The 72,089-nt window shown below is 37.8% G+C and overlaps 1 protein-coding gene, 1 long non-coding RNA gene and 2 other non-coding genes across 8 annotated transcripts; 3 read left to right on the top strand and 1 right to left on the bottom strand.

Moving 5' to 3' along the window:
* The first annotated feature begins 10,499 nt into the window (after positions 1-10,499).
* TRNAD-GUC lies at positions 10,500-10,571 on the top strand. Its single transcript has one exon. It is a non-coding gene; the product is annotated as a tRNA-Asp (tRNA).
* Positions 10,572-11,211: 640 nt separating this feature from the next.
* Positions 11,212-11,283, top strand: TRNAW-CCA. Its single transcript has one exon. It is a non-coding gene; the product is annotated as a tRNA-Trp (tRNA).
* Positions 11,284-16,570: 5,287 nt separating this feature from the next.
* Positions 16,571-18,502, bottom strand: LOC118357330. Its single transcript, XR_004820282.1, has 3 exons — positions 18,444-18,502; positions 17,605-17,825; positions 16,571-16,852 (listed from the first exon to the last, which is right to left on the bottom strand). It is a non-coding gene; the product is annotated as an uncharacterized LOC118357330 (long non-coding RNA).
* A 794-nt stretch (positions 18,503-19,296) lies between these two features.
* On the top strand, positions 19,297-47,739 carry TMPO (thymopoietin). Of its 5 annotated transcripts, XM_027592658.2 has the most exons (9): positions 19,297-19,850; positions 27,009-27,135; positions 30,388-30,546; positions 36,046-36,143; positions 42,810-42,929; positions 43,029-43,124; positions 43,564-43,674; positions 44,684-44,772; positions 45,503-47,739. In XM_027592658.2, exons 1-9 carry the CDS (start codon positions 19,572-19,574, stop codon positions 45,786-45,788), a joined length of 1,365 nt encoding a protein of 454 aa, XP_027448459.1. In that variant the 5' UTR covers positions 19,297-19,571; the 3' UTR covers positions 45,789-47,739. The 5 variants fall into 5 exon arrangements, with proteins under 5 accessions (XP_027448459.1, XP_027448461.1, XP_027448462.1 ...); XM_027592660.2 differs by lacking the exon at positions 42,810-42,929; XM_027592661.2 differs by lacking the exons at positions 42,810-42,929; positions 43,029-43,124.
* The last annotated feature ends 24,350 nt before the right edge of the window (positions 47,740-72,089 follow it).

The following is a 72,089-nucleotide window of genomic DNA, read 5'->3' as shown; positions in this document are numbered from 1 at the left end:
GTATTTTGATGTATATTTCAAATAAGAGGTGACTATACAATTTTCATCCAAACTAAGACACTTTTGAGAGTGAATGGAGTGCTATTAATAAAATACACTGGGGCAACAAGTGCTAACTGCGATTCTTCCAGGCAAACTGGGAAACGTGGTCATCTCTAGTAATCCTGAAATAAAGGTGATACCACCACTGTCTCAGTTACTCTTCTAAACAATGCCCTTCCATTCTAACATGACTCCACCTGGAGTCCTCCAGTCCACTCTGGAAGAAATTAGGACCCAAAACTAGCTTTAGAGAAAGTACAAATGACAGATAAATATGAAAAGATACTCAACCTCTTTAATAATGAGGAAAAATGGAATTAAATCAACAGTAAGAAGCCTTGGAATGATTTCAAAAAGAGAAAGGATATGATCAGAATACTTTCAAAACATGTGCCTTTGATTTAAATGTTAATGCAATTATATAATTTTCTGGGCATATCTCCAGACATAAAAGTGATTAAAACATTATTGTTAAATTAAGGAAAAACAGTGTTATGCTAACAAATTTCAGTTCTTAAAAATAGCACAGAAGACTAGAATACTGAAAACTGATATTGTAATCACTACTCATTTCCTTTTGCCAGATAGTCACTTTCCCAATCTTGTGATCCAACAGTGGCTAAAGAAACAGGAAAACAATCTCCAGAGGGCTTCTGGGATGGTTTTCTTCCTGTTAAAAGGGACAAATTCAAAAGGAGCATTTGCTCAAACTGCCCCCAACCTCATGCTCCAACCTCAAAAGTGGCCATGACATCTGGAGCTGCAGCAGCTACCTTGTAACCATGAAGTGACAGTCATGAAAAGAAAAGTCAATTTGTGTAGGATTGCAGAGGAAAAAACATCTGAGGAAAAAGAAGAACCCAGAGATCTTGATGACCTTGGTGAGCTACTGAACCAATCTTTACATCACTTGGGATGGAAGAGAGACTTTCTTTTGTATACACTTTGGTACTTATTGAATTTCATATTTTGTGCATGAATCACCTATGAAAGATAGCAGTGTATGCCACCCCAAAATATGCCACTTTGGCATAAGAATTATTTTGGAAAAATAATTTGGAAAACAGCAGGTTTTCCTTCCTAAAAGCAGGAGATAAAACTCCCATGTGAAAGATATCCTTCTTACACCAAAAGGAAAGAAATATGCTTATCACCAGAGATGGGGTATCAAGGCTGAGAGAATTCTGTACAAACAGATCTTATCAAAATAACTCTTGTCTTCCTCTAGCCTCCCCATATATTTTGGTTCCTTATCCAAAATTGGCTCTCTTTCCTCAAACTGGTATATAAGCATTTAGGTTTTGCCACTTCTTTGAGCCTTCGTTTTCCTATGGGGAGGCCCCCACGCACATGTAAAAGCTGTATGTTTTTTTCCTGTTAATCTGTTTTATGTTAGTTTAATTTTCAGACTCAGTGGAGATCCTTGAGAGAACAGAGGTAAAGTTTTGCCTTCCCATTCAAATAAAACTTAACGGGATCTTGTCAATTCATAATTATTTAACCAAAAATATTATTTGTCTACATTGGTTTGCTTTGTGAGGTTTTTGTTATTATTTTGTTTTTTCAGTGGAAATATAATTTTTAAAAACACAGTTTGATGAAAAATGCAATAAGAATCAATTACAGCCAAAAAGGACTTTCAGGGGTGCCTGGTACACTCAGTCAGAAGAGCATGTGACTCTTGATCTGAGCATTGTGAGTTTGAGCCCCATATGGGGTGCAGAGATTACTTACCTACATACATACATACATAAACAAACTTAAGAAAAGGACTTTAGTATAGTGATAAATCTCTAAGTGGAAGAAATCATTATCAGGAGTCAAGCTAAAGTCTAAGTATCCAGACCTCTTTCACCTAATGTGTTGGCAATTACTCCAAAGTACTGACCTGCTATAATTATAAAACAAAATGCGCCTTTCTTAGGTTCAAAGGCCAGAAACCTATGCTGACTGCTTTCAGAATTGACTTATTAGATCTCTTTTAAATAGGCAGATGTTGATTTTAAGTGTTTTTTTTTTAAACCAACAACCACACCTATAGTTTCAAAGACTAAACCTGCCAAGCATTTTGGCATGTGATTACTTCCTCTAAAATGCATCCTTCCTCTTAAAAGGCATCATCAGGTGGGGAGAGCGTCGTGTGAAAATGGCCGTGATCTTTGTGGGTTATGTCTAGTTATACCTCATTGGGACACCAGAGGGCGCGCGGAGGACTGGCACTTGTTTTCTTTTAAACCCTGAATCGAAATCCTTGTCGAGAACAACAAAAGACTGGAAACGCAGGGGCCGGAAGACAAAGGGACAAGGAAAAAAAGGCTGCACACCCAGTTTTACTGACGTTGAAGTTTGCTTCCTCATCCCTTCACCTCCCTACCTTAAGGAAGTAAGACAATTTAAACTGCAAAATGAAATCTTCAACTAACAAGGAAAATCAGAGTAGAATAGTCACTACAGTTCTAGGGAAGACTACCACAGGTGTGAATTTAAGCAATTTGCTTTGCTTGGTATTAGTAACTTTTTTTTAAAAAAGTTACTGTTTTTCTGAGTTCAAGAATAATATATGCATATGGTAGAAAATTTGAGAAATGGAAAAAAGCAAGAAGAACAGGGATCATCGACATGTTCTCAGCCAGCTATAACTACTCCTAGTATTCTCACATATTTCTTTCCAGACTTCTTTCAATATTTATAAATGCAGGGGCGCCTGGCTGTCTCAGTCCACTGAGCAGGAGGCTCTTGATCTTGGGGTTGGGGCGGTGGGGGGGGGGGTTGTTGTCATGAGTCTGAGCCCCACCTTGGGTGTAACGATTACTTAAATAAATAAACTTTAAAAAAAGATTTAAAAATATTTATAAATGCATAGAAAAATAGTACTCCTCATACTATTTTGTATTAGTTTTGTTCTCATTTACTGTATTATCAACTTCATTTTTATCAAATTCTGATAACCTTTCTAGTCACATGAGTCACTCACCAACAGAAGAAATTTCAAAAGTATTACAGGCAGCTTTTTTCCTAAGATGGCAACTTCAATACCTGAGTATTTAAAGCAGGAATTTTGCTGTTGCTTTGCATTTAGAAGAGGAAACAGGTAAAGACAAAGTAAAGAGGGGCACCTGGGTGGCTCAGTCGTTAAGCGTCTGCCTTCGGCTCAGGTCATAATCCCAGGTTCCTGGGTTCAAGCCCCACATCATAATCCCAGGTTCCTGGGTTCAAGCCCCACATCGGGCTCCCTCCTCAGCGGGAAACCTGCTTCTGCCTCTCCCACTCCCCCTGCTTGTGTTCCCTCTCTCACTGTGTCTCTCTCGAAGTAGACACTCTTTCATCCCACCCCCAAATAAGCAGAATGAATTTGTCCTTCGGGCTGCCTGAGAACTGATCCCAAAGGGCTAGGGGAGAGTGTGGGTCAACAGGACCCAGTAGTCCTCCCAGTGGGGCCAATGCTTGCCCTAAGGCCAGACAGATCAATGAGCACAATTACTAATACCAGCAAGCCCGCAAGCAGGTGGTCTGCAAGGCAGGAAAAAGTCAGGAACAGGAAGGTCAATGACCTTGAGGCTTGTGGCCAACGCCAGCAGGTGCTTTCCTCAAAGGAAAAGAAGCTGAGACCAGCCCAGGAAAAGTTAGCCACAGGGAAGGTGGTGCCAAGATCTGATGCCCTGGATGCCCTGGATTCCCTCACATCACTGCAACAAATACAGGGGAAAGTGGTGACGTTCTCAGCCCTGAGAATTAGGGAAGTCACTGGAGCTCTCCGGGCCTCAGTTTCCTTACCTATAAATGAAAGGGTTGAAAAGATCTGTAAGGTTCCTGCTAGCTCCTCAAAGTCTGTGATTTTTAACTATCCCCAACTGTGCATTATAATGAACAGTGAAGACACTTCCTGCCTCCTGCAATCCTATCCCACCAGCAGCAGGCCCTCTACTTGGCGTTTCCGAAATCCCCACATACTCTTTCACCAGCTCTGAACCTTTGCATTAGTGCTTCCCTCTTCCAGAAGTGCTGGAAAATCTTTTCCCTTCTCTTTCAAACCTCATCGTCATCTTTTGAAGTGGTTTTCTTTGAAACCCTGCTCCTCCACCACCGGCAGACCCAGTCCTTCCTTTTCTATAATCCCATAGTTGTTTGCACTACTATGTGTAACTTTCTTTGTGACCTTAACCTTCTTGTGCCTCAGTTTCATCATCTGTAAAAGGGGAAGAATTACTGTACCAAATGTACAGGATTGTAACAAACATTAAATAGTGTTCTTATGTAAAACACTTAAAATAGCCTATTCACAGTAGGCTCTCAGTAAGCATGGACAATGCTGCCACCATAGCACTTAAGAAACTATCAATAAGAGGGTCCGCCTCCCCTATGAAAACTGAGTTCTCCGAGGGCAGGAAAGGAATATTATTCATATCTTTGTCCCCGGTGTCTATCTCCACACCTGGCACAAAGAAAAGATCAACAAAGTTGGGTTTTTTGTTGTTTTACATTGTTTGTTGGGTTTTTTTAATGAGAAGGAACAGACTAATGTGTTGATTGCACTGGAGGGGAAAAGATGTTTGCCTCTCAGTTTTAACTCTGGATTATTTAGATAAATTAGACTGGGAAATGGTGAAGTATGAACATCCTCAATAGAAACTTTTTTCCTTTAATAATCTAAACTTGTACCCAGCTAGATATGTCTTCCAGGCCCAAATCATAAACAGTCACCTTTGAATTTGAATTTGAATTTTAATGTTTATGGAGGGTTAGTTTCATATTTGCATAGGAAGTGTTACATTTTAATAAATGTAAGCCATGTTTCTGTGAATGAATGATTACAGAATCAAAAACTACCCAGGAGCAATTTAGACTCTTTTTTATTTATGGAGGAGGAGGAAGGGGAAAAGAGAATGTTGAGTAGTGAGCTGGCCCAAGCTCTTGTTTACACTGTTGTTCAAAGGCTAAGTTGAGGAAGTGAAAATAATAGAGAAAAAAGGGAAGAAACACAAGAAACCGGGTCATGTATGCTCTGATAAAATCAAAAATTCTTTACTCTTAATTATAGGAAACAAACTGAGGGTTGCTGGAGGGGAAGTGGACAGGGGAATGGGGTAACAGGATGATGGGCATTAAGGAGGGCACGTGATGTGAAGAGCAGTGGGTGTTACATGCAAATGATGAATTATTGAAGTCTACATCTGAAACTAATGATGTACTATATGTCGGCTAATTGAATTTAAATTAAAAAGATAAGGATATACAAGTTAAAATTTTTTAAAAAATCTAAAATTCTTTAAGAGAGTGAAAAAAACAAGACACAGCTTGAGAGAAAATGTATCTCCCAAGATATATTATATATGTGTTGATATATCCCAAGATATATATCAGATTTCAAAAAACAAGTAATCAGAATATATTAAAAAAAACTTTCAAAATTCAAAAAGAAAACAACCCAATTGAAAAATAGGCAAAATATTAAGATGTTTAAATAAGCCCATGAAAATATGCTCAACATCATCATTAATCATTAGGGAAAGACATATTAACCACACAGAGATTCTACTACACACCTACTAGAATGGCTCAAACAAAAACTACTTACAATATCAACTGCTAGCAAAGATGTGGAACAACAAGAATGCCCATGTATTGTCAGTGGAAATGCAAAATATTCCAGTTAGTTTGGTAGTTTCGTATAAATGCAAACACACTCATCCCAAGACCCAGCTATCCCACTCCTAGATACCGACCCAAGAGAAATGAGGATACAAAAACCTGTGTACTGTTAAAAAATAAAATTCAACTGAGTAAATTTGAAGATTTACTTGACTTTATTCAATGATTCATAAATTGGGCAGCATCCTATCTACCAAGTAGAAAGGAGCTGCAAGGAACTGTACAGAATAGAATTTTATAGGCAGAAACAGGAAGGTTGCTAGCAAAAGAAAGGATTCTTTCAGGCAAATTCACCTTCCCCTTAAGGGGCAGAACAGGTAGTCTTATCATGCAGATTACCTCACAAGTGCTGATCAGGAAATTCCAGACCCATTCGTTTAAAATTTCACTCCTGGGAGAGGCTGAAACTACAAATAGGTAGTCTTGGTGGGGTGTAGCAAAAGTGACTCCACTTTGGTCTGTTGTTTCTTTTTAACAACACTAATGTTTATAATAGCTGTATTTATAATAGTCAAAAGCTGGAAACATCTCAAATGTCCATCAACTAGTGAGTGGATAAACATCCATACAATGGTACACTAATCAGCAATGGGAAAAAAAAATCTCACTGATAGAGGAAACAATGTGGATGACTCCGAAAAACATTGTGCTAACTGAAAGATGCCATATTCGAAAGACTACAAACTGTACCTTTCCATTAATATGACATTTTGGACATGGAAATCATATCAGTGGTGCCTGGGGCTGGAAGGAAGGGATTGAGTGACAAGGGGCTTAAGGGAAGTTTGTGATGGAAGTGATAGGAGTGATAGAAACGGTCTATAAGTTGATTGTGGTCAAAACTGATAGAACAGTACACCTAAGAAAGAATGAATTTTACTGGATATAAATTATACCTCAATAAACTCTAAAAATAGTAAATAAACACATTTATTTGATAAAGTGAATAAGAGGCCAAGAAAAGGTTAACACAGCTTGAGAGATCCTGCATCACCCACCCTACTGCCATGGGCCTGTCACCCTCATCTCTCCCACGGTCCTCTTTAGGATTTCTACCCACTTCTACCCTTTCAATCCCTCTACTCACCACACTTCCTCAGTTCCTATAACCTTTGCACATACAATTCTATCTACCAAGAAAGCGCTTCCTTCTGCATCTTCTTCTTAGTAACTGTCACAATTGTAATTTTACTTTTTTGTTGTTATTATTCTTTGATTAATGATATATGTCTCCTTCACTCAAATGAAAGTTCCTTGAGATCAGGATCTTTGTTCATCATGGCACTTGCAGCACCACACACAATGCTTGGCTTATACAATGAGTACTCAACCATGATGTTCAACTACCTATTCAATGTCTCAACCTTAACACATCCCAAACTGAAATGCTGATTATCCCTCCAAATACTGCTCCACATACGTTCCACCCTTCTAAGGACTGCCAACCACAGAGCATCTATGTGAATGGTGCCCTGCCTCCTTCCCAGTGTGCTCTTGCTGGGGGCCAAGGGCAGGCTGCCCCAAAATGGGCCACTTTGGCATTAATGTTATTTTGAGTTAAAAAGCAATCCAAACCCAGATGATTCAGAAAAAGCTCTTGAGCTAACCCACAACCGCCTAAAATAATTGAGATATAAGTAACTACATTACAATATGAACTAAGTATGGTAGACAGGGAGGAATTTAGCAAGGCCTATTTGACTGAAGTCCTCTCTTCATCCCATTGTTTCTGAGTGGCCCAGCACACACTTGTTTACCAAGTATTTACTCTTTCTCATTCTTCAGAAAGAAAGCATTCCTTCCCTTTGAATACCAAGACCCCTACCCCCTTCTCCTTAGTTCCTAATGACATATATGCCTCATTTTGCCTGTCTTTGGAATTTCCATGTCTGTATGGATTCCCTGTATGTATGCTATTAAATTTTATTTTTTTCCTATTAATATGTCTGTCAATTTGTTGTTTTGTTTTTTTTTTAAGAAGGTCAGGGAGGAGCAGAGGGAGAGAGAGAATCTTAAGCAGGCTCCACACCCAGCACAGAGCCCAACATAGGGCTCGATCTCACAACCCTGAAATCTGTCTTGTGTCAATGTGATTCTTAGTCTAGCTAGAAGGGCCTTAAAGGGGACAGGAATTCTTGCTCCCTTCATGTCGACTGTCAATATCGATGGTGCCCTCTGAAGTTGTGCACTACTCTTCTCCACTTCAGTTGATAGCAATTCTATCCTTTCAGTTGCTCAAGCCAAAAAATTTGGAAGCATCTTTGATTCCTCTTTTACTCTTATACCTCACATTCATGGTGTCAGGGCGTTCTGTCAAGAAGGCTCTACATTCAAAATTTGTCAGCACCTCTCATGTTCTCCACAACTTCCAAGCTAATCTGAACCACCTCACCTCCTATGTGGGTTATTACAACAGATATCATTGGTCTCCCTGCTTCTGCTGTTGGCCCCCTACAGTCTATTCTCAACCCAGTAGCCAAAAACTCTAAACATAAATTAGATCAGGTCACTTCTCTGTTCAAAACCCTACAGCAGCTCATTTCCCCACAGAATAAAAGTCAAAGTCTTTACAATAACCTCTAAGGCCCCACATCTTCTAGATACCTATATGACCACACCCCTTACTTCAAGTCTGTTCAAATGCTATCTTATTAAAATGAGGCTTATTTGACCATTGTATTTAATTTGCCACTCTCTAAACCCCCTTATAATGCTATTTTTTTCTATTTCCATTCTTGTCACCATCTAGCATTTTCATGTATTATATTCTTGTTTATTGTCTACCTTCCTTCTATTAGAATATAAGCTCCACAAAAACAAAATGTATCCATTAAAATCTCCCCATATGTCTAAAACAATGTCTGGCACATTGTAGGTTCAATAGTGAATGAATAACTACAGTGCCTAAGCAATTAGAGACTAGTAAATATTAATACAGGAACGAGTGTGACACATTATGTTGATACTAGTGATAAAGATTTTCTCTCCATAATGCGTGATTTGTGAATATACAAGTATGTGGAACTATACAGCAGGGTGAATTTTGTACAAGATTTGCAGTCAAGGCTTGGGTGATTCCTGGCCTCTCACGACTTCCTATCTGTGTGACTCTACAAGATTCTCTTTCTCCACCTGTAAAATAGGGATAAAACACCCATCCTATTGACCTCACAGGACTGTGGAGAAAATGAAATGAATGTGAATGGTTCTGCAAGCCGTAATAAGCTAGACAACCAATTATTTAGGTAGAGAAAGATTTGAAACTTTCAATAACATTGATTGTCATCATGCTATTCACCTCCAAAGAGAGTTCTGTGCCCTCTCTACTGCCAATCAGATTTTAACCTTTACTTTCACCCAGTGCTGACAGTGAGGAATCTCTGAGCTCCCTTACCCTGTTCAGGTTAATTAGCCTCTCTTCCTTTCCATTTTAGGAAAATGGGCAGCAGGTGCTGTTTCCTGCTCCATGATCTCTGCTGACTCAGGCTGCTTCTTCATTTCCCTAGGGAGGGAAAAAAAGTAAAAACACATGCATGAACACTGGAATAGCTTTACCACAGCTTAGGTGGAGAGGATGATGTCTCTTCTGAAGGGACAAGGATTAAGCTTCGTCTAGCGGGAGTGGGGGAGGAGTGAAGACAGGCTGTTCAATTAATCTGGGTTCCCACTGCCCTGCAGTTTTGCCAACAGAGAGACCTGGGACAAATTCTTTCAATCTTACAAGGAAAAAAGAAATCATCATAGCTATCACAGTGCCCTTTGGAATTCATAAGAGTTACTAGAGAGAAGTAGAAGGAGGCCACAGGACATGGAGTTTGAGGCTTTTGGTGTATTTGAGAGTAAAAAAAATATGCCAAAACAGGCCTCAGAAATTGCCGTTTTTTAAAGTCTGCACTAAATAATCCCTTTCATCAGGTGGAAAACACCATGTAACCTATGATTCCCCAAAAAATGTGTTAATTTATTACACTACAAGGAATGGATTCCATAAACTCAGGTTCTACAATGAAAACTTTCAATCATGTCAGTTTGTGACTACGAATTTGCTTACATAGAGATAATGTCAAAAGTTTATATGGGACGTCCTCCTTGGAACAGGTTTGATCCTGTTTATGAAAAGGCTAAGGACGGTACAAATTATTCTATTAGCACACCTTCCTAACCCTATGTTTAATTAACAGCACATCCTTGTTTTGAATTTCTTAAATGTGTTATTTTGCCACTTACGTGTTTATCATTTTCAAGCAAACTGTAGACGCCTCAAGAAAGAGACCGAAATACAGAAGAAAAAAAATCAGCTAACAGAATTTCATTTGACCACAGCTGGTCCAAAGCGTGAGTCCCTTTGGGTCACAAAAGCTTACAAATTGTTTGAAGAGGCACTGTACTGTGGGACAACCCTGATTGCCCTGTACATCTGGCAACCATAGGATAGCCTTGAACTTCGACTTCAGAATGAAAATATAAATTTGTAAAGTTCTGCTTCAAGTCACATCCTCTTGGTCACTATCAAATTAAAAACCTCCCGCCAGAAACCTAAATCATCTGTAAAGCATAAAGCCCTCCAGAAAACAATTTTCATCAATTCATCACTACTCAAACTGGAAGCGCATTTTGTTTCACTTATTCTAAATAATTTACTCTTTCCACCAACGAGTCCAAGGCGCCCAGAGGGGAATAGCGAGAGGAGGAGCGGTCCAAATGTTCCTATTTTCACACTTGCCGGTGGTAAGCAGAAGGGAAACGAGCCTGGGGAGGGAATCTTTCTTACTTTTGAAGAGATATTTGGAGGAGATTTTGTTATGAGCTCCTCGTTAGTATAGTGGTTAGTATCCCCGCCTGTCACGCGGGAGACCGGGGTTCAATTCCCCGACGGGGAGAACAGTGACTTTTGTCAATCGAACTGCTTTTTTCCCTATAATTCAACTGCGTGATGCCAAACCTGCTGACAAATACAATATCTAGACATCTTTTGCGAGTGTGTCTTTTTTAAAACGAGTGACTTTTAAGCTTAATGCTCACCTTGAAATAAAAGCCTACCCTGGCAGTAAAAGCTTTTTATCGTTGGTGGAAAAGAAAGAGAACCACAGAGGCCTCCGTGTTAGCTACCAGCTGCTGGCTGGCACAAGTGTGCGCCTGCGCAGTGACGCCCGCCAAATTCCAACTTGAGGTCATGAACTGGGCGCGGAACCCGAAGGGGGGAGGGGAGAGAGAAGGCGGAGTTTCCGTCCCTTAAGGGGCGGGTAAGAACGGAAATTGCTTGCTGTAGAAGAGGAAGGAACAGTTTCCCTTGACCCTGGGGACCCGACTGAAAGGGAAACTCAGTTCTGCCGCCTCCACTGGTCCGGTCCCAAGTTAGGTGGAGGGTTAGCGATCAGGAAAATGTGGGCGCTAAAGTGATCAGTCTTTATCTAAAACGTGTACCGGGTGGAGGGGCAAGGAGAGAATTGGAAAAAAGATGTCGGAAGAAACGCCATGTTACTTGAGTCCTAAGAAACTGCGCGAGCCACAGCCCAGCAGGACCTCGTGGCGCAACGGTAGCGCGTCTGACTCCAGATCAGAAGGCTGCGTGTTCGAATCACGTCGGGGTCATGGGCTTTTGTAGACTCTCTTTTTTTAAAACACTCTTTTCTAGAGATCTAGGAGTATTCCCGCCTTTTTTGAAAACGCCTTTTAGGATTAAATCTTCCTTCTTCAAATGTAATCCTAGTGAGCCTTAGTGTGCAAAAAGACAAGGCTGACTTTATATCGTAGTCTTAACGTTGATCGTTTTGTACTGTTTGGCTTTGTACAGTGAGTTTTCTGTCATTAAAGTAAAAAGTGCATATCACTAGTAAAGTGACTATTAACTACTGTACCCTAGTGGGCCTATCAGTCCAACTGTCCTTAACAAGAAATGTACAAGCTGTTTTCCCAGACCGTTTTGAAAGCAAGGACCACAGTAAAATTTCTAACTGAATGTTGTTGCAGTGTGCACGTCCTAGCCTGTGTGCCAATAAACGATCTTAGAACATGTGATTAGTATCCCACTCTTACAGTCTCTAAGGGTCACCCAAGTTTTCAAACAAACTAACTTACAACATATCCTTGTCTTTGCCAAATGTTTTATTAAAAAGGTGGGAAATTTGTTGAAAGAACATGTTAGAAGCCATTGGACCTAAGTGATATATCAATGCCCCCTTTATATTTTCATCAATTCATGTGAATGGGGACAAGTCAGATACTACTTTCAATTAATCTCTTTAATAGGGAGCAAAGCTTAGTCACCTTTTCGAGCTCCAGGACTCTTAGTACTGAATAGGGCCTGACAGGCATGTGTCAAACATTTGTTGTACAAAAAATGAATAGCAAGATGATGAGAAATATTTTTAGATCTTTATTGGCTATGTTCCATAAAAGTCCTTGAGTTTTTCTGCTGTTTTGAAAATATCAAGTACTAATTTCATATGATTTAACCTAATACAGGAGTATAGCTGGACATTATATTTTCACTTTGTGTAGTTTGTTCTTTCTCCTACTTGGGTGGATTGAGATTAGACCATCCATTTCAACAGATACGAACCACCAACTATGATGAGCCTAATACTGTGCTCAGCACTGAGGGGTACACTGAGTAAACAAATACCATAATATGTTGGGCTAAGTGCCATGAAAGTAACATGAAGAGTGGTATGTAGATGCTAAAATAGGACATTAACTCTGCCTTGGGTAGCTCAAGAAGGCCTCATAAAGGAGAATCTTCAAAAATAAAAGTTTACTATGTTGCTTTAAGGCATTTATTTATCCAGTAGACAATATATGAATGCCTTCCATGAGTCAAGCACTTTCACTTAATATTCCTGGGGTCTGATTTCTTCAATTATAAAAGTAGTGGTTTATATTCATTTGCTAGGGCTACCATAGCAAAAGATCACAGACTGGGAGGCTTAAGCAAGAAATTTAGTTCCGGAGCCTAGACGTTCAAGATCCAAGTGACAGCAGGGTTTGTTTCTTCTGAGACCTGTCCTTGGCTTATAGGTGGCCACCTTCTTACTGTATCCTCACATGGTCATTCCTCTGTATGTGCACATCTCTGCTGTTGTCCAAGTTTCCTTTTATAAGGAAACCAGTCAGTTTAGATTAAGGCCCACTCTAATGGCCTCATTTTAACTTAATTACCTCCTAAAAGTCCTTATCTCCAAATATAGTCACATTTTGAAGTACTGGGGGTTAGGGCTTCAACATATGAATTGTGAGGGGCCACAATTCCACCCATAACAAAAGTTAATGTCCCTTCTCCCCCGGCAACCTTTGCATGTATAGCATATCTCTGTAAAAATACTCACTTGATCTTAGCTTGGACCAAGCATGTTATCTCATTTGTACAAAATCATACTCTTGTGAGGCAGAGCAGGTAATGTTACCTTGTTAATCATTTTGTGATAGCAGCCCTAGCAAACTAATACAGCTTCTTTGGAGAACTGCTAGTTCTCCAGCATGGCTGGAGAGGAAATGAGAGAGAGAAAGCTATTGAGGTAAAACAGGAGTCAGATCAGTCAGGACCTCCTAATTTGAATTTTATTCTGAGGGCAAAGCAAAGCTATTATTCAAGACTATGACAAGGTCAGCTCTGGCTTTACAAAGAATGTAAAAAATAAATAAATAAAATGGCCTTGAGCTGTTGTTTCCAGACCAGTACCCTACGAACAAGTTAGAAATGCAAATATTCAGGTCCCACCCCATACCTACAGACTCAGAATTCTTTCTGGGGATGGGGCCTAACAATCAGAGTTTTAACCAGGCCTTCCAAGTGATTCTGATGGCCAGCTAAAGTTTGAGAACGACTGGAGGTCCCACTTAACCTGACAGGGTTGTTAAGAGAATCAAACAAGGCACAGCATAGGGAATATTGTCAATGATACTATAACAGCATTGTATGGTGACAGATGGTAGCTACACTTGTGGTGACATAGCATAACATATAAGAGAAGTTGAGTCACTATGTTGTACACCTGAAACTCATGTAATATTGTGTGTCAACTATACTCAAAAAAAATTTTTTTTAAAAAGAATCAAATGAGATATACATAAAAATGTTGTAAAGCAGTATATATATAGTATATATACATGTCATTATTTATACTGCTGCAGCTCTAAAACTGTTACTTCACAGGTTCCAGCTTCTTTCCAAGTTTGGACATCTGTACTTTCCTAGAATAGCCCATTTGCTGGCTTCCTATAACTTTGAAACAATTTGAAATCCAATACTTCATTTTAACTTTAACTTCTACAACCATTATGTAGGAATGATGTCAGGAAAGAGGCTCTGAAATATAGATCCATATTTGAATTCCCACCCAACAGATCTGTGATTTTGCTCTTTTCCTCTGAAAACTTTCCAGGCATTATTCTTCCAAGTGGATTTATCCACTACTATCGAATGCTCTGAGCATTTATTTCACCTGTTTAATAAACTAGGTTTCTCTTTTGAGATTATTTTTAATCAGTTACCTAAGACTGATGAGCTGATAAAATGGAGCCTTTGGAAATATAAAACTGAAAGACTGAATTCTGATAAGCCAAGTGATTTCCCAATTTTTCACACTAATTCCAAAAGAAAGGTAGTTATATTTATAAAAGCATGTGGTCATTGTAGAAATCTTGATAAATACAGAAAAAATAAGAAAATAAAAATTACTTGTTCCCCACCACCTAAACAAAATTACTACAAACATTTCTAGTCTTTTTTCTTTGTATATATTTTAAATAAACACATATCCATAAACACTGTTCTTTACAGAACTGAGATCTTACTCTAATATGGTTCTCTATTCTTTTCGACTTATTTTTACTTAATGCTTTATTGTGAAAATCCTTTCATATTCTTAAGAAAAATGTCAAGGACATGACTTTTATGACCACCATGTAGTATTTGGTCATCTGCTTTGTTTGATGTGACACCTTTAAATTCACAACCAAGCTCTATGCAAAACGGAATAAGGAAAAACAAGTCAGCTATATGTTAATAACATTAAAAACTTCAAAAAGGAAAATGAAGGCAGTTATCCAAGTGATATGGAAAAAAAAAGTTTCAGAACAGTTTTCTGACAAAGTCATTCCATTGATTTATTTTTTTAAGCTGTAGCTTCACATAGGAGTATCTTTTCACTGTTTCCCAAGGTCTGTGGTATCAATGCTGAAACATTTAAAATTTTTTTTAAACCTAAAACCTAAATAAATAAAACCTAATACCTGTTTCAACATAAAAGGTAATTTTTAAAATTTTTATTTGTATGAATATAACAAAATAAAATGCCAAGTCTTTTTTTTTCAATTAAGAAATTTCACAGGGCAGTAGAGCATGTAACTCTTGATTTTAGGGTCATGAGTTCGAGCACTATGCTGGGCATGGAGCCTACTTAAAACTAAAAAAAAAAAGAAAAAAAGATTTAAGAAATTTCACAGATGATGACTCAAAAAATCCTTGAGCAGGAGAGAAGGATGAAATCCAGAGTACAAGGGGTAGAGTTCTTTCTGATAGGAGTGTTCTCTGTTTTCCATTGAAACAAAAAAGATGCAAGAGCAAATGAGCACAGAAATGACCTTCTTAAGTTGAGGCATTCCCTGCAGATGGTTTCCAGTTTCTCAAGTATGATGCAAGTTCACCAGCTGAAAATGGGGACAGGTAGGGGGGAAAGGATGTGAAAGATTTGAGTAGAGAAGCCAAGGTGTGAATGGTTAATCCAGTGAACGAATAGTTTTGCCAGCCAGTATGAAGTGCTCCCATGAGGTCTGAGGTCATGAATTAAAACCAGTCAGCCCTGTCATATGATTTTTCTATAGCAATCTTTGCTACTTGGATACCAGCAATGGAATGGAAAAGTTTGTTTCAGTAGGGTTCAGTCCAAACAAGACTAAGTTTCTACCTGGAGGTTCCTCCAAGTAAAAAAGATAGACACATTGGGGTAAGAGAATTGAAAATGTCTGCAAAAGAGCAATTACAAGGATTAATTGAGGAATCTAAGTTGGATGAGTTGGAAGTGTTTATGTCAGAATCATATTAATAGTTTTTTTAAGTGTTGGGCTTAATGGATTGGAGGTGTTAATAGTTCAGTGAGAGTATAATAAATGAGCTGAGGAAAAAGGCTAGTGATTGACAATTGGGACGCTTGAAATTGAGATTTAGAAGGCAAAACAGTTATTGATGACAAGGTTCAAAGTCTCACCACTTGGAGTGGATGGATGATATGGAATAAAGGAACAAGTTGTTGGAGATGAAGAGGTAAAAAATCTAAAAGGCCAAGTGCTGAGGGTGCCTGGCTGTCTCAGTTGGAAGAACATGTGACTTTTGATCTCAGGGTTCATGAGTTTGAGCCCCATGTTGGGTGTAGAGATTACTTAAATAAATAAACTTTATTTCTTTTTTAAGATTTTATTTATTTATTTGACAGAGAGAGACACAGCGAGAGAGGGAACACAAGCAGGGGGAGTGGGAGAGGGAGAAGCAGGCTTCCCGCTGAGCGGGGAGCCCCATGTGGGGCTGAATCCCAGGACCCTCAGATCATGACCTGAGGCAAAGGCAGAAGCTTAACAACTGAGCCACCCAGGCGCCCCAAATAAATAAACTTAAAAAAAATAAAAATAAAATGCTGGTGTTGCATGGGCCATCTATAAGAATGTTAAATTCACACAAAATATAGACAGGAATGGTGGGGAAACCTAGAGCAAAGAAAAACAGCCTATAATATCTGAGGGAGAGTGGCCAGAAAGTTGATAAATGATAAAGATGATAAAGGGTGATTTAGCTAGATGATATGAACTTCAAATGTTTCTGAAGGAGGAAAGAGGAGAATAGTTTTGAAGTATTAATCAGGAACAAAGAAGCCACCCAAATTCTGTAGCCCAACCTCTAGGACTTAAGGTACACAGAGTATGAGGGTAAAAAATAACTCCTACTTAGGAGCTCTACAGCAGAGTTAAAAGCAAAAATTACCTTCATCACTAAAAATTAATAGTGCTGGGGATATAGCTGGATGCATCTAGGACAATTCCAAGTCTGAATTGGGTAAGTCATGACTTTATGGATGAGGTAGAAAGGCAATCTCACTGTCTGATAGCTTATGACATCAACCATGTCTCCTGAGAAATGTAGAATCTGCAAGTAACCTCCAGTTGATAGTGTCTAAGAAAAGGAGAGACAATTAATGAAAGGGAATGAAAATGTTTTTGCTCAAGGAATATTCACTTCAAGGATCTAGAATGCAGTTCTTTGTGAATTATATTATCTTTACTGTTGGCCTGTAGGGCATAGTACTTGTCTTTTATTTTAAAGATTTTATTTATTTATTTGAGAGAGGGAGAGTGGGGATGGGGAGAAGCAGACGGAGAGAGACAAGCAGACTCCATGCTGAGCTCAGAGTCCCACGTGGGGCTCAATCTCACGACCCTGAGACCATGACCTGAGCTGAAATCAGAAGTTGGACGCTTAACCAACCGAGCCACACAGGTGCCCCATACTGTCTATTTAAAACAACTTGCAAAAACAAGCAAATACCTTGCAAACTCAACAGGTGATTTTTTTTAGCGTGTGGTTAAAAAGTAGGATGAAGTACTGTCTTTAAAAATTAAACGGCCTGGAAAATGGAAAAATATCTGGTGCAAGGGCCCTTTCAAAAAAGTCATTGCACTATCCTTGGGTGATTCTGTGACTTCATCATTGTATTCTACTCACATCAAATTTAGGTAGAATATTATCCTCAGGTACCAGTGATGTCTCCTTCTTTAAGGATCCATTTCAGGGACCAGGCTGCTCAGGTAACCTCAGACCATAGGGCAGCTGTCAGAGCCCGGAGACCCTTCTATGTACCCAACCTGGTCAGATCATATATAGTCCTGGTAACTATGACCCCTTTCAGATACAGCATCAAAACCTACCTCTTAAAAACTGTTAGTACAGTCAGGCGGGAGCCAAATTCTTCAACTTGCTAATTCAAATAGAGTAGCATAGACCCATCAACTGTGGTCTTGCCAAGATTATGCAGACTGGGACTATCCCACATGTATTAATTACATTTGTGGTGCAAAATCATGGTCCTTTGCCTCTCAGCTCAGTTACCCCATGAAGATAAAAGCAATTGGCTATGCGCCCAGGGAAGCTGTGGGGAGAAAAATGAGGTAACTTTCACAAGGCATCCTAAAAATGTACAAAACAATTTGCTACTTAAAGTACAATTTTTAATTTGCACTACTAGCTTATTACTATTGCTTAAATATATGTAATACTGAGTTTTAGAAAATAATTTAAATATAAAATTGCCCCTAGAAAAAGAATCCATCATTAAATAGTGTCTCCTCAGTTTGAACAAAATAAAATGACTTAACTCATAGGGAACATTTTTAGTGAAGGCATTTTTAAAAAATTTCCTCAAACCTAAACAACCATGCAGAAATCAGATAAACATTTTTTAAAAAATTTAAGCAGCTTATAAAAGTTTGGAGGTCAGAATTTTGGGGAAATGATTAAAGTTCCCTAAATGCAAGGTCAGTTTCTTTTGTTTCTTGGAGGAAAGCATCTTGGAACATATATATATATATATATATTCGTTAAGAAACACAAATATTCGTCATCAGTGTTATTTGTTTTCAGGAAGACATTTTAATCTTATTACATTTCTGAGACTTTTTAATTTGGATCAGTAATATAGGTTTGATTAGGGTTCCCAGCCTGATTATAGGTCACCAGTCTATTCTATGATTGATATCTAGGTACGCACCATCTCAGTTACCTTAAGTTGCCCATTAAAGCATTCCTAAACGTTTTGCTCCATCCTGTTGTATAAACATTAGATGTGATTAAGTTATGGAAAGATACTTATGTAAGACTAACCCAGGGATGCTCTCAAAAATATGCAGTTGTGCCCCAATGTTCAAAATGAAATAATTCAGAAACGTCCCAACCTGTAGGGTAAGAAACGAATGGAATATCTGACGATACAATTTTGTCACAAATTCAGGGGCATTTTAAAGTGCCCAAGAGTCGAAGTCTGGCTTTTCCTGAATTTCAGGAACAAAAGAAGCGTTCGCAAGCAGAGAGGGATTTAACTGCTTGCTCTCCCCCTTTCCACCCCCCAGGTAAACCAAATCAAGGAAGATGAGCGCCGACAGGCACGCCTTGCTCCTCTTCTTTCCCTTCATGGGGAGCGTTTGGGGAAGGAAAGACTGTGGTCATTCTTCGGTAAATCAGTATCCTACGATTGAGAAAGGCCCAGCCCAGGGTCCTCGCAGCAGGCGTGAAATTCGACCCGTTCGAAGGCGATCGACCCCAGAGAGGAAAGCTTCTTCTCAAGCAGGGCGGGGGGGGGGGGGGGGGGTTGGAAACCGCACACACAAGTAGTACGATTTGTCCCTTATCGGCGTCTTAGGGGAAGAGTGGAGAAAAGGGAAACAGAAACAAACCAGTCGCCCAGGATCCCGCCCGAGCGGCTTTTAAACTGCGTTTCTACAACCTCTCGCACGGTGCAGCGGCTAATGGAACCCGCGCGAGGGCTCCTACCAATCACTGCCCAGTTTCCTCCCACCGCGGACCAATGGCGGCGCGCGTTCTTGGGGCATGGGCGAAACAGGCTGCTCTCTCCTTGCTTGTGTAGTGTGTGGGTTGGGGTTGGTGGAGGCTCCTATCTTGCCCGCACTTGGTCCGCACTTGTGCTTGGGGGGCTTTTGTGTCCGGCTTTTGCTTTGCTTTGTGTGTGCGAGTTTTTGCTTTGCTCCGCGGCGCTCCTCCTGGGCGGGAGCCGTGAGGCTCGAAGGCGGCAGCGCGGTCCCCCCCCACCCCGGGCAAAGAGCGAGCGCGCCGGCGTGAGCTGCGGGTGTGAGGTCTGCGGGGAAGGGGATTCGCCGCGGAGATGCCGGAGTTCCTGGAAGACCCCTCGGTCCTGACGAAAGAGAAGTTGAAGAGTGAGTTGGTCGCCAACAATGTGACGCTCCCGATCGGGGAGCAGCGCAAAGACGTATACGTGCAGCTCTACCTGCAGCACCTCACGGCGCGCAACCGGCCGCCGCTCGCCGCCGGCGCCAACAGCAAGGGGCCCCCGGACTTCTCCAGCGACGAGGAGCGCGAGCCCACCCCGGTCCTCGGCTCCGGGGCCGCCGTCTCAGGCCGCAGCCGGGCCGCAGTCGGCAGGGTAAGGACGTCCGGCCGGGGCCACAAAGGCGGGCGGTTGGCGGTTGTCGCCCCTACCCCTCCCGCCCCGCGCGCGGTCGCAGCCCTCCCTCCTTGGCGCCCCCTCGGGCCTCCTCGGCGGCGGGGCTGTCCCCGCGCCGGACCGGGAGGCTGGCCTGTGGGTCTGCGGACGCAGGATTCTGCTCCTTCGCCGCGGGCTTGCAGGCTCTGGAGAGGGAGGCCGCTGGAGGGGAGAGTCGCGAAGTTGGGGCCGCAGACTAGCGGTTGTGTGTCTTGAAGGTGTGAAGTTGGCGTTTGCTGTTCTGTGGCTCGCGGATAGCTCGGTGTTCCTTGACCGTCGGGAGTGGGTATTTCGACGGGGACTTCCGTGCCCGATTCGAAAGCCTTTTGAGGAGGGTCAGCCTGAAACTGCAGTAGGTTACGTTCGAGCGTTTTCCCGCTTTATTAACTGAAATGACTAGTAATCGAGTCTCAGAGCGCTCCCTGGAGGGCAATTTGTGACATACTAATTTCTAACCAAAATTTGAAATAAAGAAATTCCCGCCTTTTTATGGTTTTGCATATGGAGGGCTTTTTGAACCGTTTGTTTTTCTTGTTTAAGTTTTCCAGCAACAAGCCATCTTTTGGCGGGGCAATGTTCTAATTTAAAGTGAGCCCTTAAAATAACATCTTTAAGCGGTTATCCTATACGCTGAAATAATTGGAAATTCTAGTTACAGAGGGTTTGGGTTTTGGGTGTTTTTTTCCCCCCTTTTTGGTAAATTTTGCGTAAGAAAAGGAGAGATTTCGGAACTCATTTCTTGACATTCTGACGTATCAATGATTGCAATTTGGAATATCTAATCCTAGTTAAATCTCAGATTGGTTCTACCAGATGCGTATTCTGTTTGAGAATAGTTTAGTTTTTGTTCTGTGGGTTTTTATATGCTGTTTTGTTGGCGTGAACTGCCTACTTCTCAGATTTCAAATCATGACAGACTAGTTAAAACTAGTGATTGGATGTAATATACGTTGCTTTGTAAGACTTTGTGGAGTTTAGAGTTGTTGAGTTTTGGTAACTCAGAAGTACTGCGTCTTTCAAAGTTGTGTTGTTAGTTTTTAAAAAATCTATCTGTGTTTTTCTGGACTACCAGGTGGAAATGAAAGAAAGATGTAATAATGTAGATTTAACTGAAAATCTTAGCCTGAGCTTTAGAGAAATTCAAAATCTTAATGTCTTAAGTCCGCGCCTGGCAAATAGGAGTGTCAAATATTTGTGTTAAATACCACTGCACTTTATTGTTTCTGATGTCTTTGTGGATTTGAAGAAAGCCAATTTACTTCTCCATAATAAAGAGAAATTTAAGAGGTTTCTTAAAAAAGAGAAAGTAAAGCATATCCGTTATCTGCTTTTTCCCAACCCCTCTGGAAAAAATATTCAAACGATTTTAGTAAAGATTTTGGTGGGAATGAAATCTTCTCCATTTAAATCAGCACACTTGAAAAAAGAGAGTCTTCTGTAGAAACCTATATTGTCTTCTGTGTAAATGTATTATTCTTGAGCCATGGAACTACTTGGTTGTGTTTATAATAGGATTGGTCATTCTTAACTTACTTTTATGATTCGTTTTCAACAGAAACCACCTTGGTTTTGATGTTTTTCCTTCAGAAAATTTTTTTAAAAGAGTATGTCCCAACTAATATAACATTGTATGTTAACTATACTTCAATTTAAAAAAAAAGTATGTCACAATCTACTCTGTGTTCTTGGAGGTGTAAAAATTGAAGTTCAGTTATCCAACATTTTTGAATTTCTACCAAGTGCTGGTAACTCCTGGAGATTGATTTCTGCAGACCCTGCCCACTACCATGATTATATAATTTGTTGGATTTTTTTTGTACGTTAATTGATCGTGTTTGTTACACATTTCATCTCAAATTTCCCATGTTAGCAAAGTTGATCAGCACCATGCAAATAAGTTCGGGTGAAAGGAATTAATATTTTAAGAGAATCTGCAATGTCCAGTGGCATGTTAAGCCCTTTATATCTCATTTAATATTTTAATCCATATTAAGAAAAACTATTTGATAGCCATAGATTCAAGTCTTACCTGCCTTGAATTTTTAAAACTCAAATGCCAGGCTCAATGGTGTCAACAATTTGAAAAAATTAATAGTGGCAGTTGGGCGGTAGCATCATTTTCTGTTTTAAAGCACATTAAGTAAAAGTGACTTATAATTGAATTTAGGAATATGATAGACTTTGTCAGGCATAGGAAAAATAATCTTGAATTTACAGGAAAAGAGCCTTAGGGCATTTATAATAATCGATAAAATTATTCTCCATGGCACATTACTCTTATGTGTACAATATTTTATGTTGTGGCTATTGTTAGCACCATATGTAAAATAATGTCACATTTCTTAAAGAATATAATCTAGCAGAAAGTCAAATGATGTTTGAGAGTTGTAGATAAGGCAGATTTTTTTAAGTGGTACATTTTTAGCATTTTAAAACAAACATTACTGTGGATTGGCCAAGGACAGAACATATACCTTCTATTTAAACATGGGTTTATGAGGAGTATATTTAATTAAAGCAGAAACTTTCCATTTAGCCATGGCCACGGTCTCTTAGATTCATTTGGTGTGATGTGACAAACGTATTTGCATGTTCAAAATTTGGTTTTGGTTTTCAGTTCTCTTGTTTCTAAGCTCTTATTTAATGCATCTTGATGACACCAGTGCTTTTGGTGTTGAAATTAACTAGATTGTTGACACAAAAATAAAGTCACAAAGTTGGCGATCAGCTTTACATCATTCCAAGGTACAAAGAGCAGGTATAGCTATTTGGAATCCAATGGAGCATAGCATTCTTGAATGGTCTCATCTAGTGGATCATGAATTTTTAACAGGAAATATTTAAAGACATGGAACAGAACAGTAAAAAGTATGTTAGCGATGGTGAGTTAAATCATAAATTGACTGCCATACTCTACAGTAAGGTGTTAAGTGTAGAGACTTTTGAATCAGAGCATTCTACAGTAGAGATTAAAATTCCGAGTCTGCCGCTTATTCGGATGACTTTGAACAATAAACATTGTCTATCAGATGCCCAGTTTTCATCTGGAAAATAAGAATAATCTAGTAACTACTAGTAGCTACTTAATTGAGGATTATTAAAGGTTGCATTTGTTAAGGTGTCTAGTGCTCAGCAGTTGATACCTATTACAACATGGGATTTCTGAATTTTTTTGTGTTTATTTAGTTCCAGAGCAATACAATGTTACCATAATATTTTTTTCAGAATTGGATGAGGTAAGTTTTGAAAGTGATACAGGCATAAAGTCTGTTCAAATGTTACTGTATTGCTGGAGTTAGCTCTGCAACTTTGGTCTTCAGTTTCCTCTCCTAAAATGGGGTTGTTAGTATCTGTCTCATAGGATTTTTAGGATTCTGTTAATATATGTAGGAAGTTATCCAGAACACAACTTGATATATACTAAGTGCTCAGTAGAATCTATTTTATATTAATTATTGTTGTACTGCATCTTGCTACTAGTGGTGGAAATTTAAAAATAAGAGTAGCTGGGGGCGCTTGGCTGGCTCAGTCAGTAGAGCATGCAACTCAAATCTCAGGGTTGTGAGTTTAAGCCCTACGTTGGTCGTGGACCCTACTTAAAGTTTTAAGAAGTAGTAAATAATAGTAGCTCATAGGTGATATTATCAAAGAACTGTTGGATTTTAAAGTTGAAAAAGACACTAGAGATCATCTGGTAGTTGGGAAGAAACTGGAGAGCAAACAGTGCCTGGCACATAGTAGGTACCTGGTATTTTTTGACCAAATGAAACTAAGATCCTTTGATTTACTCAAAGGAATGAAACTCTGGATGCAGAAATCAGTGCAAGTAATGGTTCCTTTTTCCTGATTGAAACTGCTGGCTTGATAATTATTGGTAAGACACTACCTGTCTCCCAGTTTGTATTCCTATTAAATTTAATATTTCATAAAAATAGCATTAAATTTCTGGAATTTTTCTCCCTGCAAATTAAAGATAAAAATCAGGTAACTTGTTATGAATTTCTGCTCTTTTTTTTCATTTTTTCATTAAATTTTTTATTGTTATGTTAATCGCCATACATTATATCACTAGCTTTTGATGTAGTGTTCCATGATTCATTATTTGCGTATAACACCCAGTGCTCCACGCAGAACGTGCCCTCTTTAATACCCATCACCAGGCTAACCCATCCCCCACGCCCCTCCCCTCTATAACCCTCAGTTTGTTATTCAGAGTCCATCGTCTCTCATGGTTCGTCTCCCCCTCCGATTTCCCCCCCCTTCATTCTTCCCCTCCTGCTATCTTCTTTTTTTTTTTCTTAACATATAGTGCATTATTTGTTTCAGAGGTACAGGTCTGTGATTCAACAGTCTTGCATAATTCACAGCACTCACCATAGCACATACCCTCCCCAGTGTCTATCACCCAGCCACCCCATCCCTCCCACCCCACCGCCACTCCAGCAACCCTCAGTTTGTTTCCTGAGATTAAGAATTCCTTATATCAGTGAGGTCATATGATACTTGTCTTTCTCTCATTGACTTATTTCACTGAGGATAACACCCTCCAGTTCCATCCACGTCAGTTGAAAATGGCAAGATCTCATTCCTTTTGATGGCTGAATTCCTGCTTTTTTTTGACTTAAGCTAGTTTATTGGCCTCTTTAGATTTCTTTGTACAGCTGTAATCTTAAGTTTTTTTTATAAGATTTTATTTATTTGACAGAGAGGGAACACAAGCAGGGGGAGTGGGAGAGAGAGAAGCAGGCTTCCCACTGAGCAGGGAGCCTGATGTGGGGCTCGATCCCAGGACCCTGGGATGGAGCCCGATGTGGGGCTCGATCCCAGGACCCTGGGATCATGACCTGAGCCGAAGGCAGACGCTTAACGACTGAGCCACCCAGGCACCCTCTTTCATTAAGTTTTAAGAAAATATAGGACTGTTGGGTTCCGCTTTGAGTTGATAAGCCTTTTTTTTTTTGATAAGCCTTTGTTATTTCTTTTTTTTTAAATATTATTTATTTATTTGAGAGAGAGAGAGCAGGGATGGGCAGAGGGAGAGCATCTGAAGCAGACAATCTGAGTGCGGAGCCGGGGATGGGCTCCATCCCACAACCCTTGAGATCAACCTGAGCCAAAATCAAGAGTCAGGCAGATGCTTAACTCACTGAGCCACCCAGGCACCCCAAGCCTTTTGTTATTTCTTAATAAGAAATGGGTTTTTAAAAATTAATGACTTATTTCTTCCTCCCTAGATGGCACTTTCATTCACTCAACAAAACATCTGTCAGATACCTACTCTTGTGTCAGGCAGTCTTTTTTTTATTTTAGATGCTTGGGATACAATATGAATATGACAGTGCCTCTTCTTTCTGCTATCTTAAATGCTGCATCCAAAACACCTGAGATACACGTTAAAATACAGATTCTCAGGCCCAAGATTAGGACTCAGACTGGGGTAAGACATTTTAAAATAGGGGTTAACTTTTCCAAAAGTTTTGAAGTTCTGATAACCAGACTTAGGGACTATTGCTCAAGGAATTCACCATCTGGAGAAGAAAAAGTATGTTTACAAATAGGTGGAATGTGATGAGTGCCAAAGAAGGAGATTTCTTGAAAACCTCAGGCTGTTGTAAGAAACTAAAATTCTTGGATGTTTTCTTGATAATAAAATTTGAAAATTCTTAGGGTGGGAGGGATTATCTACCAGTAATCTGTACTTGACTGATTTTCTTTTATTTAAAGTATTTATGTTATTCAGGGGAGTTTTTCTTTCCAACCTTTTGGAAAATTCAAGTAAGTCATTAACACAGGATTTGGTCTATTTGATTAAAAAAGTTTCTTCTCTGAAGAATTCAAGGCTATGCTATATAGAACTCTTAGACCCTTGGTAACTATTTTGACATTAATGTGTAAGTTGCTTAAAGATTTGAGCCTGATCCTTTTTCAGTGCAATATATGTATTAAAGTCTTCTGAAAGTACCCTCACTAACTTCCATGGCCATTTTTTAGTTGTATTAAAGATTTCTCTTGAATTGATGTCATTGTTCTTATTAGCAGTTATCTTTAAAAAACAATTTCTCATAATCCTGCGTTATATAAAATATTTCAAATTTTTATTTGGCTAAAAAACAGAAATTCTAACACATGGCCAAATCATGTCTGATATTTCTTTTCCCCCCCTCAGAATCATTGAAAGTAAGCAGTCCATACAATTATGGTTTTCACCATTTTGCATAAAATATTTCTAGGATTCAGTATCGACTCGTTTGCCTTAAATAGCAGTTTGGGCCTACATTGACTTTGATATTTGTGGCCATTATTTAAACAGCCATTTTTTTGTTCAGTTCTCTGATGCTTTCTGGGGTTACTGAGGCATTTTGTAAGGCTATCTGCCACATCCCTAGAAGGTACCCATACTTCTGCTTTCTTCTCTTGCTTAGCCTTGGAAGTTATATAGTTTACATAGTTTTTCCAGTAAATACTGCCCATTGCTTAAGTTATTTTTTTAAAAATTCCTTTGAAATTTCTCTCAAAGCTTGTTCCACGTTCTTTAACCTTTCCTAAGAAAACGGCCACATAGGACTAAGTGTGGTGACAAAGCTGTGTCAAGAGGTGATAGCCATAAAGTTTGACTTCTTTCATGGGTCAAAAACTGGCCACTAAAGTCACTGTATTCATTTGGGCTTCTTAAATTCTGATGTGCTTGTTTAAGGAAATCATTTTTAAATATAACATATCTTTATGGTATAGTCTTAAACTTACATAGAATAATTTAAACTTTTAAGGATTTTTAAAAGAGGTCATTAGTAAATCGTATTTCTGAATGTCTGGGTGAAAATGTTTAATCCCACTCTGTTTACTCTTGAATTTTTTATGCCATCACCTCTTCTTTAGATAGGCTAGCCAAAACTGACCATTTTAATGGTAATACCTTTAAAATATGAGTTATTTGTTATAATACCTTCAAATAATGAGTTGCTTTTAATTTAATTAAATTGCTAAGGCCTAATAAAGCTATAAATCGACAGAGGGTGAGTTTACGTGTTTATTGTATACAGTCCTATATAGTAGGTCAACATTTTTTAACTGGAAATTATAACTGGATTTTGTTAACAGAAAGCCACAAAGAAAACTGATAAACCCAGACTAGAAGATAAAGATGATCTAGATGTAACAGAGCTCACTAATGAAGATCTTCTGGATCAGCTTGTGAAATACGGAGTGAATCCTGGTCCTATTGTGGGTAAGTTGGTAAAATTTCCTTTTCTGTGAGTGCCCCACATTGTTTTCTTGTCTAGCAGAGTTTGGGTTCTAAGGAACAGTGTATCATTAATTATTTATATGACCCGGACACAGTTTCCTTAACTATATATGAGGAAAATGAGAGAAATGAATTTAGATAATCTCCAAGATTATCTCTGTTGTTGAAATTGTTTCATATGGTGCTCATGTCACAACTACCTGGTGAGACATAGGGATCTTACATGATAATTGAGGAAAATCTGAGGTGATATAGTTGGCCAAATTCATCCAAGTCAGTAAATTGGTGACAGACTTACTAATATAACTCAAGTTAATCAGTTCATAGCATAGTACCCATTTTCAGTTATCATTAAAAGTACCGTTTTTAAAGTCTTGTTTTGATTGGAAATCAAGAATGATCCCTTAACAAACTAAAAGAAGAAAACTTGGTACTAAATACACTGGATTTCCATCGTTTGGTTACTGTCGGTGATTTTTGCCTTAATTTTGGAGGGTCTTGACAGTAACCTCAAGATGAGAAACGTCTGTTTTGGTCTTCTAAGTTATGTAAAATTTTGAACACTGGACAAATCATAAGAGACTCAACCATAGGAAACAAACTGAGGGTTGCTGGAAGAGAGGGGGTGGGGGATGGAGTAACTGGGTGAGGGGCATTGAGGAGGGCACGTAATATAATGAGCACTGGGTGTTTATACACAACTGATGAATCACTGTTAACTCTACCTCTGAAACTAATAATACACTATATGTTAATTGAATTTAAATAAAATAAAATTTTTAAAAATTTGAACACTGAAGATTTCAGATTTTTTTTTCCTATAGGTGAAGTTGTAAACAAAAATTTAGAATGTTGTCTTTCATTTTATTTAGCACACTACTTCCCAATAGCTGGTAATAAACCTATGAATATAATTACCAACACATTTTTTTTAATTTTTTATTGTTATGTTAATCACCATACATTAGATCATTAGTTTTTGATGTAGTGTTCCATGATTCATTGTTTGTGCATAACACCCAGTGCTCCACGCAGAATGTGCCCTCTTTAATACCCATCACCAGGCTAACCCATCCCCGCACCCCCCTCCCCCCTAGAACCCTCAGTTTGTTTTTCAGAGTCCATCGTCTCTCATGGTTCGTCTCCCCCTCCGACTTACTCCCCTTCATTCTTCCCCTCCTGCTATCTTCTTCTTTTTTTTTCTTAACGTATAGTGCATTATTTGTTTCAGAAGTACAGATCTGTGATTCAACAGTCTTGCACAATTCACAGCGCTCACCATAGCACATACCCTCCCCAATGTCTATCACCCAGCCACCCCATCCCTCCCACCCCCCACCACTCCAGCAACCCTCAGTTTGTTTCCTGAGATTAAGAATTCCTCATATCAGTGAGGTTGTATGATACATGTCTTTCTCTGATTGACTTATTTCACTCAGCATAACACCCTCCAGTTCTATCCATGTCATTGCAAATGGCAAGATCTCATTCCTTTTGATGGCTGCATAATATTCCATTGTGTATATATACCACATCTTCTTTATCCATTCATCTGTTGGACATCTTGGCTCTTTCCACAGTTTGGCTATTGTGGACACCAACACACATTTGATACCCTTTCTAATTTTTCATTTAAAATTCCAAAAGGAAGATGCTGCAAAAATGTATATTATATATTAATATATATTAAGTTACATGTTGGCATACCAGCAGTTCATTTTTTCCCAGCTTTTTTGAGGTATAATTGACAAGTTACATATATTTAGTGTGTATGACTTGATGTTTTTGTATTATATATTGTGAATTGATCACTGTGATCAAGCCAATTAATATATCCATCACCTCACAGTTTTATTTTGTGTATGAATGTGTGATGAGAGAGCACTTAAGGTCTACTTTTGCAAATTTCAAGTATATTAACTATAGGCCATTATATATGTTAGATTTCCAGAACTTACTCATCTTGCAGAAATTTTGTACCCTTTGACCAACATCTTCCATTTCCCCCTCCCTAGCTGTTCATCTTACAACTACTTATATAACATTTTGAGATGTGTTGTTTCTAAAAAATGTATATTTATTATTTTATTCAGCTTATAGAAACCAGGGAGATATACAGCTAGTCTAAAATAGAAAATAAAAGCTATTTTTGGTGTTATTGTTTTTTTTTAAGATTTTACTTATTTGTTTGACACAGAGAGAGAGACAGCAAGAGAAGGAACACAAGCAGGGGGAGTGAGAGAGGGAGAAGCAGGCCTCCCGCCAAGCAGGGAGCCCAATACGGGGCTCAGTCCCAGGACCCTGGGATCATGACCTGAGCCGAAGGCAGATGCCTAACCAACTGATCGACCCAGCCACCCTGAAAATAAAAGCTGTTTTTGGCTTTAAATTGTCATTCATGCTGAAATGTGTTAAAAATGTGTTTATAATCCATTTTACTTTGTTATCTAATTGGTATGTAATTTCTGCTTGTGGCACACATTTTCCATAAAAGGTCATTTTAATCACAAAGTAGTTTTATCTAAACGTGATTTAACACCTTAAATTTATACAGATTATTTTTTTAAGATTGTATTTATTTGAGAGAGAGAGCACGAGCAGGTAGTACAGGGAGAGGGAGAAGCAGGCTCTCCACTGAGCAGGGAGCCTGATGTGGGGCTCAATCCCAGGCCCCCAGGATCATGACCCAAGCCAGAGGCAGACACCCAACCCACTGAGCTACCCAGGTGCCCCCAAAATTTATACAATGTTATATGAAAATCAACTAAAAAAATGATTTGTATGACTTTTCCCATACCTGAGTGGCTCTTTTTAGGCATATTAAACTCTGAGAGTTGTGAGGTTTTAATCATAGTATTCAGAGGAATATAGTCTGTTTATAAAAATGACTTTTTCTACAAGGGAAATACTATTACATAGTACTGGGAAAAAATACAGTCCAAGACTTTTCAGTCAAAAATACTTGGTCATACATGGCTCTTTAGTAGCTGATCTGTAGTAAAATTTATATCAATCTACTATGTATGCCAGGTTACTAAAAGAAACGTTGTTATAATCATGTATTTAAATCTCAGAAAAACAACTGTTTTAGAAAAGAATCTTTTATATAGTTTTTAAAGCACTTAAATGTAGAAGAGGAAAGAGTGAATGTAACATTTCAATGTTGCTGAAGACAATGATCAGGATCTTAAATAAGACAATACAAATGCTAAAGCAAGTTCTGCCTTAATACAGGAACAACCAGGAAGCTGTATGAGAAAAAACTGTTGAAACTGAGGGAACAGGGAGCAGAGTCAAGATCATCTACTCCCCTGCCAACAATTTCTTCATCAGCAGAAAATACAAGACAGAATGGAAGTAATGACTCTGACAGATACAGTGACAACGAGGAAGGTAAAATTTTAAATGATGTTAGTCAAATATATGTAATTTTTTTCAGACTCATAAGATACAGTAACCATGAAGAAGATAAAATTTTAAATATTACCAAGTTATATGTAATTTTTGTTCATATCATCAGTAATCCTCCAAGTAATTTGATTTAAATACCTTTTGTTGAGAATTCTAAGAAACAGAAATATACAAATGTCTGATTTTTTTTTTTTTTGGTCACCTAAAATTACCAGGTACCTTTATCTTTTTTGCTTCAAATTTCATTTTTCTAAAAGAATAAAATATTAAAAATAAACATGAAGTTTCCCCACTTACCCTTTCCAAGTATTATTAACACAGAAGCAACCACCATCATTAATTTGGTGCTAATCTTTCCAATCCATTTTTAAATACATTTTTTGTGTGTGTGTGGGCTTGAATTCATGACCCTGAGATCAACACCTGAGCTGAGATCAAGAGTCGGACAAACTGACTGAGCCACCCAGGCGCCTCAAATACTTTTTCATATGCATCTAAAACATAACATTATTTTGAACTTTAAAAAAACTATATAAATATCATGCCAAATCTTATCACTTGCTTTTCTTTATTCTGTTATCCTTTTGAGACCTTATCCTACTGATAGATTACATGTGTCCAGTTTATTATAATTAATATATAGTAGTAGTATTTATAATATGGCATATATTCTCTGTTTTCTATTTCTATTTAAATTTATAGTTTTGGTAGGTGATGTGATTTCAAGGCAGCTATGAAGCAAATATTTTGACATTTTTAGTAGACTATTTTAAGAAAATTTGACCATAATATTTAAGTATTTTTTGAAACTAGTACGTGAATTTAATGACCTTTCTGTAATAAGAACAACTTGATATTTATAAAGTTTTAATGCATATGACTTGTCAGTTTCATGATTATTTAATTTGACCCAAATTGCTTATATCTTCATAAGCACTGCCTGCCAGGGCACAGTGTGTCGAATTGGTTGTTCAGAATATGAAATATAGTCTTTTCCTTCAACAGCACTATGTTAGCAAGGAGGCAAAGAATAAAATCAACTTAAACACAAGTAATGCTTAAACTTCCTGCCTCTTTTGCCTCTACAGGAAAGAAGAAAGAACACAAGAAAGTGAAGTCCACTAGGGATTTTGTTCCTTTTTCTGAACTTCCAACTACTCCCTCTGGTGGATTTTTTCAGGGTGTTTCTTTTCCTGAAATCTCCACCCGTCCTCCTTTGGGCAGGACTGAACTACAGGCAGCTAAGAAAGTTCATACTTCTAAGGGAGACCCACCTAGGGAACCTCTTATTGCCACAACCTTGCCTGGCAGGGAACAGTTGCAGAAGTTAGCCTCTGGAGGGAATTTGTTTACTTCCTCCAAGTCTAGCCATGATAGATGTGTAGAGAAAAGTTCTTCGGCATCTTCTCAGCATGAACTCGCTGCCATGTTGGTCTCTGCTGCAGCTTCTCCTTCACTGATTAAAGAAACCACCACTACTTGCTATAAAGATACAGTAGAAAATATTTATCGTGGAGAGAAAAGTGGAATTCAACCATTGTGTACTGAGAGGTCCCGTGTTTCAGATCAGTCAGTTCTCTCCAGTGAAAGGAAAGCACTAGAAGAGTCTGAGAGATCACAAGTAATTTCTCCACCACTTGCTCAGGCAATCAGAGATTATGTCAATTCTTTGTTGGTCCAGGGTGGGGTAGGTAGTTTGCCTGGGACTTCAAACTCTACACCCCCACTGGATATAGAAAACAGATGGAAGAGAATTGATCGATCTGATTATCAAGACACTGAATCCCTGTCTCCTCCACGAAAATTCCCTAGGCCCAGTGAAAAGACAGTAGAGGAAAAGGATTCAGGTTCCTTTGTGACATTTCAAAATACACCTGGATCTGAACTGATGTCATCTTTTGCCAAAACTGTTGTCTCTCACTCACTCACTACCTTAGGCATAGAAATGTCTAACCCATCACAACATGAGAGAATAGATGCCCCAGAACTATCTTTTCCCTTCCATGAATCTATTTTAAAGGTAATTGAAGAGGAGTGGCAGCAAATTGACAGGCAACTGCCTTCGTTGGCATGCAAGTATCCAATTTCCTCCAGAGAGGCAACACAGATGTTATCAGTTCCGAAAGTAGATGATGAAATACTGGAGTTTATTTCTGAAGCCACTCCACCAGTAGGTATTCAGGCAGCTTCCACGGAGTCCTGTGATAAACAGTTAGACTTAGTACTTTGTAGAACATACGAAGCTGCAGCATCAGCATTGCAGATTGCAACTCATACTGCCTTTGTAGTCAGGGCTCTGCAGGCAGACATTAGTCAGGCTGCACAAATTCTTAGCTCAGATCCTAGTCATATGCACCAGGCACTTGGGATTCTGAGCAAAACATATGATGCAGCCTCATTTCTTTGTGAAGCTGCATTTGATGAAGTAAAGATGGCTGCCCATAGCATGGGATCTTCCACTTTAGGTCGCCGCTATCTCTGGCTAAAGGACTGTAAAATTAATCCAGCTTCAAAGAATAAGCTGGTGGTTACGCCCTTTAAAGGTGGAACATTATTTGGAGGAGAAGTACACAAAGTAACTAAAAAGCGTGGAAATAAACGCTAATAACGTTAAGAATAAAGATACCTATTTGATCTTTGATACGGGGAACTTAGCAGCTTCCCTAAGAACTTCAAATGCTTTTATGCCAAAATTTTCTTTGAAAATCTTTTTTTTAGTCTCCAGGTTGGGCTGTTTTCAAAGTCAAGCTTCTACCCATCAAATTACAATATAAAAGTATTTGCTTACATAGAACTACCTTTTTTTATTTTTTCAGTTGCACAGATAGAAAAAGCCTGATACAAACAATTTAAAGATTTGTAGGTCACATTTTTGCCCCATACAGTTCATTCTCTCCTATTAAGATTTTACAATTCTCCAAAACTAAGAAAATGCTAATAACTAGAATGTAAGTGGAGTCTTCACTGATTTAAGTTTTACTAAATATCTTTTCACTTTCTGGAATTTGTCTACTTTTTTTTTTCTTTTCTTTTGTTTGTTTTTTATTTCTGTATTCCTTCATAATCTAGATCAATGAAATTCAAAGTGCCAGTCTACAGACAGTTATTGATCCACAGATAAGTATGCACCAGAATTTGGATCTAGAGACACTTTTTAGATCAATGACAGTGTTTATTTTTGTGGCAAAATTTTATTGATAAAACAATGTGCCAGTTTACATTCTGGTACAAGTGTCTCATTTCTTCAAGGACTGGTAGCAACAGTTCCTGGACCACACCTTACAAAATACTTCTCTAAACCATATAATTCTGGAATAGCGCATTCTCATCACTGTAGTTTGTCAGATGAACTAGACACTGGAAAAGTGGGGCTTTTTTTTTTTTAATACTTTCAAGTTATGTTGTGGTTCATGGATGATTAGGTTTAACCTAAATTCTAAAAAGCAAATTTATTAGGTTTTTAAAAATTCATAAGAAATCATATTATATTCTTTTGTATAAAGCAGTATATTCTGTGTTTTCATTTCTATGATTGTAAGATGAGTCTAACTGTAGAGGCATTTAATAATCAAGTTTCTTTGTATTTTTATGGAAAATAGTAGTATTAAGTATCAGCAAAATACAGTCCCTTTGGTCCTCCTGGCCATTATCATATTCTTAGTATACATGTCCATCTTTGCAGGTTCCTGGGAGTAATTTTATTTGTTATTTGTCTTCTGGAATGTACATGTATACATGTACCTACTAAGTGCTATGTGACTTTTTTTTAAATGTATTACTGTAGAATGCTTCTGCAAATTCAATAAAGTTGTAATTTGAACAGTTTTGTGTGGTCTCCAGAAACCTGTTGTATGTGTGTTTTATTCTTGGAGTTGCAACAAGTTAGGTATTTGTGCATGAACATTCCTTTTCTGTTTCTTCAGTGAAACTTGCTTGAGATTCCAATGGTATAGTTGAAAATACTCTATTTATCGTTGTGTGGTTTTTCTTCTATTAAAGACCAGGTTTTTAGCTGTTCGAATTTAAATTTGAGAGGAATTAATCTATAACCAGATACTTTAATCAATTTCTGCTCAATTACTACTGGGTTCTTTACTTTGTGATTTCTCATTCTTAGATTTTGTGTTAATAAAACATAAGGTTTATAATGCTAAGGGTTGTCCCTTAATATATAAATATATCAATATCCATCCATTAATAGACATTTGGGGAGGTGGGGGTGGGGTTGATGCCTTAATCCTAAGTAAAATTGAACTATTTGAACTAACATGGTAAAAATCACTGTTTGGGGGAAAATTGCAAGTAGACTCAGGACTGACTAGTACTAGACTAGATAGTTAGCAAAACCTAACTGTCCTGACTACTTTTTAGCACCAGTGCATCAAGTTCATGAAAAACTAAGCTTTTTAAGAATTGACTCCATTTCTATCTCTGGTAGGAAAGTAATCTAACTTAAATTTTTGGTAATAAACAAGTTTTAGTAGTCACAACAGACACTAATTTTGCTATCCTATGATTAATGGCCGCAAAAATGTGGGAGTTAACTAAAACTTTAAACAAGTCTTTGAAAATCTAGCTCTTCAGGGGCACCTGCCTGGCTCAGTTGGTAGAGCATGTGATTCTTGGGGTCATGAGTTCAAGCCCCATGTTGGATGTAGAGATTAAAAACTAGCTCTTCAAATGGTGATAAAAATCAAGGCTAGGAGAGTGGAATATTGAAGACTATAAAGAGATATATTTGAGTTGTTTGGCATCATGGTGATATGCTAATTAATATATATGCACTAGCTTCTCTTTAAAGAAATGTTATTTTTATTATGGAGAGGAGGAACTCGAGAAATGACCTGTGAGTGTTATTTTCTGTAAACAGGATTCTTCCTCACCTCCTCAGTTATACCCAGGTTTTTTTTATAATCACATTAAAACAGAATTGAGGACTTTTAAATTGTACTAAAGTAGTAACATTACTGCACTTACTTGTTATTAGAGGCTTGATACCATACAGGTGTTTTCAGTCTTAAAATGCCTTATAGCTTTCTTTCTTCCATATTTCAAATTTTAATGACTAACCTTTGTTGATATAGTAGTAATGCACTGTATGGACAAAAGAATATTAACAACTATGTGTTTCAATATCCTTTCCCCACATTCAAGTAGTTTTTGTGAAAAGCCTCCACGGGCAGTTTGAATTCACTTTATGTTTTAGGTAGTTCCAGAAAAAGGAAAGAATAAATAGGAAGAAGCAGTGATCAGACAAAGGAGTTGGAGAGATAAAAATGGAATAAAATGAGAATGGGAAAGTAAAGTTTTTAAAGACAGAAATTGCAGTTGAACAGTCATGGTCTGTTGAGGTAATAACCAATAGGCAAACTTGTTTTACATAAGAATGTGTCTAAAACCAAGGTTCCAGAGTAATGTTAGGATGACATTATAGTTTATTATGTATTTCAGAGAGTAATGTTTCTCCGATGTTATTTCCAGACTCTAAAATAGAGCTCAAGCTTGAGAAGAGAGAACCACTAAAGGGCAGAGCAAAGACTCCAGTAACACTCAAGCAAAGAAGAGTTGAACACAATCAGGTATCTTTAGTTTTATGATCACTGTGTTCAGGTATAAGTAATCTGACAACACTAATTTGCTTGTGTCCTAGCCTTTGGTTAAATTCCAGTGTACTCAATGAAGTGTTCATTCCACTGTTCATTAAATGGCATTAGAAATCTAAACTTCATGTTTTTTGTCAGTAGTATAGCCTGTGCTTATGCAAAAGCAAGTGTTTAATGAATGTCTCATTTGTGTTTGATTCTGTGCAGAGCATGGTTCAGTCAGTCATACTGCCTTTTAAGGGAAATATTTTTAAAGATGGAAATAAATGCCTACCTAAGCATAATTTTTTTTAAAGGACGGGAAGGATTTTATACTTATTAACTTTGTCTAGATTTCTAACTTTGCTTTTACTTTTGCTTGTCTTCTGTGACTTTTCCCTCAACTCCGAAGCTAGTCTGTTCCTAAGACCGCACTTCACTTATCTGAGGTGAAAATTTTATCTTTTTCATTGTAGGTGAGGCAGTATACAATTTTTCAAAAGGAAAATGTAGGAAACTAAGGGAGAACTAATAAGCACAGGTATAAATGAACTAATTTACAGAGAACAAATTATTGACTAATCTAGCATTGATTTGGCTGACCTTTACAAGATAGTTATCCCTGGAGTCGTTTTCCTTACCCTTATTTTGTCTAGCTGGAAAGATTTGTCTAGTTGGTTATTTATCTTTTCCATCTTCTCTTTGTCATTTTAAAGTCACACATCCTCAGAGAAGTTCTTGATTTCTTAAGCCATGTCTGTCTTGGTTTGATGTACTTGATAAGTTGAATTTCAGAATTACTTGTTAGAAATGAACTTGGTGATTATGGAGAATGTATAGAGCACTCAGTGAAAGATTTTGTTTAATATAGAACCAAATACTGGAATAAAGATATTATTGCCCTTTTATCTCGTATTACTAGGGAAGAGCTACAGGGTCATGCTGAAGAATAAGGAAATAATAGAGCAAGAGAAACTAGGAAAATCTGGTGAAAGACAATGAAATAGACAAGTATAGAGAATTTTAGTCTACAGTATGAAGGCAGGATGGTATAGTGCCATCAGGAATGCTGGACTGGTCAGATGATGGGTTAAAAGCCGGGATGAAGGATGGTATTAAAGATGGTTTAATTGAGTTGGGGAATCCAAACTGAGGGACAGGGTAAATAGTAGATTTAGGAGATGACAATGGCTTATACAAAATTTAAAACATCAAGAAAATGGGAGGGAAGAGTTTAATGACCCTTTAGTCACAGAGCCTCACAAGTTTTAAACATTTTACTAGTTTTGTTTCATCTTCACCTGTACCCTCCAGCTTTTTAAATTCCTTTTGGTTTTGTTATTTTGCTTTTTGCTGGAATATTTTAAAGCGAATCTCTGACATCATTTCACACATTAAAGTGTCAGTATTTCAGTATATATCTCTAAAAGATAGGAGCTATTTCATATATACATACATAATAACAGTGCTACTATCACACCTAATAAAATTAATAATTCTTTCATGTCTAATCTGTTTAAATTTCTCCAGTTTCAGAAATACCTCTTTTATGATTAAATTACTCAAATCAGGATCCAAGCAAGCTACACATACCATTTGGTATTTTGTTTTGTTTTGTTTTTATCTCATAAGCCTATAACTATCTCCACTGTAAGTTTCCCCTCCATTAATTTGGTGAAGAAACCAAGTCAGTTCTCTCCAGAATTTCCCAAACTCTGGATTTGGCAGATTGCTTCTACAAGTGTCATTTAATCTCTTATTATGTAACTCTGTACTTTCTGTAGACTGGAGTTAGACCTGTAGTAGAACTGGGTAGTAGACCTTTCTGTGATGATGGAAATGTTTTTTATACCTTCTGTCCATTGTGGTAGCCATTAGCCACATGTGGCTATTGAATACTTGGAATGTGGTTTGTGTGGTAGAGAAACTAAAATTTTAATGTTAAATTTAAATAGCCACATGTGGCTAACAGTTACCATATTGAACAGCATAGATTTAGAGGATTGGTTAGATTCAGGTTCAGTTTCTTTGACACGAATACTTCATAAATGGTGTTCTGGTTTTCATATTGCATCATTTCAGGAGGCAAATGATGCTAATTCCACATCACCCTTTTCATTTAATGGTTACAACTGCCATTTATGATTATTGCCTAGATCCACTATTTTGTTTGAGGTTGTAAGGTAGTGATTTTTCTCATTCTCTTAAGTAACTTTTCCCTCATGATCTGCATAGTTATCTTCAAATAAAATTCACACAGGAGAGCCAGCATAATTTGCCAACTTTCAAATTAAAGCCTAGTCATTTTGAAAGGTGATCAATAAAATTTTTTTTAACTAGTAATGGTTTTTACACATTTCATTTATGATCAGTTACACTCATCATTCTTTTTCCATGTTCAAATTGTGCCATCTTTAGCCATTGGGTTCCTGTGTCATTCTGTGTCAGTTCCTGTGTCGTTTTATTGACCCTGTTTGTCTTTGATAGTTTCTTGTTTTCTGCCACAGTAAGATGTCCCAGGCTCGTGTATATTGCCTGCCTTTTACCAAATCAGCCATTTTTCCAAAGAACCCTAATCCTTTCCATTGAAAATATTTGGGGTGCTAGATTGTTTATTTCTGCTGGGTTGCCATTGCTTCTAGGCTTTTTACTAGGTAGAGCTAGGAGTACTTATTTTTTAGAAAGAGAAAATAAATCATGAGTTCATCAAAATTATGAATGCAAGCTATCTAACTTCTGGGTGTTCTCCCTATATCTCTTATGCTGAGTATCTTGGTTCTTAAAATGTGATTTATGTAGTTATCACTATATAGATGTTTCTAAATACAGTATTCCTGATCATAATGCTGCTAAATGGCAGTTTTGGGGTTTTTTGCAGTTTTTCTTGTCTTTTGAGCATAAAATCAAAATACTGTGCATAAAATTACTTGAATGAATTTTTTTTCTTTCCTATTTTTTAATTATTGAGAATATATAGTTTTCTTTAGGCAAAATAAGATGGAATCTGAAATCTGGCTTTTATCTTTGTTCCTTCCATTTATAGGTAACTGTTTCTATTAAGTTTGGGTTAATATTTTCTTTTTGAAAACAATAAGTAAATACATAGATTTATACACTTATTTTTACTTCCCTCCTTACATAAAAGGCAGTAAACTTGCACATTTCTACCTTTCTGGTAATCTAAACACGGAGGTCACTCCAAATCAGAACACAGTCTAGCCATCTTCCTCATTGCTCTGTACCACTGCATGTCATTGCATTTTATGGATGTACTGTATTTTATTCAGCCACTTTCCTTTGGTGGATATTTGGATTATTTTCAGTTATACTGTTTAGGTAATGCAAAGATGAACTGATGAACAGCCTTTTACATGTATCATTTCATATTTTAGCCGATTTATCTTGGGGAAATCTAGAATTGAAATTACTGGGTAATTTTGCTAGATGTTATCAAATCCCCTGCATAAGAGCTGAAGCATTTTGCATTCCCACCAGCAATGTATGAGAGTACCTTTCTCTAATGGAGGGATGGGACACTGTTTTGAAAAAGTTAATATGAGTTAACCAGATTACTAAATTGGTAGTTCTTCAGAGTAAAGTGGCTTTTAATTATACTATTTCTTTTTATAACTTAGATTTATGTAAACTTTGTTTAGAGCTTGTATTTTTACTGAGAGATCTATAGCCTCCTTTAATAGCCCAGCTCCTGCAATCTCTTGTGCCTTAACTGCCTGCTGTCTTTTTTGCCTGATAGCTTATTGAAAGGCAACGTGAGAGGGTTTCTGTTTCTTTCTCCTGTTGGCTTCCTGATAAATTAAGAGGAGCTGCTGCAGAACATCTTGTTGAAAGTAGATGACACTGCAATTAGTATTTGGACAAAGAGTATATAGCAATCACATTAACTACTAATTTTACATAGCCGTGAATTTCTTTTCAGTCATTAATTTTCACTTGTTTATAGTGGACTCTGGTAGAAAAACTTCAGAATATCTTTTCTGGTGTGTGAAGAGTTGTCAATTTTCTGTGAAGGTGATGAATTCTGAATTAGATAATAATAGTGAAAGAACTAATAAAACTAGTTGACAGCCCTCAACCAAAGAATTTAATAAACCTGGACAAAAGGAAGTATAAATGATTTATAGTGAAAAGTTTCTTTCCCGCCCCTTCCCAGCTGTTCTCACAGGCAACCAATGTGTTTCTTGTGTTTCCTTCTGTAGAAAAAAATAAAAGAATCTTTAAATGGAACTTGACCTTAATGTCAACGATGACTAATAGAAATGTAAACGTTATTTTTTTTTATTAACTATAATAGTTTCAGTAGATGTTGGTAAAATTTTTGATGAAGAGATTATTTCAGTTCAAAATATAACATGGAAAATCCTGGAATTTGGTAGATAAGGAAGAGCGATATTTCCCCTCACCCCCACCTTCATGGACAAAGATAAAATATCTGGTCTTTATATTTTATCAGTTTTATTAGCCCTTTCAAGAAATATAGGGGTGCCTGCGTGGCTCAGCTGGTTAAGCATCTGCCTTCAGCTCTGGTCATGATCCCAGGGTCCTGGGATCAAGCCCCTTATTGGGCTCCCTTCTTAGTGGGGAGCCTGCTTCCCCCTCCCTCTCCCTCTGCCACTCCCCCTACTTGTGCTCTGTCTCTTGCTGTCGTTCTCTCAAATAAATAAAATCTTAAAAAAAAAAAAAAGATGTAGTGTTTTAGGGTCACCTGGGTGGCTCAGTTGGTTGGGCGACTGTCTTCAGCTCAGGTCATGATACCAGGGTCTTCCTCAGCGGGGAGTCTGCATCTACCTCTCCCTCTGCCCCTCCCCCCACTTGTGCATGCACGCTCGTGCACTCAAATAAAATCTTCTAAAAAAAAGAAATGAAGTTTTTAATTCTTTGAAGAGTTTTAAAATACTTAGTATATGCTGATTATACCAAATAGACTGTCAAACCAGCATATTTTTAAAATACTGCTTCTAATTAATTTTACTGGCACTGAGCAACAATTGACTATGAAAGAGGAAGCAGAATTGAAAGTAATTATAAGAAAATACTTGACTTTGAGATGCATCACAGTTCAGTTACAATATCTTAAAGCATGTGTTCTCAACGCTGGCTGCACATCAGAATCCCCTCAGGAGTTGTAAAAATTAACTATGCCCAAGGCCCTTCTAGAAGAGATTCTGACTTAATTGGACCAAGGTAGGGTTGGGGGCATTTGATATGTCTCAGAAGCACCCCAGTTGATATTGTGCTGCCAGGATTGAGAACCTCAGGTTAAAACTATTGTTCCTTTCTATTCAAACAATCAGGAATTTAACTATTAATGAGCATTTATCATATTTGTATGTAACTTAACAGATTTGACTGACATTAAATTTGCATTCAGCAAATATTTCCTAATTGATAGCAGGAAAAGGAACCCAGAGTTTCCATTTGCAAGTTAAAGAGAAACTCTTATAATGTTAGTCCCAAATATAGATAGATGCGAAATTAGCTATGAGAATATGTTTGTACCTTGTGGGATTCTGGAGTAATGTTTCCAGTGAAATAAGCATTCTTATTGGATAAGCACTCTTGTCCCAGGATAAGAGTAAAATACATCTGTCTTTAAAATTAATAGGCACTCACTTGAATACAAAAGCATCAGTTATTTAGATAAATTATTAGCTTGAAAGCAGAAGTGACAGTATAAGCACACTCTAGTATAATACTAATCACTGGTGGATGTTCTCTGGTTAATTTATCTGGTAATAGCTTCAGAGTTGAATAACTTGCTTCTTGGAATGCAGAATCTCAGGCCCTACCCAAGAGCTGCTGAATCATAATCTGCACTTTAACAAAAGCTCCAGGTGATTGATATGCATATTGTAGTTTGAGAAGTACAAGTCTAGTGGTTTTCAAACTATTATGTAAGGACTACTGAATTATTTTTGAAATGAAAAATTGGTTGCCTTTTCAGGGAGATAGGAATCTGGAACATACCAGTGACCCATCACTATTGGTATCTTTCTTTAGTGAGGAGTGGGTAAGCATTGGGTTTGGCATTGACGTTATAGGCTTGCCAGTTTGTGAAAGAGGTGACCACCAGGTTTTTGTTGCTCAATGTTAATATCTGTTTCTAAGAAAAAGTTTGACACCTGGGAACTTTTAAGTTCAGATAGCTGTGTGTAGATTATAATTTAAACTGAACCTATTTACATAATCCTAACTACTTGAAAAAGATAACATTTAATTTGTGCTAACAATTACAAAATTTTATTTTGTTTTTAAAGGAAACTGCCTTGTTATAATAAATGACTTTTTTATAAGTCATGATCAGCCTGCTTTTTGTTTAGAAAGCCAAAGAGATGCAGTTGTGATACGAGAGCCAAATAGCAAACAGCAAGTCACAGAAGGAGCTGGTGATAAATTACGTGCTTTTTTCTTCTTGCTTTTATTACAATTTGTGAGCTCCTGTGTATTCTACTATAGTTTAAGCGTTTTCCAATGCCTGCATATTGGTTCAGTCAATACATTTAGAAATACTTTGAGGGCATGGCATTGTTTGCAAATGCTGGCATTTGGAGATTTTTCATGACTTCTCAGTGTGCTAGCTAATGGCCATCATTAAGGTGTTTGATGTTAGAATATGACTTTTTTAATGTGTCGATGCTTGAATAGAGCTATTCTCAAGCTGGAATAACTGAGACTGAATGGACAAGTGGATCTTCAAAAGGCGGACCTCTGCAGGCATTAACTAGGGAATCCACAAGAGGGTCAAGAAGAACTCCAAGGAAAAGGGTGATGCAAGGCTTATTGCTTAGAATTGGGTTTTCAGATTGGTAGGGTTTTAGTGATTATTTTATATTTATTGTTTTTGTTTTGTTTTCAAACTAACAGGTGGAAACTTCAGAACATTTTCGTATAGATGGTGCAATAATTTCAGAGAGTACTCCCATAGCTGAAACTATAATGGCTTCAAGCAACGAAACCTTAGTAAATATGTTTCATAAACTATACAAGTGGTATTCTTTGTAAATTACCCTTTAATTAGAATTGGGGAGGTGGTAAATTTTGGCAAATCTCAAACTTGTGTTTTAAACAATTATATTTTAAACTCATTTCCCCATATAATCCTGAATTTTAGAATTTTTCAGTATAGCCAAGTTTTATATATATATATATATATATATATATATAAATTTGTACAAGAATCCTACCTCTAAGTATTATAAGGAAACTTTTTTGCTAAAATATTTAGAGTGCTAAGGCTTCACGTGAGAAGCACTGAATATGTTCCTTGCTAGGTTCTTTTGCCTAAATTTTTATTAAGGGAAGTTTTCAAATATTACAGAAATAGAGTATCTTTTTTTCTTTTTACATGTCTTTGCTATGTTTGGATAATTCTGAGTCTGAATAATTTGAATCTTGGCAGGTTGTCAATAGGGTGACTGGAAATTTCAAGCATGCAGCTCCTATTCTGCCAATCACTGAATTCTCAGACATACCCAGAAGAACACCAAAGAAACCATTGACAAGAGCTGAAGTAAATGCATAAAATTTAGATCGATGCTATCATTGATCTTTTAAAGAGGAAATTTTTTATATTTGTTTTTTGCAGTGGGAGGGAGCAGAACTTTCTTAACTGGGTGGGGTGTGTGTGTGTGTGTGTGTGTGTGTATCATTTTAAAGACATGCTTTTATTAGTGACAATCAAAAGTAATATAGTATGATATGCTAATACTATCTGCTTGCTACTGTGTGCCTCTTAAGTTCCACTTTTCAAGGGAGTATTCATTTGTGTGCTGCTTCTAATATGTTCTCTTACTGATGTGGGTTGAAAGTGTTATTGGGCTGTTGGGAAGTCTTTCACCGAAAGGTCAAATAATGGGACTTTAATGGGACTTTGTATGATGCTTGAATTGATTAACTCCTGTATAATTAAGCTTTAAAGTACTAACTGCATGATACATTTAATGAATTTTCACCAAAGGTGGTTTTGATCTGGGCATAACAATAAACAGCAAAACAATCAGGTTGTTTAAAAAATCATTTTATGGTTTTTTTAAGTTAGGAAGATTGAATTGACTCTCTGTAGTTAAAAGATACACTAAAATTTGTTAAAAATCCATGTAAATTTGATATCTTCCACATTTCATAATTTATTTTATCACAAAATTCTCAACAGAAGAAACAGTGTACTCTTAATATTAATGAAAAGCATGGGAAAATCCAGTGGGGGAACTTAATACTGCCATATTAGCTGTGCGGAATTTTAGTTTTGTGGGGTTTTTTTTTTTAACTTGCTTGAATGTGTGGCAATCCCCCATTACCACATTAACATATCTCCATATTGAAGAAATTTGAAGAGAGTTTTGGAAGTATATGGATACTTAGGTAATGAATTCAGGAAGGTCAGTGGTAAAAGCTGGGGCAGATTTGAATGCATTCTGTTCTCTGAAAGCTTTTTTTAAAAAAAATAAAAATAAAACAAATTATGTTTTAATTACACATTTATACTAAATGTTAATTTGTGGTTGTTTGTTTCTTATTAGGTGGGAGAAAAAACAGAGGAAAGAAGAATAGAAAGGGATATTCTTAAGGAAATGTTTCCCTTTGAAGCATCTACACCAACAGGAATTAGGTATTCAGATACATTAAAACAAGAATTAGTGTATTCTACTAGTGTGTTTTTATTTATTTACTTATTCCCACTTTTATTAAGGTGTAATTGACACATAAAAATTGTATATATTTAGGATGTACAACATGATTATTTAATATGCATATATAGGCATTTTAACTTAATTCTTCACACGGTTTATTGTACCTGTGCTCTCAGAATTAAACTGTTCTTTTGAGAGCAGTTTTAATTCTTCTAAGTCACTAGTTCATATTCTTAAAAGTTGAGTCAGATTCAATATGATAAGCTGAAGTATTTGCTTACCATCTAATTCTTCTCTCTAAACAAAAACATAGTAAGAAGGAAATACTTGTTTTCCCTGAAGGTTTCCCTTTTCTAATCAAAAGGACTGTTTAGATAAGAGCTGAATTGTTTCCTGACTGAAAGAATCACAACCAAACTACCTTATTTTTTTCCTCTTATCTCCTAAATATACGGGCCCTGAAAAGAAGACAAGTTTAGTGAATATTTATCAGTGTTCTGAATATTATTTTCTAATAGAATGAGCATCCAACATTTTAAATGAAAAATGTATAGAGATTTTAAATAGGCTATTTACATGTGACAATTTTCTGTTATCTCAAGGAGTGTGTTTGAAATTAAGAGTGGTAATGACATTTTATATTCTATATATCGAAATCATGACTTTTATCTAAATTTATTTTTTTCTTCCTGTTTTCACTCCCAACAGTGCTAGTTGCCGCAGACCAATCAAAGGGGCTGCAGGCCGGCCATTAGAACTCAGTGATTTCAGGATGGAGGAATCTTTTTCATCTAAATACATTCCTAAGTATGTTCCCTTGGCAGATGTCAAGTCAGAAAAGACAAAAAAGGGACGCTCTATTCCCACGTGGATAAAAATTTTGCTGTTTGTTGTTGTGGCCATTTTTTTGTTTTTGGTCTATCAAGCTATGGAAACCAACCAAGGAAATCCATTCACTCAGTTTTTTTCTAATGACTCTGAAAAATCCATCTGAATGATATCTCTTTTGGCACACTCAATTTGGTCTCCTATTTTTTCTAATAACTGTATAAACATTTGTGTACACTTGACTTGAGAACTAAAAATAATGTGATTTCACCTCAATAAATGTAATATTCCATTGAAAAGCAAACAGGATATATAAATGGACTTCATTTAAATGTTTTGGACTTTGGACTAGTAGGAGATCACTTCGTGCCATATGAATAATCTTTTTTAGCTCTGGAACTTTTTTGTAGGCTTTATTTTTTTAATGTGGACATCTTATTTCACTTTTGAGAAAAATGTATATTGTTTTTGTGTATTTGGGAAACAAGAAGGGCAAAACATGGTAGTATAATGTGAAGCTACACATTAAATACTTTGAATTCTTACAGAAAAGATTTTAAGAATTATTCTCTGCTGTATAAAAACTTATAGAGATATGTGAAACATGAAATTTGGTAAGAAAAAGGGTAACTTGAGTTGTACTTTTTGTAACTGCCACAGGTTTGATGTGTTTATGGAGGAACATACAGCAATAATCTCTTCTGTAACTTTTATTAATAGTAATATTATTGTAGTCCTATTGTACTCACTTTTTAAAAGATTTCCAGTATCATGAATGTCCTACTTCAGTAAGACCCATTTAAATGCTGTTGATATTTTAGCAGGGATCCTTAGTGCAGCATATACATGTTTTAGAGAATTGTTAGCTGGCTGTACATGTTTTTAGAAACTGTTTAGCTAGCTATAAGGCTGTAATTGGAAACTTGTACTTTTTATTTACAGCAAAACACTTATTCTGTCAATCCAATTTGCTACCAAAATATTTTTTAGATAAATAAGTGTGTGTCTGTTTAGAAGTTAGAAACTTTAACCACTGGTCTGAGGTTCCATTTGGATTCATTTTTGCATTGTCTTCTGTTACCAAAAACAAAATTTGCCAGGTTTTTTTTGCCCTACATTTTCCAACAGAATTTGATTAAAAGTACAAAAAGTGTTTACTTTAAAACTACATAGTAAACTTTTCTTAGATACAAAGTAGTTAATACATAAATTTATAAACTCTGAATATGGAGTGGGCATTATGATTTTTGTATACTCTTGAAATGGTTAACTTATCTTTGTGGTTGATTTATCTTATTTTTTAGCTAAAACTTACCTCATGTATAACTTGGTTAAGTAAAGTAGTAGGTAATTGAAGTTTTGTAGAATCAAGTAAAACAAATTTAAACTTATTCATTTGAATTTCAACTTTACAGTCCATTGACCATAAAGCACACTAAAAATATAAGTTATTTTAAATACCATCTGAAATAAAAAGATACTTTTTAAAAAGCAAAAAGCTTAATATGTATATTTAGACCAGCACACAATTTTGATTTCATTAGCTGTATTCTGATGTTTAGCTTTGAAATATTTTGTAGACATTTTTCACTTACTTTGCAATTGATCAGAAACTTTTGTAGGTCTGGTCCCATGGGGGAGTGGGAAACTTACTCCTAGATCAGAAATGCTTGCCTCTCTGAGTAAAAGTGTTTCTTTGAGATGAGCCACAGAGGGGGCACGTTTTACTCTTTTCTGCAGTACAGTAATAGCAGTCTACTTTTTCCTTGTTTCTAAACTTTGCTTCCTATATAGTTTTCCGTCTTTTCTTTTAGATTAGAAATTGTGAGAAGCTGCATTTAATGTTTAAAAATATGGGAAAATAAATTGAACTTATATGTATGTAAGATCAATTTTTCTAATAGAAAGGTATGGTCCAAGATAGTAAAAGAAGGACCAGGTAAAACATGTAGTCTTTTTTTTTTTCTTTTAATGTGTACTTGGTCTTTTGTCTGTGTCTGTTTTATTCCACTAGAATAAATGTGTCCTTGATGTAAATGCAAAGCATTTCTTCCTGATTAAATTGTAGATGTAGACTTTACAATATAATTCAATAATAAAAATGTAATTAACCTCTAGTTTTGTCATTGTAATAAATGCTTTTCAGATAGCACAAACTATAAGATACCTGATAACGTTCCTTAGGTGATTTTTATGGATAGATGAGTTTTAATTCTCATTTCAGTCTACTCTTTTATGTTTTGCTTCTAATCATTTCATGATTAGCTCCTTATTTGTTCATGGATAAGCAGTGTATGGCCATTATACTCACAATCTTAGAGGGAAGCTTTCAAAGGCACCTCTCCCACTCTACAATACAGTAATATAGTACAATATACTTTTTTCAGGCTCCCTTTCCCTTTTTTCTCCCATTTGTACTTAGTATTTATCTCTGACACTCATTGTTAATTAGTCTTGCTTTGAGATTAAGCAAAGATGTTGCCAAGGTATATTATCGTGGAGCTGTGTTCATAAGATGAAAGTGCTTTTCTCTCCATCATTCATGTGTTCCCCACAGGTGAGTTTATTTAAATTAGTGATTCTTAAAGTAATATATATCCTATAATTAATTAGAAAGCACGTAGCACCAAAGACTTAACCATGCTTATTGCACGCTTCCCATGTGCTAGATACTGCTTTATACCCTTGACATGTATTGACTTACTTAATCCTTGTGATAATCCTATGAAGTAGGTATTTTCTTTTTTCTTTTTTTTCTTTTTTTTTAAAGATTTTATTTATTTATTTGAGAGAGAGAGAATGAGAGATAGAGAGCACGAGAGGGAAGAGGGTCAGAGGGAGAAGCAGACTCCCTGCTGAGCAGGGAGCCCGATGTGGGACTCGATCCCGGGACTCCAGGATCATGACCTGAGCCAAAGGCAGTCGCTTAACCAACTGAGCCACCCAGGCGCCCTGAAGTAGGTATTTTCTTACTGTCTCATTACAAATGAGGAAATTAATGCTCAGAGGGGTTAAGAAACTTGTTCCCACAGCTGGGAAATGATGGGTCTGGTTACATATGTATGATATGGCTGAAGGGACATGAAAGACCAACATCCCACAAATACACTCTGTACCCATTTTCTTGTTCAGCCTTGCTTCTTCCACAGTATTGGTTCCTCTAATTCCAAATTTCATTAGGGGTTCTTTAAGATCCATTTCTAGTTTTAATCTTTCTCTGTAGCCATTTAAGTTCCTTATTTTTAATAAATTTGACAATACATTGTATAAATTTAATGTGTACATGTTACTTTGATACATTTATTTATTGTGATGTGATTGCTGTTGTAGCGATTTATCACATTATATAATTATGGTGTAATATTGTTTATACTAAAGACCATTCTTCATAAATAATGGGATCTCTGTTTAAAGTCCAAATTTTGCTGGAAGTTATTTTTAGTTTGGCATCATAATCATAGTACATTAAAATACATTGATCAGTATCACCCTATCCTATCATGAATTATATACCAGCTTTAAATGCATAAATACTATCACTTTTTCTCCTTAAATTTATTTTTTTTAAACAAAAGTTTTTTTTTTAAGATTTATTTGTCAGAGAGAGCACAGAACCAGGGGGAGCAGGAGAGGGAGAAGCAGGCTCCCTGCTGTGCAAGGAGCTCGATGCAGGACTCGATCCCAGGATCCTGGGATCATGACCTGAGCTGAAGGCAGATACTTAACCGACTGAGCCACCCAGGCGTCCCCGTCCTTAAATTTAAAATGATAATTTCAGGGGTGCCTTGCTGGTTCACTCAGTGGAACATGTGACTCTTGATATTGGGGCTGTGAATTAGATCCCCACATTGGGTGTAGAGATTACTATAAATAAATAAACCTTAAAAAAATAAACAGATTTCAAAATAACTTGTGATTATATTAATTTCCTTAAATATGTTATTTTCTGATTTATATCTTGTGCACTCTATTTTTTCCTTTTTTTTTTTTTTTAAAGATTTATTTATCTTGAGAGAGTGAGAATGAAAGAGAGAGAGCACATGAGAGGGGGGAGGGCCAGAGGGAGAAGCAGGTTCCCCGCCGAGCAGGGAGCCTGATGCAGGACTCGACCCCGGGACTCCAGGATCATGACCTGAGCCAAAGGCAGTCGCTTAACCAACTGAGCCACCCAGGCGCCCTATTTTTTCCTCTTTAAGTTTCATTTTTTTTTTTAAATTCCAATACAGTTAATGTACAGTGTTACATTAGTTTCAGGTGTACAATATAGTGATTCAACAATTCTATACATTACTCAGTGTTCATTAAGATAAGTGTAGTGTAAGTCCCTTTCATCTGTTTCACCCATCTCCCACCCACCTCCCCTCTGGGAACCATCTGTTCTCCATAGTTAAGAGTCTATTTTTTGGTTTGTCTTTTTCTTTGTTCACTTTTTTTTTCTTAAATTCCACATATAAATGAAATCATATGGTGTTTGTCTTTTTTTTTTTTTTTTTATAGGCTCCACACCTAGCATGGAGCCCTATGCGGGTCTCAAATTCACAACCGTGAGATCCAGACCTGAGTGGAGATCAAGAGTCAGACATCTAGCCAGCTGAGCCACCCAGGCACCCACATGTAGTATTTGTCTTTGATTGGCTTTTTTTTTTTTTTTTGAGATTTTTATTTATTCATTTGACACAGAGAGAGCACAAGTAGACAGAGGAGTGGGAGAAGCAGGCTTCCTGCGGAGCAGAGAGCCCAATGCGGGGCTCCATCCCAGGACCCTGGGATCAGTACCCAAGCCATAGGCAGATGCTTAACTGACTGAGCCACTCGGGTGCCCCACTGACTGACTTATTTCACTTAGCGTTATACTCTCTAGATCCATCCATATTGTTGCAAATGGCAAGATTTCATTCTTTCCTATAACTAATATTCCATTGTGTATATGTATATACCACATCTTTTATCCATTCATCTATCGACAGACACTTGGATTGTTTCCATAATTTGACTGTTGGAAGGAATGCTTCAATAAACACGGATGCATATATCCTTTCAAATTAGTGTTTTCATATCTTTGGGTAAATACCCAGTAGTGGAATTACTGGATCATAGTGTAGTTCTATTTTTAATTTTTGGAGGAATTTCCATACTGTTCTCCACAGTGCCTATACCAGTTGCGTTCCAACCAACAGTGCATGAGCGTTCTTTTTTCTCCAAATCCTTGGCAATATTTCTTGAGTTTTTTATTTTAGCCATTCTGGCAGGTGTGAGGTGTTACCTCATTGTGGTTTTGATTTGCATTTCCCTGATGATGAGTGATGTTGAGCATCTTCATGCATCTGTTGGCTATCTGTAGGTCTCCTGTGGAGAGATGTCTGTTCATGTCTTCTGCCTATTTTTATTTTCTATTCATTTATTTTTGGTGTATAGTTGGCATAAGTTCTTTATATATTTTGGATACTAACCCTTTATTGGATATGTCATTTGCAAATATCTTCTCCCATTCAGTAGGTTGTCTTTTGTTGATTGTTTCCTTTGCTATGCAGAAGCTTTTTTTTTTTAATGTACTCCCAATAGTTTATTTTTGTTTTTGTTTCCCCTGCCTCAGGAGATACTCTAGAAAAAATTGTTGCTATGGCTAATGTCAGAGAAATTACTGCCTGTGCTCTCTTCTAGGATTTTTATGGTTTCAGGTCTCACATTTAGGTCCTTAATCCATTTTGAGTTTATTTTGTGTACAGTGTAAGAAGGTGTTCCACTTTTATTCTTTTCTGTGTTACTGTCCAGTTTTCCCAGCACCATTTGTTGAAGAGACTGTCTTTTTCCCATTGCATATTCTTACCTTTTTTGTTGAGGATTTTCTGTTTCTTAATCTGTTTTCCATCTTCATACTGTTTTTTGAAATACATTGTCTTTTTTTTTTTTTTAAGCTTTTATTTATTTGACAGGGAACACAAGCAGGAGGAGTGGGAGAGGGAGAAGCAGGCTTCCCGCTGAGCAGGGAGCCGGATGAGGGGCTCGATCCCAGGACCCTGGGATCATGACCAGAGCCGAAGGCAGACACTTAACGACTGAGCCAGACGGGTGCCCCGAAATACATTGTCTTTGACATCTCACTTCTCTCCCATTCTGTCATTGTGGTAAACATTTTTAATTTCCCTTTTCAGTAATAGAGTCTCAACAGGAAGAGGCTGTGTGGTCAGGCTGTCACCTTGAATTAGCAGTCACTGACTGCTTCTCAGAATTCATATAGCATCCTCCCACCAAAGATTTGGGAAGGAAGTAGAGGAGACCTCGAGACTTGAGTGCAGGGTGACTCCAACAGATTGATTCCACTGTGTTCTGATAGAGAATCATTAGTTTAGCTGACATTTGATGGCATTTATGCTATATTCACAGGGTATTGAAATTGATGGCTTGTAAAATTTTACCACCCACTTAAACAAATATTTGTTTGATGCATGTGTGCCGGGTATCATTTTTGGCAGTGTAGGATACAGTTTTAAAAATATCTTTGAACTTGTCTTGGTCATTCTTACGAGAAGTAATTAAAAAAAAATTTTTTTAATTGTTCCATTAACTAATAGCAATATAGGTTTTTCAGCAGTTTAAATATTGTTGCCAATTTTCTTTACCTTATTGAGACAAGTTAATAACGTTTAACTCTTGTAAGTCAAAAAACCAAAAATTGGTCAGATCTTGTTGGGAATAAATTATGAAAATACAATTCTAATCAAACAGTAATATCCTAGACCACTGTGGACTTTATAAGTTGAGAATTTAACACATTGATCTCATGATAGTGCATAATTTGAAATTGTGAGGCAGTGTAAAGTATACCTGTTTTATTTGTCCTAGTAACAGAAATTACAGTTTATCACAGCTATGGTTTAATTAGAAGAAATAAGTTATCTGTTAGTATGTCTAAAAGCTTTTAGACGATACTGCAGCTCTGGCTGACAGTTTAACTACAGTCACAAGACCTTGAATCACAACCACACACACAGCCAAGTCACTCCCTGATTTTTGACCCATAGAAATGACAATAATTGAGTTGCTAAGTTTTGATTACAAACTAAGCACTGCCAAGTTAGAAAAAAAAAAATAGTGCCAGAGAAAGAAGATCTCTATATAGGAAAAAATTAACCCTTAACTCCTAGTATGCACAAAATTAATTTGAGGTGGATCATTGACCTAAATGTGAAAGCTAAATCAAGCTTCTAGAAGAAAATAGAAATCTTTTTTTTTTTAAGATTTTATTAATTTGAGAGAGAGCATAAGCAGGATGGGCAGAAGGAGAGGGACAAGCAGACTTCCCACTGAGCAAGGAGGGCGCTTGATGTGGGGCTTGACCGCAGGACTCTGAGACCGTGACCTGAGCTGAAGGCAGACACTTAACCAACTAAGCCACCCAGGCGCCCCTGGGTGTAGAGATTACTTTGAAAAAAATAGCCATTTATTATTTCACAGTTTCCATGAGTTAGTAGTCTGGGTACACTTGAGTTCTCTGCGTAAGGTCTCAGAACAAACCCAAAGATGCAGTAGGAGAGGCTCTGGAGAAGAATCCACATCCAAGTGCCTTCAAGACTGTGGCAGAATTCAATTTCTTATGCTTTACACCTGGCCCCTCTCTATCTTCAAGCCAGCAAAGGTTGATGAGTCCTCACATTTTGACTCTCTGCCTTGTTCTGCTGCTTTTAAGGGCTCATGTGATGATAGGCCCATTTGGATAATTCAGGATAATCTCCCTATTTTAATAATTCAAAGTCCCTTTGTCATATAATGTAAGATAAGCACAAATCAACACCAGGAAGGGGAAGGTGTTTGTAGTCAAAATTTGCCTACCACATGTTCAACTGGAACTGGAACATTAATCAAAATTGACCATATGTTGGGCCATAAAGCAAGACCTCCAAATATTTTTTTTTAAGATTATTTATTTGAGACAGCATGAGGAGTGGAGAGGGGCAGAGGGAGAGGGAGAAGTGGGCTCCCCACTGAGCAAGGAGCCCAATGTGCGTGATCCCAGGACCCTGAGATCGTGACCTGAGCTGAAGGCAGACGCTTAACCATCTGAGCCACCCAGGCGCCCCGAAACCTCCAAATATTAAAAGACAAATATTTTACAGCATATTCTCTGACTACAGTGCATTTGAGCTAGAAATCAATAAAGAACAGTATTAAGAAAACCTGTTATTGGGAATTAAACACCACATTTAAATAACTCATGAATCAAAGGATACAATAGAAATTAGAAAATATTTTGACCTGAATGATACTAAAGATACAACTATGAAAATTGGTGAGGTATAGGGCGCCTGGGTGGCTCAGTTGGTTAAGCGACTGCCTTTGGCTCAGGTCATGATCCTGGAGTCCCGGGATCGAGTCCCACATCCGGCTTCCTGCTCAGCGGGGAGTCTGCTTCTCCCTCTGACCCTCCTCCCTCGTGCTTTCTCTCTCAAATAAATAAATAAAATCTTTAAAAAAAAAAAGAAAATTGGTGAGGTATAATCCATGATTAGAGCAAACATCATACCCTGGTAAAATTTTAAAAGCTTTCCATTTAAAATCAAGAGTAAGACTGGGGCGCCTGGGTAGCTCAGTCATTAAGCGTCTGCCTTTGGCTCAGGTCACAATCCCAGGGTTCTGGGATCAAGCCCCGCATCGGGCTCCCTGCTCAGCAGGAAGCCTGCTTCTCCCTCTCCCACTCCCCCTGCTTGTGTTCCCTCTCTTGCTGTGTCTCTCTGTCAAATAAATAAAATCTTTAAAAAAATTAAATGTCCACCAAAAAAAAAGACAGTGTCCACCATCAGCATTTTTACTCAACATTGTACTGGAGTTCTTAACAAGAAGACAGAATAAATAAAAAGGAAAAGCTTTCGGAAAGGAATAAATAAAATCATTATTCACAAATGACATGATTGTACATGCAGAAAAACCAAAAGAACCTACAGATAAAGAATTAGAATTAATAGGTGTATTTATTTAGCAAGGCCTCCGAATATAGGGTTATTGTATTGAGATCAGTTGTGTTGCTGTATATCAACAATAAAAAAATAGAAAATGAAATTTTGAAAAAAATGCCACTTATAATACAAAAAGCATCAAACACATGGAAGTAAATCTAACAATGTGAAAGACCTTTCACTGGAAACTACTAATTTTAAGAGAAAGGAAATCCAAGTAAATAGCATGTTAATTAACATAAAGATGTTAATTGTCCCCCAACAAACAGATTGAGTATAATCCCAATCAAAATCCCAGCAGATTTTTTATTCAAAAATTAACACAAAATTTTGATTTAGCTGACTCTAATATTTAGATGGCAATGCAAAGAGTTAAAAATAGCTATGGCAATTTTAAAGAAGAACAAAGCTAAACAGTAATACTGCTAAATAACATGACCTATTATAAAGCTGTGGAAATTTATTTTTTTTTAGAGATTTTATTTATTTATTTGACAGAGACAGACACAGCGAGAGAGGGAACACAAGCAGGGGGAGTGGGGGAGGGAGAGCAGGCCTCCCGCCGAGCAGGGAGCCCGATGCGGGGCTCGATCCCAGGACCCTGGGATCATGACCTGAGCCAAAGGCAGCTGCTTAACGACTGAGCCACCCAGGCGCCCTAAAGCTGTGGAAATTTAGACACTGGTTTTGTTCCAACAATGGACAAATAAGCCAATGGAACAGCACAGAGAATTCACAGACAGGTTGAATAGAGTCACCTGATAGATGACAAAGACTATTTTGCTGTGTAGTGCAGAAAGGATGGTCTTAGTATGGCTCAATAGAATATCATATAAAAAAACATTAAACTTAATCCCTGCTTCACAATCATATAAAAATTCCAGATGGATTATCCTTAAAATTGGAAAGATAAAGCAATAAAGATTTTTTTAATATAGGAAATAAAATACAGGAAAATTATATCTTTATGAACTCTTGAGTAGGTAAAGCTTTCTTTTTTTTTTAAATATTTTATTTATTTATTTGAGAGAGAGAATGAGAGAGAGCACATGAGAGGAGGGAGGGTCAGAGGGAGAAGCAGACTCCCCGCTGAGCAGGAAGCCCGACGTGGGACTTGATCCCGGGACTCCAGGATCATGACCTGAGCCGAAGGCAGTTGCTTAACCAACTGAGCCACCCAGGCGCCCAGGTAAAGCTTTCTTAAATAAGACACAAAAAGCACCAACCATAAACTAATTGATAAATTGAACTCTAGTAAAATTAAAAACTTGTTCACCAAAAGACATCATTTAAAGAGAGTGCAAAGGCAAGTCAAAAAGTGGGAGAAGATATTTATATGTGTGTCTGACAAAGGGCTCATATTTGGAATATGTGAAGAATTTCTAAAAATCTATATTAAAAAAAAAAGCAACCGGGGCACATGGGTGACTCAGTGAATTAAGCGGCTGACTCATGATTTCGGCTCAGGTCATGATCTCAGGGTCATGAGAGTGAGCCCCTGTCGGACTCCGTGCTGGGCATGGAGCCTGCTTAAGATTCTCTCTCTCTCTCTCTCTCTCTCTCTCTCTCTCTCAAAAACAACAAAAATGAAAGCAACCAGTAGAAAAACGGGCAAAAGACAGGCATTTCACAAAGCAGTATGCCCAAATTTCCTATATATATGTGGACTTTATGCATAAACAAAAAGACAGTTTTGACTACATTAAAATCAAGACCTTCATTTCATCAAAAGACCTCATAAAAAGAGAAAACACAGAACATGAGAGAAAATATTTACAACATATGTGTGTGTCAAAAGACAACCCAGAACATAAAGATTCCTACAAATAAATGAAGACAATCTTTTGCTAAAAATGAGCTAAAGTCTTTAACAGGGAGTGCACACATCATGAATAAACATAAAAAGGTGTTTGGCATCACTGGTAAGTAATTAGGCTCATGTAAAGCAAAACCACATATATTACACATTCACCAACCTGCCAAAAATTAGTGTTACATCAAAAAACCATGTGGAGTATAATGGGGATATCCATGAGCTACTGGTGAGACTGTAAATTGCTACAACTTTGAAAAACAAGCTGACATATATGTTGAATATAAGTGTACCCTAAGAATGAGCAGTACTACTCAAATATATACCCTGGATAAACTCTTACACTTGAGCATCAAGATGCATGTGAGGGTGCCTGGCTGGCTCAGTGAGTAGAGCATGCAACTGTTGATCTCAGGGTTGTGAGTTCGAGCCCCACGGTAGGCATAGAGATTACTTAAAAAAAGATGCATATAAAGAAGGTTTACTTACAGTACTGGTAATAATTAGTAAAAGTAATACCAAAAGAAACTTAATAAGCTGTCCTTCAGTAGTAAAACAGATGGATAAATTGTGGTATATTTATACAATGGAATATTACAATGTGTGAACTACAGCTAGACAGCATGAAAGAATTTCATGATGTTGAGCAAAAAATGCAGGTTAAAATAATACATAATATAATACTAATTAAAGTTCCAAAACAGGTAAAATTACATTAAGGATGTATACTTAAGTATTAAAACAAAAGGAGAGGAAAATAATTTTCAGCAAAGGCTGAATACGGGTAACTTGTGGAAGGAGGGGATTGTGATCCAGAAAGAACACAGGTGTAGGGAAGTAAGTGGAGGGTAGTGTTGTATTTCTTGACCAGGGTGGTGGTTTTATGGTCATAAAATTGTATATTTATTGTATGTACCTTCTTTATGATATGGCTCTATTCTTTTAAGTCCAAAAAGGTTTCCAAAGTCGGCTAAAAAGTGGTAGAGATCATAAATGTGAGAAAGTGATTTTAGGAATTATACATATTATATACTTTGTTTTTCAAAAGTCAGAACCTGAATGGCCAATAAAATCTTGAACAAAGTTGGAGGTCTCACACTTTCTGGTTTCAAAATGTATTACAACACTATAATAATTAAAGCACTGTGGTCCTCACAAGACAGCCATATGGACCAATGGAATAGGAGAGGTCCCAGAAATGAATCCCCACACATGGTTAAATGATCATCAACAAGGTTGCCAAGACCCCTCAGTGGTGAAAATCTCTTCAATAGAGTTTGGAAAACTGGATATCCATATGCATAAGAATGAAGTTGGACCCTTCCCTTACACTATATATGAAAATTAACTCAAAGACTTAAGTATTTAAGATTTAAAACTAAAAATCCTAGGGACGCCTGGGTGGCTCAGATGGTTAAGCGTCTGCCTTCGGCTCAGGTCATGATCCCGGGGTCCTGGGATCGAGCCCCATGTCCGGCTCCTGGCTCAGCAGGGAGCCTGCTTTTCCCTCTCCCTCTGCCTCTCCCCCTGCTCATGCTTCTCTCTCTCTATCTCTGTGTGTCAAACAAATAAATAAAATCTTTAAAAAAAAAAAACTAAACTAAAAATCCTATAAAAGAACATAAGAGTAAGCCTTCATGACATTGGATTTGGCAATGATTTCTTGGAAATGACACCAAAACCATAGGCAACAAAGGCAAAAATATGCAAATGGGACTAAACCAAACCTTAAAATGTCCACGCATCAAAAGATACAATCAACAGAGTAAAAATGCAACCTAGAGAATGGGAGAAAATACTTGCAAATCATACATCTAATAAGTTGGTATCCAAAATATATATTTTTAAAACTCCTACGACTCGACAGCAACAAAAAAACCCCAAGTAGCCCAATTAAAAAATGAGCAGGGGTCCCTGGGTGGCTCAGCTGGTTAAGCGCCTGCCTTCGTCTCGGGATCCAGGGTCCTGGGATCCAGCCCCGCAGCTTCTTCCATCTCCCTCTGCCCTGGCTCCCCTTGCTTGTGCTCTCTCTCTCAAAGAAATAAATTTTTTTTAAAAATGAGCAAAGGGCTTGAATAGATATTTCTCCAAAGAAGATATACAAATGGCCAGGAAGCATATGAAAAGATGCTCAATATCACTACTCATTACAGAATGCAAATCTAATGAGATAATAGCTCATACACATCAGAATGACCACTATCAAAACAAAACAAAACACTATGCAAAACAAGGGTTGGGCAGATGTGGAGAAAAAGGAACCCTCATGCACTGTTGGTGGGAATGCAAACTGGTACAGCCACTGTGGAAGACAGTATGGAGGTTCCTCAAAATTTTAAAATAGAATTACCGTATGATCCCATATGACACTACTGGGTATTTACCTAAAGAATACAAAACCACTAATTTGAAAGGATACATGCACTCCTATGTTTAGAGCAGCATTATTTACAATAGCCAAGATATGGAAGCAGCCCAAGTGTCCATTGATTAATGCATGGATAAAGAAGATGTGGTGTATATACATAATGGAATATTATTCAGCCGTAAAAAAGACTGAAATCTTGCCATTTGCAACAACATGGATGGATCTAGGGAGTATAATGCTAAGTGAAATAATCAGTCAGAGAAAGACAAACATGATTTCACTCATGTGGAATTTAAGTAAACGGGAAAAAGACAAACCAAGAAACAGACTCTTAACTATAGAGAACAAACTGATGGTTACAGGAGGGGAGGTGGGAACAGGGATGGGATTAAAGAGTACACTTACGATGAACACTGAGTAATGTGTAGAACTGTTGAATCACTAGATCGTACACCTGAAACTAATATAACACTGTATGTTAACTATACTGGAATTAAAGTTAAAAACTTAATAATTTTAGAACAAAACAGTATGTAATAAGGGTTTGGAGAAGTTGGAACCCTAGTATACTATTGGTAGGAATGTAAATAGTACAGCCACTATGGAACAGTATGGATACTCCTCATAAAATTAAAAGTAGAATTAAGCGTATGATCTAGCCACCTTTGGGTATATATTGAAAAGGATTGAAAGCTGGATCTTGAAAATATATCTATCTGCACACCCATGTTCATAACAGCATTATTCACAAATAGCCTTGAGGAAGAAGCAACCCAAATGTCCATTGACAGATGAATAGATAAGCAAAATGTAACGTTCACACAATGGAATATTTCGCCTTGAAAAGCCAGAAATCCTGTTGCCAACCCACATGCTACATGGATGAAACCTGAGGATATTGTGCAAAGTAAAGTAAGCCTGTCACAAAAAGACAAATACTGTATGATTCCACTTATATGAGGCATCTGAAGTAGTCAAATTCATAGAAATAGGCAGTGGATTTTTGGGGGAGGGGGTAATGAGGAATTGTTTAACGGGAATAGAGCTTTGCAAGATAAAACAGTTTTGAAGATGTATTGCACAACAATGCGCACATACTTAATACTAATGAACTGTATACTTAAAAATGGTTAACACAGCAAATATTATGTTCGTTTTTATTTATTTTTTATTTTTTTTAAGATTTTATTTATTTGACAGAGAGAGACATAGCGAGAGAGGGAACATAAGCAGGCTTCCCGCAGAGCAGGAAGCCCGATGCAGGGCTCAATCCCAGGACCCTGGGTCATGAGCTCAGCCGAAGGCAGATGTTTAACGACTAAGCCACCCAGGCGCCCCTATGTTCATTTTTAACCACAGTTAAGAATTATAAAAAAAGGGTGCCTGGGTGGCTCAGTTGGTTAAGCGACTGCCTTCAGCTCAGGTCATGATCCTGGAGTCCCGGGATTGAGTCCCACATCAGGCTCCCTGCTCGGCAGGGAGTCTGCTTCTCCCTCTGCCCTCCCCCCTCTCATGTGCTCTCTATCTCTCATTCTCTCTCTCTCAAATAAATAAATAAAATCTTTTAATAAAAAAAGAATTATAAAAAAATGAAGTCAGTTGTGTCTGAATCTATGAATTTTGAAATTGTGTCCTAAGTAAAATGAGTGGGGCAAACATAGAAGATGTTATTTAAATATTCTCATAGTTATTTTGTGCTAATCATGCACTTTTTGTTTTAATTACAAATGATATACTATGTTTTCAAGCTTCATCTGGTTTTGTGAGTTTTTTTTATTATGGTCCAAAAATCATGGACTCACAATCCTGTCTTTTTAAACATGTTGCTCCTTATAATTTCAACTATGTAATCATCTCAAAAGATGCAGGACAACCATTCAATAAAATTCAGTGCCCACTCACCAATAATACATGATATGTTAATTAATTGAATTTAAATTAAAAAAATTCAGTGCCCACTCATTATTAAAAAAATAAAAACAAAACCTTTGCAATCTAACAATAGAAGGGAAGGTCCTTAATTGATAAAGCTTAACTATCAAAAACCTACAGTGATATATTACACTTAACAATAAAACAATAGGAATTTAAAAATAGTTGCTAATAGTTATTTTAGGAACTAAATAAGAATGCTTACTATCATCACTACTTGCTCATCTCTAGGAAGCAGACTAAATCCTCACTTTGCCACTGAGAAAACTGAAGTGCAAATGGATTAAGTAATTTTCAAGAGGCCACACAGTTACTAATCAAGACTGAAGTGGTTTGTTGTTGTTGTTGTTGTTTTTAAAAGATTTTATTTATTTGACAGAGAGAGACAGCGAGAACAGGAACACGAGCAGGGGGAGTGGGAGAGGGAGAAGCAGGCTTCCTGCCCAGCAGGGAGCCCGATGCAGGGCTCCATCCCAGGACCCTGGGATCGTGACCTGAGGCGAAGGCAGACGCTTAACGACTGAGCCACCCAGGTGCCCCAAGACTGAAGTTTTGAACCCAAAGCTGACCAAAGAGTTTATATTTTTACTTGTGATAGCAACAAAGGAATGTCAAACCAGGCACAACCAAGTAACTCCAAACACTCAGACTCAACTCCTTAGTTAAGTGAGGATTTGGTGGATAGCTCTGATTAATAAAATGAGGGCTGTCATAATCAGATAACAGAGTAAATCCAATTTTTTCTTTGGTGAAGGGGCCAGAAGGGCTTCAATTGAGATTTGTTCAGTTAAATTGGCTTGGCGATGTAATACTAAAGTATTTGTTTGTAGGGTATCATAGTAATAGTGACACTTTTCTTAAGACCATTCCAAATCAATATAACAGGAAAAAGTTATATGGCATTATCAGTAAATAGTCACTGTATGGATTGTTTTCTTTTTGTAAATGAGTCATTTTGAAGCTATTTGGATCTTTTTATCAACTAAATAGAGATGTACCGTGAGAACCCCAAAGAATACCACATTTTATACTGTAATCTAAGGATTAATAAGCAGACTTTGGTTAGGCTGTTTACTTAAGGATTTTAAAAATAGTGACTAGTCATATGGCCACAGGATACTACCTCAGAAATATCTGAGTCTAAGCAACCTTACAAAAAGAGAACACTAGATGTCGCTGCAGGACTCGTAGTTTGTAATATAGCCGCCTCCGCCCCCCATACCCCTTGACAACCACCCCATCCAAAAGTAGAGTATTCCTATGAAACCTTTATAAGCCAATATGGCATAAAGTGAAGAAGCACTCAGCATTTTGTAAAAAGAAAAATCCTCTTTGGATTTCTTTTGGTTAGTAAAAAACAGGTACTAATGTAGGACTTTTGTAAAAGTGAAGTGGCCTAAAGCGAACTTTCAGGTAGAGGGAAAAACCTGTATTTCTTACTATTGGAGAAGTTTCCGAAGTAGAGTCTGTCACTTGTAAATAACACTTAAAATGTTGAGTCGCTAGGGGTTCTTGGCCAGCTCAGTTGGTAGAGCATGCAACTCTTAGTTTCTGGGTTGTAACTTGGAGCCCCACATTGGGTATAGAGAAATAAGATCTCAAAAAAAAAAAAATGTTGAGTTGCTATTATTGTATGCTGATCAAAAATGCTATTAGAGGATTATTGGCTGGCTCAGTTGGTAGAGTGTGCAAGTCTTGATCTTGGGGTCGTGAGTTCAAGCCCCACATGTGGCATGGAGTTTACTTAAAATTTTTTTTTTTTTTTTTTTTTTTTTTTAAGCTACTAGACTCCAGGAGTACCTGGGTGGCTCAGTTGGTTGGGTGTCCAGCCCTTGATCTCAGCTCAGGTCTTGATCTCAGCGTTGTAAATTCGAGCCCCAAGTTGGGCTCCACGCCGGGCTTGGAGTCTACTTAAAAAAAAGAAAAAAGCTAGGGGCGCCTGGGTTGCCCAGTCGTTAAGCGTCTGCCTTCGGCTCGGGTCACGATCCCAGAGTCCTGGGGATCGAACCCCGCATCGAGCCCCGCATTGAGCCCCGCATCGGGCTCCCTGCTCCGCAGGAAGTCTGCTTCTCCCTCTCACACTCCCTCTGCTTGTGTTCTCTCTCTCGCTGTGTCTCTCTCTGTCAAATAAATAAATAAAATCTTAATTTTGACTTATAATTTCCAATATAACTTGATTATCAAGGTTTTTAAATCAGTTTAGGTTAATTTACCCTCCACTGACAACATAATTTTTTTTAAAGATTTTATTTATTTTACTTTGAGAGAGAGAGAACGCACAAGCAGGGGGAGCGGCAGGCAGAGGGAGATGCAGGCTCCCGGCCAAGCAAGGAGCCCCATGCGGGACTTGATCCCAGGACCGAGGGATCATAACCTGAGTTAAAGGCAGACACTTAACTGACTGAGCCACCCAGGCGCCCCTGTACTACAGTTTTTTAATGAACACTTCCTAATAACCCAGATGTTTACAAGGGCCACTAGGAAAGAATATATTGACCTTTGGACTAAAGATGGCTCTTATAGGAACATGATTCTACTAACTACTAACTCTTGCTAGAAAAAAAGTGGCTTTGCTTTTTTTTTTTTAAGATTTTATTTATTTATTTGAGAGACAGCAAGAGAGAGCATGAGCAGGGGCAAAACAGACCCCCCGCTGAGCAGGGAGCTGGATGTGGGCCTCAATCCCAGGACCCTGAGACCATGACCTGAGCCGAAGGCAGATGCTTAACCCACTGAGCCACCCAGGCACCTGGAAAACAGTGGCTTTAAATAGACTAACCCAACACCTAATCATTTTTTATAGATGACTACTGCATTTTACTAGTGTATATCTAAGGGCTGTACATAATAGGTTTACTCATTGCTTCCTGGTCAACCTCTTTGTTACCTTCCAAGACTGTTCATCAGGAAGCTACACTGTCGTCTAGATATAAACAGAATCCATTCAAATGTGTCTACAGTGGTTAAGAACGAGATGGGTCACTGGTCCCTCAATATCCATATGTGCCTCTCCCTTTCTCAGTCCTATGCATCTGGGTGGTGTCATGAGATTCATTCTCACTCAAGGAACACGAGCAGAAGGGATATGTCACTTTCGCTCTGAGGCAGGTGAATGGGGGCGTGCCTTCCCCTGTTCTAGTTCTTCCCCTTTGGCCAAACCTAGATGGTCCTGTGTTGAGATGGCAGAACCATAAGATGAAAGCAGCCTGGATCTATGAGTCACCCCTGGGAGGAGAACTCTCTGGAGAACCACCTGATCAGCACTAAACTTTATAGGAGCAAGAGGCAAACTTTTATTGTGTTGTACTGATAAGACGCTAATCTGCTAAATTCAAATAGCCTGAGCTGCTTTCGATTCCTCTTTCTCTTCTCCCTTTCTTTCTTTCTACAAAAAATATTGATTGGTTTCTCTTCTCTGGTTTATTGGTTTCTTTTCTTCACTTCCGGGAGCCAGGGCCAGTAGGATCTGTAACGTGGATGCCAAATAGGCAGCCAGCAGGACTGGGAAGTTGGTTACATATAGGGGGGATGAGCAAATAAGGGGCAATATATTGAAGATAATGAAAACCAATTTTATCACTGTCAGAGAAAGGAGTTACAAATTTGGAAAGGAAAAAAAAAGCTAGAATGAGTCCTGTGGTATTCTGATTTGGAATTGGAGGTATTAGTTGAACTCATGGTTTTAAAAGGCGAGAGAGAGAGAAAAATGTGTATGTGTGTCTATGTAGAACCTAGAAGCAATAAGCCGGAGCAATAAGCACATTTTGCTCGCAGATCAAATGCTATTCTCCCCTAAAGAGAACTAGAGCTCTTTGGAGAAATGGCTGATTTCAAAGCTGGGGGAGAAAAAGTAGATGAGTCTGGGGGAAGCTGGGTGGGGGGATGGGAGAAATAGGTGATGGGGATTAAGGTGTGTACTTGTGATGAGCACCAGGTGTTGTATGGAAATGCTGAATCACTCTATTGTATACCTGAAACTAATGTTACACTGTATTTTAACTAACTGGAATTTCAATAAAAACTTAAAAATAATAGCAAAAAAATATAAATAAATAACTAGATAGATAGATAGATAAGTCTGGAACATTTGCTGTACCAGAAAGTAACAAAGTGCTCAAAAACTGATGGGGACTTATCAGAAGAACACAGGATCAGTTTAAAGAGGTTTCTACTGGCCAAATCTGTGTTAATATAAGCATCAAAAAAAAGAATGTTTGTATTAGATTATAACTCACTGAATAAAATAGGAATCCATTAAGTCCATACTGATATAAATAAATGAAGAATGAACTAAATAAATGAAGAGAATTCATTTACTTACTGTAGAATAATAAATGTAGGACCGATAGAGTTAGAAAATCACCATTTGGCAATTATCCCAATAATAATTAATTCAGGCAACAATCAATGATAGATGCAAATTACGTATTAGTTACAGATAAAAATAGTAACTTTACAATGAAAAAACTTGACAAACACCACCTTGACCAAGTGATCAAAATTCATCTCACCAGGGGCACCTGACTGGCTCAGTCAGTGAAGGATGCAACTCTTTATCTCAGGGTTGTGAGTTCAACCCTACGTTGGGTGTAGGGATTACTTAAGGGATAAAATCTTTTTTTTTCCAAAGATTTATTTATTTGGGGCACCTGGGTGTCTCAATTGGTTAAGCAACTGCCTTCAGCTCAGGTCATGATCCTGGAGTCCCAGAATCCAGTCCTGTGCTGGGCTCCCTGCTCAGCAGGGAGTCTGCTTCTCCCTCTGACCCTACCCCCTCTCGTGCTCTCTCTCTCATTCTCTCTCTCTCAAATAAATAAATATTTAAAAAAAATAAACATTTACTCATTTGAGAGAGAAAGTGTGAGTGGGGGGAGGGGCAGAGGGTGGAGGGAGAATCTCCAGCTGACTTCCTGCTGAAGGCAGAACCTGAGGCAGGGCTTGATCCCACAACCCCAAGACCATGACCTGAGCTGAAATCAAGAATTGTATGCTTAACTGACTGAGCCATCCAGGTGCCCCAGAATAAAATGTTAAAAAAAATTCATCTTACCAGTAATAGGACAAATCAATATTATGTGCCTTCTGGTATGATACTCTGAAAAAAACAAAGGATCACTTCCATGATATTCCTGCCCTAAATGCATACTATAGATCTAATCATGAGAAAACACCAGAGAAATCCAAATTGTCTTGTACTTCAAAATAAGTGTCTTGTACTCTTCAAAAATGCCCAGGTCATGAACAACAAAGGAAGGCAGAAGGCTTATTCTGGACGGAAGAAGCTTAAAGAGGCATGGAAATTACATGGAATGTGCTCTTGGACTGGATACTGGACTAGAAGAAAAAATTTTTTGGTTTGTTTTGATTTCTTTTTTATAAGCTATAAATGATTTTATTGGGAAATTTGGAAATAGGACCTATGGATTGGATGGTAGTATCACACCAATGCTCATATCCTGATTTTGATGGCTGTGCTTTGTTTTAGCAATTACACACTGAAGTATTTAGGAGTGATAAGGAATCATGTATTTAACTTAACTCTCAATTGGTTCAGGAAAAATATGTCTTTGCATGTACATATAGGTATGCCTGTATATTTGTGTGCACATTCATAATCTATATCTATACTTATAAGCATATTATATATGTGTATGGAGCAAAATGTTAACAATTGGGGAAACTGAGTGAAGGGTATATAGAATTTCTTTGTACTAGTCATGCATCTTTTCTGTAAAATTACTTCAAAATTTAAAAAAGTAAATACACAAAGCCAAAAAATATGAAGAATAAAATATTGAGAATTTCCCCATAAATAATGAAAGCTAATCCCATGGGAGTAAAAGAGCGTCCTGGAAAGAGAATGTAAAAGAAGAGAGGCCAAAGACAGAACTTTGGAAATACTCAAAGGACCCTAAACTGGGTGTTCAATAGATATTAGATAATTTTAAAAGATAGCCTAGGGGCACCTAAGTGGCTCAGAAGAATCTGCCTTTGGCTCAGGTCATGATCTCAGGGTCTGGAATGGAGCCTGAGTCAGACTCCCTGCTCAGCGTCTGCTTCTCCCTTCCCCCCAACCCCCTAACACCTTGTGATCTCTCCCCTCCTCTCTCTCAAATAAAGAAATAAAATCTTATTTTAAAAAAAAGATAGCCTAGACTAATCTAGCCATTATATTGTTTTTCAAAATTAGTGTACTAAGATAATTCTATTTTTCCTAGATGTATTTATGGTTGTTTGTTTGTTTTTTGTTTTGTTTTAAGTAGGCTCTGTGCTCAATGTGGAGCTTGAACTCACCACCCTGAGATCAAGAGTCACATGCTCTATCAGCTGAGCCAGCCAGGCACCCCATATTTACATATTTTAACAATCATGCTACCTTACATATTTTTTTTTAAGATTTTATTTACTTATTTGACAGAGAGAGATACAGTGAGAGAGGGAACACAAGCAGGGGCAGTGGGAGAGGGAGAAGCAGGCTTCCTGTGGAGCAGGGAGCCCGATGTGGGGCTCCATCCCAGGACCCTGGGATCATGACCTGAGCTGAAGGCAGAGCTCAACCAATTGAGCCACCCAAGCTTCCCTAAAAAAAATTTTTAAGAGTAATTACATTTCCATTTACACAGACTTCAGGTGTTTTAGCATATTTTTTTAAAAAAATAAAAAATTGGCCCTAAGCTTCAGCCATACCACTTAAATAATGAAGTAAATAATATTATTTATTTCTTTGTTTTTAAGACTTTTATTTATTTATTTGAGAGAGAAAGAGCAAGTAAGTGCGTGTGGGAGTGGGGGAAGGGCAGGGAGGGCGGGCACAGAGAGAGGGACAAGCAGATTCTGCCCGGAGCTTGGAGCCCCAGGCAGGGCTGGATCTTGTGAACCTGAGATCATGACCTGAGCTGAAATCAAGAGTTGGCTGCTTAATCAACTGAACCACCCAGGTACCCCTATTTATTTGTTTTTAATAATACTGATTATTTAATTCAGACATCTAGTCTGATCATTCAAACGCCCAGGAACAGTTATTCCGACCTATAAATTTCCCTGGACAAGTAAATTAGATAGTTGACAAAACTCTATTTTTATTATTTCCTACTCTGTAATTTAAATGATAGATGCTTTAATATTTTTCTTTTTCTTTTTTTAGAAGAATTTTTTTAAAGATTTTATTTATTTATTTATTTATTTATTTATTTGACGGGGGGGGGAGAGAGAGAGAGAGAGAGAGAGAGAGAGAGAGAGAGCGCGCGCGCACAAGCAGGGGGAGTGGCAGGCAGAGGGAGAGGGAGAAGCAGGCTCCTATGCAGGGAGCCTAATGCAGGGCTCAATCCCAGGACCCAGGGATCATGACCCGAGCCGAAGGCAGCCACTTAACTGACTGAGCCACACAGGCGCCCCAAAATATTTTTCAAATTGGCATTCTTAAATTCAAAAGAGAAATGTTTCTTTTCCATGTTTTAAAACAGCACAAATTATAGAAGATTTGAGGAATTGCTAGTGTTAGTAGGTTAATTGTAATTGTACAGCAATCCTACTAACATTTGAAGTTACTGCTCTCTAAAGAATGCATCTGATTCCCTAAAGCTATTTCTTCCCAAATGACTACCTTCCAAGTTTAGAGATATAATAGCAGAATTCAAGAATTTTCCCTGAAATTTCATTATGTATGCAAATTTTAATTTCATTTAGGATTGACTGCAATTGCACGGTATTCATTTGTGAATAGGCTCCTTAGTTACCTACAGCAAAAATATCATAAGTGACATGAGGTTGGAATTACAACAAATTACAATACATTTCAGTTCATAATGACCCAGGGCATAAACAGAAACTTAGGTACACTCTGTCCTACGTCTCTAAGGCTGAAGGGAACTATTTCTACTCCTTTTAGCAAAGCCTAATCCCTTCATTTTATATTCATTACTTCTCATATTTGCTGTTTTTTGGGTGTATATATTTCTCCCTAAAACTTCCTGTATTGTTACCAAATCTGTGGCTATGTCCATCTTTGAGCAGCTGATATGCCCGTCCCCACCCCCCTTTTTAAAGATTTTATTTATTTATTTTACAGAGCACAAGCAGGGAGAGGGGTAGAGGGAGAGAGAGAAGGAGGCACCCCGCCAAGCAGGGAGCCAGATGCGGGGCTCGATCGCAGGACCCCGGGTCTCGATCCCAGGACCCCAGGTCTCAATCCCAGGACCCCAGGATCACGACCTGAGCTGAAGGTAGACGCTTAACCATCTGAGCCACACAGGCGCCCCTCCGGTCCCCCTTTATACTTAAGCAGTTGCCCCATTTTATATGGCGTACGGATGGCACACACCACAGGCTTGCACCTTGCTCTTGCAGGTGCGATAACAATGTGAAAGTCAGCTGGAAGCAAACCAGATCAGCCGGGATTCCGTTCTAGTAAGTGAGCCTTCACATCCATGGCAAACCAGGCAATTCAGGATATTGTCTCATTTTACAGATAGAAAAACTTGTGTCAGACTCATTCTATGGGCTCATGCTTTGAATTCCTTAGATCATTGATTCCTAAACCTGTTTATAGGAATCACCCAGGGATCTTTAAAAAATGGCAGATTCCAGGACTCCTCATCAAACTTAGTAAGCAGAATCTTTTGAGGCCTGAGAATATCTGTGTCTAAAAAGCTCCCCAGGTGCTTTGATGAGAAACCATATTTGGGAACTTCTAATTTGTGATGACTGGGCCTCACTTAAAAGTGTCCAAGTGGTGGATTATAGCCAAGGAGTGACTAAAGTTGCCATCTATGTGTGCACCTTCTATGTGAACTATTTTAGGGTCTGCCATATCTAGGTATACCTCTCCTCTGAGCCAAACCATATTTTATACATTTAATTGCAGAAAGAAGGAAATTTCAAAATATCAAGAGATAAAGACTGGGTAAAAGTACTCACCTGCCTTTATTTCCTATAAAATACAATATCCCTGAATATGCAGATCTAACTTAGACAGTTTTCATCCCCCTGCACAAAGATGCGTGACTTCAAGAGTTTGAACCTGGGTCCCAGAGCTCTTGGCGTGCACTTAGGGTACACTTTATGCTCTTGGGGTCCACCTCAGTAAAGGGATCGCCCCTAGTCTTACAGTCAAGGTACTCTAGGTTCCACCTAGGATGCCCTTTCAAGAACGATGTGGATGGTTTGACCTTTTAAAACTTTTTTCAGAATAGCAATTACAGCCCCATGGTGAAGTCCATTTTATTTTATTTCAGATAGAAAAAGACAAATTTCTCCCTAATGTCTTTACAGAGACATGAAAACAAACAAACATGATTTCTAATCAAAAAAGACAGTAACTAAGATGCTAGAGGGTGCTACCCTTTTTTTCTCAAGGAAGATATGAAAAGGAGTTTTAGTTTACTTGCATAATTTGTTATATCTCTCTATTAGATGGGAGCAGTAGGAATTATTTAAGGGTGTTCTTTGATTCCCCCATGACAGGCATGATCCTCAAATCTATCAGTGCTACCTTGACCTCTGGCTCTAGGTTTACAAGGACCTGTAGGAAAGTTCCACTTGAATGTCCTATCTCCATCTAGCATCTCAGATTCTCTTTATCTCTCAGATATGCTTCTGTGTTAAGACTGGCCACAAGGGAAATTTGTGCAAGATTTCAAAGGCAGAAGTGAAACTCTTATGGTCTGAAGGTCAGTGTGAGATGTGAAGCACTGGGGCAGCTCATGCACATGGATGCTGATCTGTTGGCTTACCTGGGAGTGGGGCAGTGGCCACATGTGGAGCTCTTTCAGCAACTCTAGGACCCTCTTCAGTTTCTCTGAGTCCTGGACCAGATGCATGTGCAGCGCCTTGGCGCCTAAGAGCACTTGCAGCATGGCTTCTGCGGGTAACTGCATTATTGAGATTGTAGGTGTCAGAGATAGAGGCACAATTTGCACAGTCTAGTTTATCCTCATGGGATCCAGCAGGTCTTTGTGGATTCTGCTTTGTCCCTGCTCATCCTCGTTTCAGGTCCAGCTTTCCTGACTGACTCTAAGCTCTATTGATTTACAGAAATTTCAGGTCCAACCCCAGACACAGGCAACCTCTTCTCCAGCTCCCACAGTTGTTTAAGACCTAGTCCCCAAAATAAGCCTCTTATTTATATGACTCACAGTGCCTATGCTTCTCTGGTCAAACTCTGATCCAGACAATGGTACTGGAAGTAATTCCAGAACTAAAACTTAAGAATGGGATCTATGAATTTGTTCCGGGTTATCTGATCTGATTGGATTTAAAGGCACTGACAACCAGTTGTCAATGACAAAGGTGGCACTGGTTGTCCATGGCATGCATTAGCAAAAAACAGTTTCTCAAAACATCACCTATGGACACCTGTAATCAAGTGCCTAAAGAAGGCAAGGCTTTGGGTAACCACGTGGATACTTCCATAAAACATTTAAACAAAAATAAGGAGTATAATGGAGTTGGTTGGTTTATCCTAATTATGTTGGATAACTGGGGGAAAGGAAATGATGAGCTTAGGGCTTTGAACGTTCAGTTCAAGATAAAGGATCAGAAATCTTATGTGAAAAAGAAATCTTATGTGACTGTCTTCCTATATCTGCAAGGCTGTACTTTCTAAAAACCAAATCCAAAATCTAATCCTGACTTACAATGCAGTTGAATTTCCAACTTGAGGATCTCATGTTAAAATTCATTTTTGTTTTTGTTTTTGAGCAGCAGTGAGATCCTGAATATTGGCATGGGAATGGGAACCTATGGGCAGATTGATGAGACTGGAATCATGAACTTCTAAATTCTGCTGAGCGTCTTTTGCCTTTCCTCCCTTGCCTGAGGAACTTAGTCTCTCCTTACCTGTAAAATCTGTATTGGCCTCTCCTGGGATAGTGAGTTGCCTTGTACACTTATCATGATGAAAAAAATAATAATAAAGTGGAAAAAAAAACAAATTCTATCAACTTAGCTTAACAAAAAACCTCCTTACCTTGATATCTATTTTTATTAATTTGAGATAGAGAGAGAGAGAGAGAGAGTGCGTGCACAAGCAGGGGGTAGAGGCAGAGGGAGAAGGAGAAGCAGACTCCCCACTGAGTGGGGAGCCCAATGCAGGGCTCATCCCAGAACCCTGGGATCATGACCTGAGCCTAAGGCAGACACTTAACCGACTGAGACACCATGTGCCCCTTGATATGTTTTATTTAGTTATGCTTTTAGTAATCTCCACACCCAACATGGGGACTGAACTCACAACCCTGAAATCAAGTGTCACATGTTCCTTCAACTGAGCCAGCCAGGCACCCTACCCAGGCTTGATACCTGATTACCCTTAATACCTTATCAAATTCCTCATTCCCCAAGTAATATCTGATTACCTTGGACTGTCTTCAGCAAGAATTCTTTTAGGTCAAGTTAGCAAGAATT

This window comes from Zalophus californianus, chromosome 9 (genome assembly GCF_009762305.2).
Source record: "Zalophus californianus isolate mZalCal1 chromosome 9, mZalCal1.pri.v2, whole genome shotgun sequence".
Taxonomy (NCBI): domain Eukaryota; kingdom Metazoa; phylum Chordata; class Mammalia; order Carnivora; family Otariidae; genus Zalophus; species Zalophus californianus.
Note: the sequence above shows the minus strand (reverse complement) of the source record. Positions and strands in the feature narration are given on the sequence as shown.

What these genes read in the sequence shown, in the direction of transcription:
- TMPO (XM_027592657.2), top strand. Translation starts at nt 19,572, where the DNA reads ATGCCGGAGTTCCTGGAAGACCCCTCGGTCCTGACGAAAGAGAAGTTG. An exon ending in GCCGGGCCGCAGTCGGCAGG is followed by an intron (nt 19,851 to 27,008) that starts GTAAGGACGTCC and finishes TTTTGTTAACAG; the next exon opens with AAAGCCACAAAGAAAACTGA. An exon ending in GAATCCTGGTCCTATTGTGG is followed by an intron (nt 27,136 to 30,387) that starts GTAAGTTGGTAA and finishes GCCTTAATACAG; the next exon opens with GAACAACCAGGAAGCTGTAT.